At 44.4% G+C, this 68955-nt stretch overlaps 2 protein-coding genes across 3 annotated transcripts in view; one reads left to right on the top strand and one right to left on the bottom strand.

Annotated features, from left to right (window-relative positions):
- The first annotated feature begins 8330 nt into the window (after nucleotides 1–8330).
- On the top strand, nucleotides 8331–31741 carry HSPBAP1 (HSPB1 associated protein 1). Its single transcript, XM_026054210.1, has 7 exons — nucleotides 8331–8511; nucleotides 13111–13295; nucleotides 17197–17333; nucleotides 20233–20404; nucleotides 27520–27603; nucleotides 30566–30676; nucleotides 30854–31741. The coding sequence occupies exons 1-7, from the start codon at nucleotides 8373–8375 to the stop codon at nucleotides 31409–31411; spliced, it is 1386 nt and encodes a 461-aa protein (XP_025909995.1). The 5' UTR covers nucleotides 8331–8372; the 3' UTR covers nucleotides 31412–31741.
- A 33389-nt stretch (nucleotides 31742–65130) lies between these two features.
- Nucleotides 65131–68955, bottom strand: part of SLC15A2 (solute carrier family 15 member 2) — a 37237-nt gene continuing 33412 nt past the window's right edge. For both annotated transcript variants that reach the window (XM_026033590.1, XM_026033595.1), the window contains 3 exons: nucleotides 67106–67252; nucleotides 66020–66124; nucleotides 65131–65320 (listed from right to left, as the gene is read on the bottom strand). In XM_026033590.1, coding sequence (XP_025889375.1) covers nucleotides 65150–65320; nucleotides 66020–66124; nucleotides 67106–67252 — 423 coding nt within the window. In that variant the 3' untranslated portion in view covers nucleotides 65131–65149. The remainder of the gene's footprint in view (nucleotides 65321–66019; nucleotides 66125–67105; nucleotides 67253–68955) is intronic.

The following is a 68955-nucleotide window of genomic DNA, read 5'->3' as shown; positions in this document are numbered from 1 at the left end:
CGGGCCCGGCCGGCTCCCGCCGCCCCGCTCCCGTCCCGGGGCCGGCCGAGGGGGTTTGCGGGGCTCCCCAGGGACTCCTGCCCGGCGGGATTCGTGCCGGTGTCGCCGCCGTCCGCGCGGCCGCTCGTGGCCTGGCCGGGCCTCGCAGAGCAGCCCGCAGCCCCGCGCCCCCGGGGAACTAGCCCCGTGCCCTCTGCAAACGCAAACTGAGTGCAAAAACACCTTTTTTTTGGGAAGCTTTCTCAATTTACGGCAGGGATCTGGGCCTTTCTTGATGAAAGGCACAAAAACAACACAGAATTTAGGCAAGGGGGGKTTTCCTGTGGTGTCCTATAGGAATCTGCCCAAGCTCTTAATACCTACACATTAAAATGTAATCCTTAATGTGAGCAGAGGAGCTCACAGGTGATTTCCCCACGCTACCTCATCACATGACACCTTTAAAGCTATTTTGACTCCTGCGTGGGTCAGCAAGAAAGAATCCTATGAGAAACACAAAGGAATGGAAAATAAAGGAAGTGCTAGAACAGACAGGATAACTCTGGGTTTATTTACCATGGAGTTAATCATCATTTAAGTAATTTATTTTTATTGCATGGCTTTAAATCACTCTATTTTTTTTTTCATTGCTTTGTAACACATGTGCAGATCTGCCTGTGATGGCCTGACCTTTCTGTTCCAGCTATTTAATTAACGCGGTACAGTCGTCTGTGTGAATTATTCTTGTTTGCAGGATATGGTACCATTTAAATTTGCTAACATAAAGGAGCAGTGCATTGTTGATAAACTGTTGGAAACCAAATTAGCTTTATCTCACAGCCAGCTGATTGCATTATTTCACTCATGGGTATAATACTCTTCTAAATGTGCTAATTTCATWTTTTTTTYTSCATGTGGTGACATTTTTACTTTTCTCATTAGTGACATTTGTAATATTTGGGGTAGGGAAATCTTTTCTTGCTTTGACCTCACTGTGATGAAGCTAAAGAGATTKGGGTATTATCAGATGAAGTGCATATATATTCAAGCAAGTAGAAATGTTATTTTGATTCCTTTTGATTTGAACTTGAATGGCCAAAACAGGACTKGCCTGATTTAAGACACATCCATAACTGTGATATGGAAGCCATTCTAGTTATCAATTCCAGCCATGAAATGTCTGTATTCGTGTCAGGCCAAGACCATCTGAACCTCATACAAAGAGAAGGGGTAGCCTCAAGCTCTGATAGATGAGTGCTGATGGATAAAAATTACATGGTTGAAGCTSTTACTGCTGCCAACTGCTGCTCCCAACCCTGAGGCAGGCCCGGCTATTGCCTAGTCTGTCCTCTTTTAAGCCCCTTTTACTGAGATAAACTGAAAATTTGGGGCTGGTTTGTCATAACTGTGAGGTCCTTAGAAAGCCTAGATGGCTAAAACACACTGATCATTGATAGTTTATTTGAGAACCTGGGAAATTGTTGCACTGCATTGGATAAAATGCTTTGCTCTCTGCTACCACTTGGATATTCCAGTCTGACAAGTAGGAGTGGTTGCTTACTCTACTAAGGGCAGACGTGAGAAGTGCAAGTTCAACCTAATTCATTGTATTCCTAATATTCTGGGATTATCTTACATTCCTTATTACAACAGGACTGTAAAATGTGCATTTAAAGGCTGGGAAAAAAGGACATTTATTGCTTCTTGGCACTAACCTTGGATTAATCGGTGGTTGACATGGTGACATTAGGGTTTGAAAGAAATCTGAAGATACCAAAACTCATTTGGTAAAAGGACTTTTCTAGGTATGCTAATATTGATAAATACTGAGTTTTGGAATATTTTGCATGTCACAGGAAACTTCCAGGTTTCAAATCAGCAGCACCAATTTTGAGTTACCTCGAAAATTAAAGGTCATCTTCAGTCTTCAGAAAAGGCAAGTGCAGCCAATTAGAGTTCCATGCACATCTGAGTGGAGATTTGGACCTAAAAAAGTCCTTAATCTTTCTGTTGAAGATGATATTTAGCTATTGGTGTTTAGAGATAAAGACACTTTTTTAAGTGGTGGTTATTTCAGAAATAAAACAGAAAGAAAATCTCTCAAGGGAAGATGATAAAGATATGTTGACACCACTAACTGCAGCTTCTATTATAAAGTTGTGAAAGATAAGCAACTGCATAACATGGCTATGCCTTTTCAGTTAAAAATAATTTTTTGCTTAATATTCCTGTAGTAATATTGGCAATCACAGGATGTCATTTCCTGATTGTTTACATTATTTATTGTGCTTTTGGAAACCTGTTTTTTTTTTTTTTTTGAGGTGCATATGGAGAGTCTTTCCAACTTCTTTCAAATTAATAATTTATGCCATTCATGAATACTTACTTATTTAAAGGATCATTTCATCCTAGCAATTATATCTCTAAATGATTTTGTCATTAACCGTGGTGTGTGTTCTATATTTTATGGTGATGAACAAAGTCATGTATACTTCCATTATATCCTCCTTCTGGATCAAATTTAAAAAGACTCAGTTGTATTATTGATTATTAACTGCAATATGCTGGTGGAAGAACTGGGTGCTTTTTTTAGAAGATTTAGATCTTTTCGTTTCTGTCACTTCAAAGTTCTTGTCAGTTGTATTTACAGTGTAGGACAACAGCAAAGTGCTAGATGGTTACAGCCTTTACTAGGGAATTTTGAACAGTGCATTAATCAGTTTAAGAATAATGCACTTGTGTTTATTGCTAGCAAAGTATAAAAAAGAATAAAAATGGAGTTTCTTTAAAACATGATCAAATTATTTTGTTGTTCTTAGAAACAGAAGTACTCATTTCCTGCTGTCCCAGTTTCCATGCTTTCAGTCATAATGTTTTAATGCTCAGTATTGTATTATATTTCCCATCTGGTAAGCAGGTTGTGAGACATATGAGTATGTATGAGTTTTGGTGAAGCACTGAGGAGGACTGCCTTTGCTACTAAATTTCCTCAACAGCAGAGAAAACTTTAATGTGCATGCCACGTGGACCAAAAAGTGTTTTTTAGCAGCCTAGCTTAAGAAAGAGTCTCACGTGCCCTGTAGAGTAAAATCTTTTATCTCCCGAGGGAAGCTTTTAGTCCAAGACCATGGCCTTTTCCTTCAAAAGAAAACAATATCAGCAATTTTGTTTGTGAACAAGAGGTGCACAGAGTTCATTGGAAGCTCACCTGTAAGCGTGCTTAGTATCTCTTCTCTCATTTGTGCGTGTTCTGGTTTGCTTGTTGCAGGATTTGAAATGGCAGAAGGACAGCAAGGGAAAGGAAAGTGTGCTAGAGGAGACCAARGGAGATCACTGAATGTCTGTTTAATTAGTTGAACCAGGTATAACACAACTTTAGAAGTGCTATACAGGGTGGAAGGAGAAGAGACCAGAGTGGACAAAGCTGCCCATGAATTCTGGACTTGCTTTTTGACAGGAGGTGTTAGGGGATTTACAAAGGAATTTGGTGCATTTGCATGTGGGATTGGGTACTGTCGTTTAGAGAAGGGAACTGGAAATCCCTTGCAGTGTCATACTCTGTTGTCTACTTCTTAGCTTTATTTGTATTTATTTTTTAATCACGAGGACAATTTGAGGTTTGAGGGCAAAGCCCAAGCTCTTAGCTTAGTTCTTGAGTCACTCCAACTTACTGTAAGAAAAACTGTGATGCAAGATGCTCAGCTCTGTTGCAGCAAGGCTCGAAAGCAAGTTCAAATATAACTTCCTTTTCTGGTCCCTGCATGGCAAGGTAGAGTTTATTTGCTGCCAGGACTCCTCAGTGTGCAGTACCTTATGTACCCGTGCAGAAATGTGTGAGCAATTCATCTGGAGAGGCTCCCTGCAAAAAGTAACAACTCTTCAGTAGGCAGAATATCTGTGTAAATAGAGTTGAGATGCCCCTAGGCAACRTTGCCTCTGCAGTATAGATGTACCCAGAGTCAAAAATAGTAGTAACAGTAACTGGTCAAGTAGTACTTAGATGTTCCTGCAGTACATCCTGAAAACTTGATGGATATTTTTAGATGCACTCTGCCCAGAGTAGACTGATTATGGTGCATAAACACTGTAATCACATGCAGATTATTTAAATTTGCTTTTATAATTTACAGAGTTAATGTACTGAAAAACAATTAAGTCTGACCTCCCACCCTAGTCACTTTTGCTTTGGGGAATTTCTTCCACCCCACTCTGCATTTTCCCACATTCAGTTGTTGGATATTTAAAATGAGTTGAGCTTCCTGTGAGTGACTTGATTGCTCTGTATTAACATATTCAAAACACAAAATCTCTCTTTTAACTTCAAGAAATGAGGWTGATGAAACATTACAGAATTAGGAATAAAACAGTTTTGATGATGCTTGTACCAAATATATTATCAGGATTCCCTTGTACTACTTCTTTTAGATAATAATTTTAATACCTATCAATTAACTCTCATATTTAAGCAGCAGGATATTTTGGCAGAAAGCAGCTAACACTACCAATCACTAATGAACTCTTCTAATTTGCTAAATTACTTTAAATGGATGACAATATGTTTAACTTATAATGATAGTGCATTTAACTTCTGCAGCTTTGATCAAGTCCGCACTTATTCACGTCCACAGGCTGCCTGCTGTGCTCTTTATTGCCAAGGCCCACTCAGCTATTCAGACAAATTGTTAATCAGAAACATGAAATTATTTATTTCTCTTGGAAGTACAAAGTCAGCTGGAAGGTACTTAGCAAATGCGTTACTCTTCTTTTACCTGCCCTCAGCACTGAGATCGGAATGAGCTTTGTATTTGACAATCTAATGTACAGATGACTGGGCCATTGGAGAATTTTAATTGTAAGATCAGTAGTTTGCAGTATAATCACAGGGTGTTACCTTTCTGAAGAACATCTCTGTTTTTAGGCAATTATCATGGCAACAAACCTTTATTTAAAATTGCATTAATTTGTTAAAGTCCTGCTTAAATTCTATTTCTGCCTTATATTTGCCTCAAAGCACAGGACAAATTATTCCCATTGCTTTTTGTACTAGGTACACTGTTTTGTGCAGGTACATCATTTGTTAAGCCTGATACAAAAAAAAGAACAGTATTTYTTCCCCCTTTGGATGAGACTGCAACTGAGAAAATGAAAGTGCCAATAGAGGTTTTTTCTTTTTGAATGGAATATGCATCTCCATACTCTCTTTTCTGCCTGATTTCCCCCAGGAATTTGTTCTTTAATGCCCCAGAGGTGCCATGGACATTTTATTTCCTTGGTACACATTTTATTTACCTGTGTCAGTGTCCCACCTGCATGCCCTATCTATGCTATAAATCCCAGATTTTGCATAGGAATCAATTACCTTCAATTTCGGGTTAGAAAACACTGAGAAACAAGAAGCCAGCTTGTGAGGTCTTTGTTAAACTATAATAAAAATAATTGAGGAAAAGATTATTAATTTAAATTAGTTCTTGCTTTTGTTTGTTTTTGATGAAATCTCTTTCAAGAAATACCTGTACATCTTTGAATTTTACCACTCCTAAGGTATATAGTGCTATCAGAAATCTATATTGGCGATGCTCCAAGTTCTCCAGGGAACTTTTCTTTTTTCTTGAAAAAAGCTTTTCTTTTTTCTTGAAAAAGAAAAGTTTTCTTTTTATTGTGTACCTTCTCTCTTGCAAGCGTTTAGATATGCATGGCAGATATTATGGAGAAGGAAATATGTTTAACTGTAAATTATGTTTCACTTTTCTCTCCAAGGGATACATAAAACTCTGAATCAAGACACTTAAAAGATCCTTCGCACAAAACCTTCTAGATTCCACTTTTGTATTTTAAAAAAAATCACTTACCTATTGCTTTATATTTTCTAGAATGTTTCAAACAAAAGCAAACTTTACTTCTGATGATATTATGTGTATTTGTATGTGATTATTTTATCTATATCAGGAAAAGGTATATACTGATTAAACAATAATTTTAATACTGTTGGAAGGTAGGAAAGACTAGCATCTTTCTTAGATGACCCATTTTAYGTTTTTCACTGCTTCTAGAGTTCGTTCTTAAATGAAGTGTGGTGCCTGACAAGAAAACTGTGGTTACTGTTCAGAAGAGGAAAGGCTGCATAGGCAAAATATGGGCTGGTTTTTGGCACTGCTGCAAACTCCCCCTGCAGCCTGAGCTCTGAGCTTCTCAAGCTATATTGAGTGTGGTGAAAACCACACCTTTCAAAAGCACAGTGTGTGTGTGGAAATCGCACTAGAAAGCCACTCAGAATCAACAGTTGGCTTCTGTGAGTCTTTCTGGGCTTCACAGTAAAGTTCCTGCTTTTGTAGCACATCCCAACTGCTGCCTCAAGTTACACGATGAACCTAAACGTTTTGCAATAGAAGTTGACTTTACAAAATGTTCCCCCAAAGTGCCACCATTTTCTTGCATTTCCTTAGATTTGTGTCCTTTACAGTTATTAAATGTGTTGCTCTTAAAGCAAAATCAATAGAGCAGTCAAAAGGACAGCCATGTGGTGATAAACTTAGCCTAATGAGGAATAATCATATATTTACCAAGGTGGGAGCTGTGAAAGATGTGTGAGGCCAGACAGATCTTCCATCATGAAAGCCTCTTTCTGTACAAAATTATAGTTGCACTGGCCCAAGGTGGAAGGATTTTTATAAATCTCTCTGAGGGTGCTCAAATCTGGACTGAGCCTTGATTGAGTCTTTAAATAACATCACTGCAAAAGGAAGAAAAAATAATAATAAAAAAAAAATGCTGAAGCTTTAACTCCTTATCATGCTTCCTTGTAGCCGCACCTGCAGTTGTGCTTGCCCATGGAAGCACACGCTGTCTCTGAGCTTGTTCCCTGTAGGTACACTAACCTTTTCCTTGAAAACCCATGGAGTCTTCTTCCTGGGGTAGTGAAGACCATATGGTAAGACATATGGTCCCCAAGAGGCCACCTTATGTCCTGGGTATGCCACGTGCTGGAGCGCAAGCCGGCGGGCCAAGTGTCACGGCCATCCTTGTGTCACAGCAACACCATCCTGTCAAGTGTTGCTCTCCTTTTGCGACGAAATGTCAAAAAACAGCCCAAAGCTCCAACTCCCTCTTGTCATCTGTGTCAAGAAACGAGAGCCATTTTTAAATGTTATGCTATTAATATAAAACAGCCAAGGTCTTTATTTTTAAAGCTTTAAGCTGGAATATTCAAGAGGAGTGAAAGGAGAAGAGAACTCCGTTTTCTCCTGAGGTCAGTGAGAGGTTGGACCTGGATTAGGACCATATTAACCCCTTGTCTCAAGCAGGTCTTGCTGGTTCTCCACTACCTGTACCCCCAGCTGCACACTGGAGGAGCAAGAGGCAAAATTAATACTTGTCAGGAAAGGGAATTTGCTCATCATGTATTTAACCCACTGCCTGTGATAGAACATAACCCATGCATTGAGCGAGGTGGGTTTGCTTGTTTTAAATAAGTTGCTAAGGGTTAGAGGAACCAAACAGATTTATTAGCTATGTTATAGCATTATATGGATACAAATTCTGAATGAGTTAACTTTCATAGAGGTTAGAATAATGAATGTATTTTTAATGATTTGGAGTCCACTGCTTCAGCTCTGTGAAGCTGTTACTTCTTTTTTTTAAAGCAAGTTTTTACCTCTCAATATGTCCCTAAAGAAAAATTGTTGCAAAAGTGCTGAGTATATTTAAGGTTGCCAGCATTCCGGCTTGACAGCTTCAGTGGGACACACAAATCTCTGAACAACAAAGGACTAAATCGACATCTGGATTAGCATTGTTCTTGGATTGGCACAATTTCTTTTTCTAAAATTCTGTAGGTGAAAAGAATTTTAAAACACTTCTTCAAACATATCTGCTGCTTTTGGTCTCCCTGCAGTTCTTTGGATAAATTCAAAAGCATAGGAACGCTTTTTTGCCATCTTTGACAACTCTCTGCATATCTTGGAAAGAATACTATACAAAAGGACTGTTACTCAAAAAATTTATATGCTCTTAACTGGGTATTAACTGTAAGATCTTTTTTATTGTTAAGCTAATTCTAAACCATATGACTACAGTGGTTTCTTGCCTAAGCTACTAGAAGAAATTTTAAGCATATGATTACTTCTTTATACTTTGTGCTAATACACAGCTTTACATTTTAATTTAGTGTAGTAATTTTCTTTCTGTATTTGCAATAGCTGCTTGACTAAACAAATAGTACGTGTGATACATAAAAAATTAACCATAAGTAAATGCAGTTTTAGATATTAATGTCCATGCTGTGGGAGATGGCAGAACTCTTCATTTAACATTAATTATCTATCTACTGCTGTTTGTTTCTTCACATAGGCGCAGATATCAAACCGTTTACTCCTGAGAAAGCCAAGGAAATAGTGATGTCTCTACAGCAACCTGCAGTCTTCTGTAACATGGTTGACGACTGGCCAGCCCTGCAGTGGAATACGAAACACCTTTCTGCAGTGTTGGGTGGAAAGAAAATACAGTTTCGGATAGGCCTGAAGACACTGGCTCTAGGTGAGAGTGAGGTGGACTGGTGTTGCATTTCCCAGCTCTTTTGTTAGGTTCTGCAGTCCTCTGCCTCTGCTTTATATCACTGATCACTCTTTAATGTATCACTTTTCACCACAGGCTGTTTTAGGATGTTGTTTTTGGCCGTCAATGTGATTTGCCATTCTCTTTCTTGTGAGTGTATTCTTAGTAGGAAGTCAGGGTAACACTGCATTCAATCAATGAATCAAGAGGCTCACTTTCCTTTAGTTTGTAAAGTGTGTGGTTGATCCTGGTCTTTTGTGCGACTCAGATGTTTGTGTGGGCTGAGCTCCACATCCACAAACCAGAGTTCTTTAAAAATTAGCTGATTAACAGAGATTAATACCAGGGAGAAAAGATGTAGGAATGGCATGCTCCAAGACAGCAACCTGCTAGCCACTTGAGAAGTCATTCATTGTTTTGTTCGTGTCTTGCCCTCCCAACAGCATAACCAAAATATAGTTTGCCACGTGCCTTCCCCATTTTACCTGAAATAGTTTGTCTTCCTTCAGTCTTTCTTTTTTCCCACCTCTGAGGCAAAATCCATTTAAAAAAAATACTCAGTGTAAGTCATGTTTATATAGGCCCTGGTTAGCGATGCTTTCTGTACTCTTTTAACCTTCAGCTGGACCACTTGTTTGGAACATAATGTCTGCATTAGAGATTCCAGATGAGGCTCTGCCATTTCTGTGGAAGTAGTAGGATTACATCATGTTATCTTAGGTACAATAGCGGGTGAAATTTGCTTTCTTCACAGTATCATATTAATTCACATTCATTTTTTTCAAGAGAAATGATGAAACAGAAAAATTGCTTTAGGGGAAATGCTTGGTATTTTTGATTTTCAAAGCATTTTACCAGCATGTCTTAACTAACCTCTATGCCATCCTTGGGAAAGCAGATGTTAATTACTCATCATCTACACGTGGAATAACCAAGGTGTGGAGTTGGTACAAGTCTGGATGCCAGTCTCTCAATATTCATGTGAGCTCTCAGCCTGTTCCTGCACTGTAAGATGTAAGAGTTACCAGCTGCCAGCAGGGAGGAAGGTAGGGGTTGCACATGTGTGGCACACACCTGAATTCCTATWTGCAAGGCTCACCAGTAGAGGTAAAAGGATAGCTTGCGTCTCAGTCTACATTAATTAGTAGGCCATTTTGTGAGTGGGTGTTCCTACTGGGAACGCTTGTGGTGGGGTTGATGAGGTGTGATGTAGGTAAGGGATGGATTGATGCTACCAACTTAGTATATAAATCACCATTTAACAATAACTTTTAGGAATAAGAAAGGCATTTAAATTGGAATTTGTATCTTGAAGTTGCATCTGTCTATAGTTCGATGCTTTCCTAAAGGCATCAGTCCCTAGGCAGCAATCAGTTTGTCTCCAGGAACCACCATTATATGCTAATGCAAGCTAGAAATGTCTTCAGGAAGATGGGTAGGGCCTTCAGGGGTYATATTGTAGCTGAATGAGGCTTGGGCTGCTATAAAATTTGGTATTGTGAGGATATATTAGTGAAGCCATTAGCCAAGCCATCAAAGAGTCTGAAATAATGTAGTAACATTTCATATGCCGCTGTCATTTGGAAGATGGTTGACCTCACTGTAGCGTGCTTAACAGTGTTTTTCTTCCATGAGGTCTTCTCTTACCAGTATTATCCAAGTAACACTAACTTTTACACAGACTAACACACTAACTTTCCCAGACACAATACAGTTACTGATGTGGTCTCTAAATATTCCTCCAATTTTTACAACAGATTGCCTTAAGACTAAATTGAAAACATACCTGACATCAAATCAGAAACATTTGCAAGAGAGAAACTGTGCTCTTGCTTGTTTCATCTGAGGAGCCCTGAATATTTCAAGACCTTTTGATTTTGATTTTGCTTCTCCTGCTAGTTTGGAGCTCTCTCAGGCATACCAMTCTGCAAGGATCTTTGACAGGTGAAACATGGAAAACAAGGGAGCTACTTGCTTTATTTGTGTGAATTATTTCTCTGGACCTGAGTTTATGTTTTTGATAATACTATGTCTGACTACACAATCTAAACAGAATGTGTCTGTTGAGGAAAAAATCAGAGGATTAAACACTGACAGGGGTAAGATGCATCCAGAGAAAGGACCTGTGTTCATTAGAACAACAGTAAAGGTGCTCATCATCAGGAAATGTCTACTAATTTAGTTATTCCTTCTCTGTCCAAACTGAAAGTTTTATTTTTTCTGAGGTGGGCTAAAAATGGGTAGTAGCACCTGAAGTTGAGTTTGTGGTAGAGAAAGTGCAGCAATATCCTGCCTATAGATGGCATGGCTATTTGAAGCAAACGAACATTCATGAAGAAGGCTCATAGAGACTTTTCTCATTGTAACTATTTTCTCTGGTTGCGCAAATGAATGGATAAAATAAGTAAACAGTGACTTTTCTGTAAGGAGTTGGAGAGGGCAAGAGGTTGTCGTGCTGATCAGTTATGAGTCACGAGTTCTYTAGGGGATTTTTTTTTATACAGATGCCATGTCAAGCTGATCCTGTCAGATACACAGTTGGAAAAGAATAGAGTGCATCTCGAACAGCTGCCCAAGAGGCACTGAGTGACATGTGCTACCRCTAGAGAAAGTGAAGAATTCAGGCCTCCGAGGTTTGGATTTAGAGGGCCGGCCAGGATGACCATAGATTCAGTTGCTGAATATGAGAGTTGAGAATATAGTGTAAATACTGGCTGAATAAATGTCATGTAAAGCTGAGAACTGAGTTACAAACTGAAGCTGGATGTGGTTGTTTGGTTTTGGTTTGTGAATATGCTGATGCTCCAATATAAAGTTAAACAGTTATTGCTTGATTATTCATTTAAATCATTTTTAATTTCCCAACAGCTTTGAATGGACATTTAGTTTTCTTTTAAGCTTATATTTGAAGAAACAGAGGAGATAAATCACTTTCCTTTTTATTAGCGCTTTAGGGTATTTTTCTAAGACTAAGTACTTCCTCTGTCCCCCRGCTTTCATTTTGAGGCACTGGATGGGAGAGGGAAAGACTCCAGACCACATGTCATCAGACAGCATTGGTAGCTTACTTCAGATTTACATGGCTTAATCTGAAAAATATTAATTTCCAAACAGTGGAAATTAAAATTTGCCTTTAAAATACTTGCTACAGAGTTATTTTGGAAAATATGTAATGTCCTGAGCACTCTGTTCTCATCAAAATAATTCACATATTAAGTGACCTTCAGYAGTGCTTATATCTTTTATCAAATTTTTCCATCAGTCCTCCTTTTAGTAAGATGATGTGCACTGCATTAATGACTGGATATCAGGGTAGCATATTGAACTACAACACAGACAGGGAATCAGATACATGCAGCTTGTGGTTATTGCAAGTAATTTGTATTTCTTGTATGTAGTTCATAGTTAGAGYGTCCTGCTCTGCACAGAGCCAGGTTAGGTATGGCTGAATGCTGGGGCTTATCTGACATTTTTAATAGACTTGACTATAAGGGGAAGAAAAACTGCTACCTAGCTGCTACAGTGGAAAATGACAACATGCTAGTGATAAAGATTTTTAAAAACCCTTCTCCCACCCTAAGGGAATAAGAAGAAAATATATGAAACTGTATGGGAATTACTATGATAACAAAATCAGGGCATAAGGAAGGAAGAGCTACTGTGGAACAGCAAAAGCATCCCATTTTTGAACATCTCTGTGCAAGTTACACAAGGTTAAATTACACTTCTGTCACAGTCATTCATCTAGGCTGCAGGTATTACTCCTCTGATAGTGATTATAGAACAGCGAGTAGTGTATTTTTTGTTTTGTTTTGTTTTTGAAATTAAAAAAACACTAGATACATCTCCTTGAAGATCAGAAAATTAGCAATTGTGGGAAATGAAGATCTGAGATTAGTGGTAAGTAAAATACGCAGTGGTGTGCACTGCGCTGTAGGCCTGCTGAGTGACCTGAGCTCGCGCTGAAAGGCTGCACCCATCAGCCTGGGCAAGGCGCGACACAAGCAAAATGCTGCTGTGAACACTTCTGTAGCTGGCAGGGAACACCACGCTATCCCTCTTTAATCCAGCTGGAAAACAGGGCCACAGCTCTTGGATGGATCATTGACGTGAGTGTGACTCCATATTTTGCTTCCCAAATTTATTTTTAGCCACTTCAGTCCCAATCTATTTATTGTTTTCAGTGGGAGCAGGAAAGCTTCAGGTCCATCTACACTAATCCRTGGAGGAAGGGCAGGCAAATACTTGTATGCACACCAGCAGCTCACGTTTAAGAAGTGAGACTAAGCAAAGCCTAAGTTGTTTAGGGAACTCGGATATATGAATGAGTTACAGTGCATTAAGGTTTGCACATGAGCAACAGTTGCAAGGCAACAGTCATTCACTTAAACCTTAATGAAAAAGCAATAATCTCAGACATTAATTATGAACTAGGTGATGAAAATCATTTAATAGACCAGAGATGAGCCACCTAAGTTCCACTGCAGATTTCATGCTGCATTTAACCTGAGAGAGAAACTATGTATTATTTTTATTGGTTTTGTGTTCGTGTAACATTTGCCTTTTCTTATGTTGCTGTAGTTCCCCAATTTGAAACCAGGTGTAGCTACGTGGAGGCTTCGCTTCAAGAGTTTTTGGCTTGGAGTTGTGGACAGCCTTCCTGCCTCTCTGGACCTTTCAGTTGTTACGAATACTCCAAATACTGGGCTTATGCTGACTACAAATACATTGCCAAGTTATTTGAAGACAAGGCAGAAGTTTTCCAGGTAAACCATTAATACTATCTCTTTCCAGTTTATTCACTACAAATGATAGCTTTTAAAATGTCTACTTCAATTCCCATTTATTAAAAAAAAAGAAAAAATGAAAGCTCTTACCTTTCAGTCTAGTAGATACCAAATAGCAGCCATTTAAACTTCTGGGTCTCCTTACATGCCTAAAAACAATAGCACAAAAGAAAACTCAACAAGTAATTTAAATTAGCAGCATTTCTGCGTCTTCCCCATTTAGCTAAGCAGTGTCCCGTGCCTGGAGGGAGGCCTTTGGGAGCAGGATCGGGGAACACCAGTCATATGTATGACCTCTGCAGCTGAATATCTTAAAATGTTTAAAATAACCATTTGTGACAGGAAAACATTCGGAGTCTGCAGGATTATTATACTGTGACTGTTCATGGAGGCAGTATAACCTATGAAGTAACCTATGGAAGTACATAATCTATGGAAATTTCCAAATGCCCATACTGAGTTTCATAGCTGTGGATTTTGGGGTTTTGGGGGTTTTTTTGTGTGTATGTGTATGTGTGTGTTTTTCTTCTATTCCTTTTAAGGCTAAMTACTATTTCAGTGTGTTTATTCATCTACATCCCTGCTGCTTCTTGCAAATTGTAAAAGAGAAAAATTAAGGACAGCTAAACAAAGGGTGTATTTTGTATTAAGATGTGAGGAAGGAATAATAAAGGAAGCCCTACTCATTTCCACACTTTCAGCTATAAAGATAGAGGCAGAATTCTCTGCAAATACTGTATCATCAGGATAGTAGAGARGATGAACAGATAAGCCCCTTTGAATTAATTTTTTTCCACACAAATCATTTTCCATGCTYCTTATGTATTTTATTATCTTATACTAGTAAAATCAGTCTTTTTTCAGTGCTTCATGGTTTTCAGACTGTCTCCTTTTTCTCCTTTCCCTCCTGTGGGTGAGAGAGCAAGTTTGGGCACAGAGACCATCCTGCCTTCTGCAGCACCCTGAATGCTTGACTAGGTTCCCATAGCTGAGGCTGCACAACRCCAGTACCGGGTTATTTTCTTTAAACTTTCTTTAAAGTTCAGAGCTCCAGCAAATCCCCCAGCTCTTCGAATGACTTCCTCGATCTGCAGTCCTGCCTTGGCTTGCTCTCTTCCTGCCTCAAAACACAGCGTTTTTCCCTTGCTTTATGGCATAAGACGGTGAGGATAATAGCAGCACAAAAGACCTGAATAGCCTGCTGCTTTATCCGGTCAATAAAAGCATTCTTGAAGGAAACAACCATTTCCCTTCATCTCTTTTTTTTTTCCTCCCCTTACACCTATTGAAGTACAAAATTGAGGCTCTCCGAATAGTGTTTTTGTGCAAGAACTATGCCACAACCTCATCCCCTGACCTATAACAAGCAGCAGATTGTGCTGTAATTTTAGAATAGACACGCATAATGGTTATGCCATGGATTTTTTGGAAGCAAAATCTGGGAAGGAAAAAATCAATAGTGTTATGCAAGCAAATATGGTGTATGTCATCTGCCGCTTTCACAAGCATGGGAGTGAAATACCTCAGTTCCAGACTCATGTGCATTTGGAAACACTGCTACGCAATTTTTATCAACCAAAAGAATTTATGTAGAAACTCTCCTTTATTCTTGTCTAAATTTAATGGTAACCTCCCCCCTTTTTTTTCCCTCATTGTAGATTTTACTTAGATTTACCTAAGGTGACTTGAAGGGGAAAAGAAGGCCAAATAACTGTTATTTATAGTGATTAATAGGGCCATTTAGAAGTTGTTTGAAATTTAGATTGCACTGTTTATCATTTACAGTTGTGTGGGCTAAGGTAATGATTCCATTATTCTAATCTACGAGCAGTATCTAGCATCTTACATTTTTTGTTCAGTTGATATTTCATTACAGAATCTGAGATATAAATCAGAAAAAAGATATATGCATGAAGTTTAAATAGAAATGAGACCTTTTAAAGTGACATATGGGTAGAGATTAACTTCATTATAAGTGGCAAATGAAATAAATATAATTCACAAGTAATGTGCCATCTGTTATGGTTGGAACACCTTTTAGTGCATTTCTTCTTGCTGTGGTTTTTTTATTGTACAAAGGGAGCCCACTGTGACAAGATTTCAGTAATCCTACCAGCTTCTTTTCAGATCATTGGTTAAAAACTATTTTACCCATAATCGCTTCCTCTATTTACTACAGCTGCAGCATTTTCAAGAAGTTATTCTAAATCTCATATTGATTGTGTGTGCTTCTTTCCACTTAAATTGTAACAAAATACAAAAGCTATTTAGGTGTGAGATTAAAGTGTAGAGATGATATTACACTTAACTTTGTCACTGAAATAGTTGTATTGGATTTTAAATTTTATGGCAGCTGAAATCTATAGGAGCAACTTTTTCTTTTTGATTTCTTGCTGCTTTTGACAAATGTTTATATTAGACTCCTGCATTTTTTTTCAAATGATACTCTTAAAATCAATAGCTCTGAAATTTAAAATCTTTAGAAATACCTAATTTGGGGGAAGGCCATCACTCATTTTGAGGGTTCTTTAACACAGAGTCATGGTGAAGTCATTCTGATAATAATGTCTAACTGTAGTTCTCATCTGTAGCTCTTGAAAAGGGAGAGTCACCCAGGAGTCTGCAGGCAGCTAACTTAAGTATTTAAGTTGGAGAATAGACACTTGTTTTCTCTTTTCAGACAGTGGAAGGAGAGAGGCTCTGATAAGGGGTGCTTGAGCAAGGCTTTGACAGGAGCAGGAGCCAAGTTGAAAAAACGAGGTTCCCAAAGTGCAGTGGTGTGAATGACCCTGAGAGTGCTTTACTGAAACGGAACAAATATCGTTATCTGCCTTCTCAAGATGGAAAATAATAAAGCTCAGAGATGAAGTGATTTGCCCAAAACCGTCAGTAAGCCAGGAAATGAATCTCGGCTTCCTAAGGCTTAGGCTGGAGCTTCACCCAAAAGGCGCCGGTCGCTCAGGCGGGTGCACTTGAAATTATTTCCACCACGCACGTGGTGGCTCTGCAGGTATAGAAAGGTGGGAAAACTTGATCCAGGTTATACAGAGCCACTCTGCCAAAGCTGCCTGAGCTCCTGGATTGCCCCAGCGATACCTCCCTGTCTCTCATGCCAGCTCGCAGCCCCAGGGGATTGCTCTGGGGAGGATCAAGGTGCTGGAAAGCTCCAGGATTGGAATGATAACAGACGTGCGCACAGGCTGCGCTTTGCCCCCAGGCAGCTGAGTTGCTTTTAACTTCACTGCCTCCACAATAGCAAAGGCAGGAGCAGAATGTGCCCATTATGCAAGATGGGGCTTTACAAAAACCAACATRCTGCTGGGCCAGAAATGGGCTAACGTCTGTGTTTGCAGGACACRTGGAGAAAGCTGAGACGGGGCTTTCGGGAGGAAGGAGACCGAGCAGCTCTGCCACGTGGGTCATGAAATTGGTTTGAAAGGGAGAGTGGGAATTTTTCATTTCTTTCTTCCTTTCTCTCTTTTTTAAAAAGCCTTATATCAGGTCAATCCTGAGCTTGGTTGAATGGTTAAGAGGAGGAAAAAAAAAAAAAAAGAGGGTTTAGAAAGGAAGAAAAGCTGCCCTGTTTGGCCACAGAGTTTGGACAACCCTTCTGCAGCACTGCCAAGTAACCTGAGTGATAGGAAATACTGGGGTGGGAACTGGAGACAGATCTGGGACTGCACAGTCAAGCTGGGAAAGCAGAAGTCCTGCTAGAGAGGGGAACTTTGCAGGAAATGAACAGAAACCCCCCTCTAGGAATAACTGYTGAAAAAAGAGAGCAACTGGAGAGTTAGAAAGAGGACACAAAAGAACCAGAGAACTGGCAGTAAGGTGTGAAACAGTTTAACTGCTTATATAAATAACCTTTTCTTTGCTGTAGGATATAAAGTGGTCTGACTTCGGTTTTCCTGGAAGAGGTGGACAAGAGAGCACACTGTGGATTGGTTCTGAAGGAGCAAACACTCCCTGCCACTTGGACTCTTATGGCTGCAATTTAGTGTTACAAGTACAGGGAAGGTAACAAATAKCTGTGTGATACGGAGAAAACCTGTACAGTGCTGGAAAGAGCATTAGTTCTGCATTCCCACATAGCAGTTCTAACTCCCGATTGTTTTAATTTGCTCAGCTGTCAATGACTGAAGAGTATCGGGAGAGTTCTATAGGAAATGGAAATTTGGAAGGTTAGAGTTTTATTTGGGCATAATTTTATTACGTCCATATAATTTTCCTCTATATGAGGAAGAGTATTCTTCCTAATCCTAATATTGTTCCTATATTCCAACCTTCATAATGGTTATGAATTTGGAAAGTTAGAACATAAGGAGTTAAACAAACAGAAACGAGACAGAAATAAACCACTTCCAGCTTTACAGTATTCTCTGCGCAAGAGCTTCTAATAGCCTGCTAGAATTAATTTGCAATGGGAACATCAGATGGGAGCAGACAACTGTGAGCAAAGTTAAAATGGACACCTGAGGCTCCAAACTCATTTTTAGAGCATGTGTCTTTGTTGGTATTTCTTTCTGCCTGATTGCAAACTGTTTCCTTTTTCTTTTTTTTTTTCTCTCCATTCTCTATTTGCTTCATTTAAAAAAAAATTGATTCTATTAGTGTTAGCATAACAAAGGAAGTGCCATGTATTTTTATTAGGTTTGATAGTTTATAAGGGAAGGAATAATTTGCCAGTGGGATTTTAATGTGTTTAGTCACTCTAGTGTGATTTATAAAACAAAAAAAGAGTTGCCACTAGATGATTAAGGTGCAGGACTGGAAGTCAGGCAAGCCTGGCTTCCATGCTGGGCTCTGCAACAGATTGACTGGCTTTAAGGCCTGAGGCAAATGAATTTTTCATCATCTTATCTGTAAGAAGGGCAATTCTGTTTAGCTCCCGTGGGTTTCCATTCATTTTTATAAACAGCCTTGAGTTTCTCAGGTGGAAAGGGCAGCAGAGACGGTCTGTAAGTCCAACTCAACATCGTATCAATTGCTACATCCAGTCCCGTAGACTTCAGATCCCATAAGCATTAATGCCGTGAAARTCCGGACACTTAAATATATGTAGGAACCAAACATCTAACTGAAAAACATGAGGCTTATGTCCTTAAACATCTTATAAGGATCTGCCTAAATACTGAACGTGCTAAGAACAGTAATCCAGCAGACCTGACACCTACCCTGCTTTTTTGATCTCTACCTTCAGGTGTTGAACTTGAGCTGCAATCATGCAGCAATTTTGCCCACCTTTTCAAAGCATTCCCCCACCTCTGAGGCCCCCAAATCCTGGTTCTTCCTAGAGCAAGAAACCGAAAGCCTTCTCATGGCCTGAAAGACAAAGTTGTTTCCCTCTTTAGATCAAAACCTATAAATAGAGCACAGACTTAGACAAGCTTGTGAATCCTGTGCTGCTGCAGAGCCTTTGGAGACTCACAAACAAGACCAGCTTTGTAACAGAAAATAAGCTTATGTTGAACTTAAATAGATTTGCCTTTGTAGGAAAGTCAGGACCCACTCCTCAGCCCTTAGTTGCTGTCTTGAATTTCCTCCTTGCGTCCCTCAGGCTTCTTAATAATTTTTTTGCTTCAGGATATTGCTTTGTCATGAGCCTACAGGATTAACCCATGGGCCTCCTAGCCTAGTCATTCTCCTGAGGATCTAGTTTGGAGGGCAAATATTAAAATTGCAATAGAGCTTGAATTTCAGGCCAACTATTTATTGAGTTTTCAGCCAGTAAAAACTTTGATAATTACCCAGAAATGTCAGCAGTCTGTGGCACTTTCATCTGTACCCATTTCTRCAGTTCTGGCTATCCTGCTATTCCTGCCTGTTCAGTTTCTGTGACATGTGGCTGCCTTTCTCTCATTTCCAAATTTGACCTAGAACTGACAACCAGAAGCAGCAGAAAAAAAGCAAAGACGAGACAAAAAGAAAGGACCTAGTTAGAGCCTGAAACAAGGAGGTGAGGTGCACAAAGTACCTGGACATGCTGCAGAGTTCTGCCTTTACTTTCCTATTGCTCAATGCATGGGTCTCTGTTGCACTCATCTATATACACAAAATAGAGGTAAYTGCTTGGAAAGAAGACATAGTCCATCCTTCCTTTCCATTTAATCCTGCACTAGGGTGTGTAAACCCGTTCCTTTGGTCACACAGGAAAACAGTGTGACACAAGAGTCGTTGCCTTCTCAATGCCAACTGCTCTCACAAGCCACAATTTCAGCAGGCAGTGCTGACCACCCCAGAGGAATGAGATTTCCTTGGAATGCTTATGTCTAAGCATCCTTGATTTCATGCAGTTGTCATTAACTGCAGCATGGGAGCCTCAAGGTGAGTTTTACTAAGAGTGAGAGTTCTGTGGCTAGTAGAGGAATATGAGTAATGCATGTGATGACAGGAAACAAAAGATCAAGTTCATACTCTTTTACTATCAAAACCACACACACAAAGACAGTGCCTCCTTTTAAAATATGGATGCTGCACTTATTTATTCAGTGAACAATAGTATGGTGTCCCTAATGAAACTGTTTTCCTTGGTTTGTAGGACAAGTGTCAGGTTTTTAATGAGTCTCTTGAGCATCTGTAAATGCTACACATTGCTCTGCAAAAGGGAGAAAGGAAGAACCAGATGGAAGAGCTTTTAAAAAAAATTAATCTGCCTTTTAAAAATAATTGGTGAGAAGCTCTATTTTTTTCAGTTAAAAATTAAAAATGGAATACTTAATATAGAATTAAAAAGTGGAATATTTTTAAAACACTTTTTTTTTGTAGACAGCCTGTAAGTACTGCCTGTGTTCTCACTGCGTAGGAGATTCACGCAGTGAAGCAGATTTATGTTTTATTGAAAAACTTGCTATTGCCTTTAGCTCTTAGCTCTAAATGACATGCACTGAATACATTTTTACCCTCCCTCTATTTTCAGGAAAAGATGGCATCTCTTCCCACCTGGCGACACCAGTTTCCTTTATCCCACTAGGATCCCTTATGAGGAATCCAGCATATTCAGCAAAGTCAATGTTGCCAATCCTGATCTGAAACACTTTCCTGAGTTCAAGAATGCAACAGCCCATGTGGTTACGCTCAGTCCAGGACAGGTACCGTGCACATGTAATGTTTTGTGTTGCTTTAAACTTCTAAGAAATAACTTATATTGCTTATGGTTAGGAAATCATAACAAAATGACTATATTTCTGTCAGTCTACATTTCTCTGGACACACAAGCTTTCTTCATAACCTGGTTATTATTTTACTAGCCTTTTACATAAAAAACTGCAAACATAGAGTTAATTCAGTAGCCCCCCAATTATTGCAGTCATTTCCAGTGCCATCTGCTTTAAAGGAGTGAAACTTTCTTGAGCAGTACTCTAACCTATCTACTCTGAAACCTGTATTTCGCATAAAATATATTTGATTAACGAGCATGTAGAGCCAGCAAAGGAACTCATTTATATTTTGATAGTGAGGAATAACCTTCACCAGGGAACACTGGCCCAACTTGTTGCTTTAATAGCTGAATATTTATAGTCATGATGCCTGCATTTAAAGTGCACACCATCCAGAGGTTTCATGCTACTTTACAAGATATAAGGATATTATTAAGCCTCTTTTCCTGAGAAAGTCCAGATAAAAGTGCCTGGCTCCAGTCACACAGGCAGTCAGCAGCAGAACGGAGGCAGAAATCAGAACTGTTAATTCTGGTCTACTGCCATTAATAGCATCCTTSTCTTTAATCAGTATAGTCTGTATTCAGAGTCTGATTTACCCTCTTCCCTTCACTCAGCCGTACATGTCCTKGTAAAACACTGCTAATAAACATTGCTCCAACAGCATAATACAATGGGATTGCTACTTCTAGCACCTRAATTTCACCATTCTCCTGCCAGATATTCTTCTGAGCTGCCATCTTAGTGACTTGTATGAGTGTCCACTGACTCCTAGTTGACAAAYCTAGCTGCCTTCAACAGCTAGAATATAGATTTTCCTAATCCATATTATTTGGAGGAGACAGAGTGGGGAGCAGCCCTGTAAATTGCATTTGGATCAAGGTAGTAGTTTCCAACAAGAGAATGTCATCTGTCACCTGGGAACTCTATGTTCTGCCTGCGACATTGCAAACGGAAGGGAGTCTGTTATCAACTCTTTATTGTTTGCAATACATTAACTGCTAGTCATAATCTAAAAGCACAACAATTAATTTTACCATCTGCATTTTGTAAGGTGAGTGTTTAATAATCTAAAGCACAAAGAACAAATTTCTACTATTGATAAAAATGCCACATCCATTCAGCACTGCATTATCTATGATCCCCMACACTATTTCCATTTATAATATGCACTGGAATGATCAAGTATGATATTGAAACTTTAATATGATCTTAATTTTAATTAGGCTTACAGCAATTACAAATTAATCTTGCCAGGAACAAAGACCTTGAGACAGGTCAGTAATAAAGGTTCTCTGTATTGTCACGAAGGAGATACTATTTGGATTTCTGGGGGGAAAGTAATGATGGCGCTGAGAGGTATTGCCTTCATCCATTTTACCAGCACATTTTAAGCTGTACTTTCCAGCTTCTCATCGAGAAGCTTATGGAGCAGCTGTCTGTGGACTGCTGCTGTTTGATGGAGAGGAAAGGAATATCTAAGAATTCCTCTGTTAACAAGAGAGAGGATCCCTAAATAATGATTTTGATACCAGCTCAGGTTWGGCTTTCAGATAGAATACAATTCCTTCAGGATTTGCAGCCAGCTTTGGACTGCAGTAGCTTACAGCATCTCCACTCCTTCCCAGAGAAGGAGCAGAATGTTTTGGATTATGTGCTGTAACAATGCAAGTCTTAAAAATAAGGACAAAGGTGTCCTTAGGTATTCAGGAGAGGAACTGCATGTAGGGTGAGTGCAGCTGTGAATATCAAAAACTTCATGTGTCTAATGCCACCTTCTGGTCACTGTGCCTCATTGTGTTTGCTACAAACCGTTTTCTACAACCATTTAAGTCTTTGAGGCATAACTCTCCCATGTAACATTTTACCAATGCATAATGCATACTTTGAGTGCATTCTTTGTGTCCTTTCAATGTATTCTTCAGAGGCGAATCTTAGTTATCAATTTAAATAGTTGGCTGACAAAGAATGGGTAGGATCCATCACCTTCAACTTAAAGCCTTTCCAGGACAGATGTCCTGTCTGTCATCAGTGGGAGGAACCTGGCACCTCTATGGGGCAATTCATCCTGCCTGTCTTACACAGTTAGAGTCCTGCAGGAACATTCATCCTGTCTTGTCCCATCTTTTGCACAGGCTGAAAAAGAAGCCTATGCAAGTCAATGCTTAACTTTTTCATTATTAAAAATAGGTGAGATGAATCCCACATGAAAAGGCTGTGAAAAACTGAGATGCTATACAAATTCAAAGTCATCAATCATTTTGTCCTGAGCCCCAACTTTCACCTGCTTCTTGCTTCCTTCCTGCTCACTAATGTAACTATTCTCAGTCCATTTTTCTCTTAATCCATCTTCATGTCACTAGACAATGATTAAAAAAACTCTAAGAAGTGTGTCTCCACATGAGGACCCTACCTATCTCTACCTATCTGCCTTCCTCATGCAGAGGCACCTTGTAGCCTAAGCTCATGTGAGAAATGCACTTCTCCCTCAGCACCCTAATCAGGAGGGGACATCAGGGCCCTGCAGCTTTGTGAACCTGTGTGCCAGAGGAGCTGCAAGGAAAMTCTAGACAAGATGAGAGGAAAAGCTTCACTCATCCAGCATCTTCCTCAGAGGCCCATCAGGTCTGAGCAAGATGCTGTCTTTTATCCTTAAAAAGCATTATCAGGGTATGGGAAGAATAATCAGAAAAGTTACCAACATTTTTGGTTACTTGTCTCTGCCTTTCACTGGGAACCTCTGCTCAGAACTTCTCTTCACCTGATTTTGCTTCCCTTCCTTCAAAACATCTAAAGAAACATATCTCTGTGTATCCACAACTACAGCTGTCACTGAGTTCCTATGTATTCCTATGTATGTTCCTATGTATGAGTTCCTATGGCTCTTACTGCAGGAAGTATCACTAYAGGATGCTGCTCAGCAGCCAGAGCTCAAAACAGAGCTGACTTCTAATCCAGTCCTGAGCCAGCAAAAGTGGTCATGGGGTCAGCAGGGGCTTACCTSTGTGCAACATTCCTTTTTATTTTATTTATTTTTAAATAGGGATGAGCATTTCAGATGGGCCTCAAAGTGGGGAACAACACAACAGAGTCAGGCTCAGTAATCAAGAGAAATATAAGTGGTATGAAGAAGGATCTACTAAGTCAGGAAATGTAGTAATTCAAACTTTTTCAAAGGCAACGTTCCAGCTCAGGATTTTATTTTAAAAGGACTGCAGTGAAAAACTGCTTTTGTTGAAGAGCTGAAATAGTTTTAGTTAAAGGAGAATTCAGACTTGTTGGTGCCATTGTGTGTTGCGTATGTGGTTGATAGCTCTTCTTGGGGAGGTGGGGAAGGAAGAGAGAATTCATGTGTGTGAAAAACCAAGCTGGCCCTGAACCGGTCAATAGAGAAGGCTCTAATGAACACAGCAGAGAGCCTCACCAATCCTCTAGTCACCAAAACTATCAACACCATCCCAGGAGAGGTAGAGAAGTGTAGGAGTGGAGCTTATACCATTACTGCTACTTTAAAAAATAAAAAAAAATAGCTTAGTCTGCAGTGCAGAGCCCTACAAGTGCTTCCCTAAAGTGCAAGCCAACTGAAGGTGAAACCTGCTGGTTCCTGARTCTGCTCTCCCACCTGTTCCCTCAACTTCTCGTGCTTCCCCATCAATCCAGTTAATTCCGTTTTTGTTCAGGGTACCTTCTCAGGGTACTTGTGCTTCAAGTGACCCTGGACTCTGCCTTTCAATGGAAGAAGACACGGGCTCATAAGGAAATCAGTAGCCCAGCTGAAAGGCTCCTTCTTTGGAGCTGGCCAMCCACCAGGCTAGGCCATCAGTTGTGGGTGTCAGGACCCCAGGGATTGCTCCCCATGCTGCTCCAGACCTCAGCTTGGGGCTCACTGAGAAGGCAGCACCAGCAGCAGAACTAGTTGTGCATTTTTTCTTTTTCACTGGCACAGTTGCAAGCAATTTCCCCATCACCACCCTTCTCCTCCCATCACACTCACATTCTTTTGTCCTTCCTTTTCTTGGACAGTTACCTAAGCATCTTTTTCTAATGAACAGAAATTTCTTGGGATACATATTTTTCTTCAGGGTATGCTCTGTCTTTTTGAAGCAATTCCACCTTTGCTCTACCTTTGCACTGTATCGAGTTAATCATTTCCATTGAGAATTGAAACCTGTTTTGTTCTGTGCTGTACAAGTCTTCAGAATTGCTCCACTTACTCTCCCAACTATTCTCTTGCACTTTCTCCTCTTACAGTCTAGGATTTCATTTTATCTTTTCTGGGATTTCTGTCTTCTTTGACTTCATCTGCTATATTTGCCCATCACTAGCCTAAATATTAAAATTATCTGATTGGTGGCTCTTTAGATCCCTCCAACTCATGCAGCTAAGTGTCCTGAGTAGGAATCAGGCGAGCACAGAATTGGAATCATTCTGTCTTGTTTTTGTGTCTCACTTTTCCCTTGTAAAATTCTACTTGCAACTTCCCCCCCCCCTTTCATTGTGATTTACTTCCACATTTCCTATTGAAATGTAGTTCAAGGTTTGGTTAAATTTATAATCCCATTTTCATAAATATATGGAAGTCTGTTTTGTTTTACTGTGTTGTTGCAAGATTTTTTTGCTTCTAGCTTGATAAGTTGGACACATGAAGAATCCTCCTCTAGTTCTCTTTGCAGGACTATTTTGTGTTCAGCTAAGTTCAGCTGCTCCCTTGCTGTCTGTATTCTTAAGTGCCTTTTCCAGTTTCTTCATCTTCCTCAAAATTTTAGCTCTTTTGCCTTTTCATAGTTTAAATTTTCTGTGCCATAAATCCTTACTGTAACAAGCATAAATTTATAAGAGATACTTGTTTTCCCCTTTTTATAGTACCTGTTTTGCCTCTTACAGTCACAGTTCTCTAGCTCCTCTATAAATTGCATCAAATAGTGCCAGATACAAAAACACACAGCTTCTGCARTTATTACCTCAAGTAAACTCAGATCAGTCTCTCCAAAAACCTAGTTCCTCCCGTTCAATTTGAGAAGACTGGACTAGATAGGGGGGTTTACACCCTCTTACAGAAACTTTTACACACTTACCTAGATTTATCTCATACTCCTGCCCTCCCGCTACATTCTACCTCTTCACCATAACCCCATTGCCTGGCATCTACATCCGTGCACATCTCCAGCACACTGCAAACTCACTCCTCCCGTGGGAGTCTCACAGTAAGCACCCAACTGCTGGAAACAGGTAATTACATGAGAAATCCTACTCCATAGCAATTTTTTCCCAGGCTTTGGTATGTCCCATAATAAGGGAGCACTCAGCTTCTTTAACACAAGTGCAATGCAAGACCTGAGCCTTCATTTTTCCAGTCATTTGATTCCTCAGTCAGGGATATGTGTGCACACGTTTGCTCACAGATAAGTCTGGTGCAGCTACGCTTCTGATTAAACAAARGTTATGTTTCTGGGATGGAAGCAATACCCTGAAGCTTGTTCAGTAGAGAAACCGTGTTTTAGCTTCAGTGTGTGTAGGATTTCGTGCCCTCTTAGAGGTGAGGAATAAATAATCGTCAGTGTTTTCTTGCGAGGAATGGCCCTTCACAAAATCTGTTGCACATATTGAGACTGGTGAAACCTGAGCCCTGTACCGGTGTGTGTGTCTGCAAACCCATGTGTTTTCCATCATTTTGCCTTTCAGTTCAGTCTTTTCACTGTCTTGTTTAACAGCCTGTCTTGATGATGCTCAGATTTGTAGCTAAATCCTGCCTTGTTTGACAGAGCATCTCAAAGTTGCAAAAACATCCTGGATAACTAGATATCACATTAAGCAGTGTGATCCATTGCTAGTAGTTTCAAACATGGCTAATTGCTTTTGATGTTTGCAACCACATCTAATTAAGCAGGGGTTTGGTTTGTTTAATGGCAGGCCTATATTGTGCCACCAACAGCTGAATTTTTTCCTCTCCCAATTACTTCCTTCTCTATTCTGTATGCTGTACTGGATTAAAATAGTTTTAATTGTTTTTGACCTTCAGAGGTAGGCTGCTTTTCCCCCCMCACACCTCTGATTTAAACTGAAACCTGCCAAAAGCATTTTGTCTAGTAGTCCAAAATTAACTCCTGCTCCAAGTGTCCTGTAAGTATTTGTGGGATTAGGGCCACAGTCACCATTTCTGGCACAGACATTTTCTGCTTCTCTCGCTAGCAGGTCATTCTTGTAAATAATTTATGTCTGCCAAGGAGAAAGGAGGAGGAGAAAGAAAGCTGTGATTCAGATACAGGTCACTATTTGGCTTTCCCCATTCTAAAGTATTTTTACCCATCTCTGACTGTTTTCATTCCTTATCAAGAACTGTCCTTAACACCATGCTATCAAGAAAAGCATACTCTAATGTTTGGTAATTTAAGGTTTGTGCTCTRTCATCAAAATATTAGCCTTTGGACCATAAAAGCTATGGGTTAATCAATTTTGTCAGACCTATCATCCTGATAGTTTAGATCAAGGCTTTGTAAACTAGGTCAACATGATTTCTGGGATACCTTCTTTTAAAAGTGTAAATATTTACCAGAATTGCAGCTACACATTGCTAATCCCCAGTGGGCGTTAGGATACTGGCTTTTTGATGAGGTCACCTTGCAGTTCTTCTAAAGGAGTTGGGAAGTTTGGTCAATTGGAGAGTTTACAGAATGCAGCTTGGCTTAGATGAGACTCTCTAAAGCCCCATTGTGCTGCTGCACCAGCTTCAGTGCCTTCATGCGGCAGCACGCTGCCTGTGTGATGAGCTTAATCATGCTTTGCATGGGGAGATTTGGAATGAGCAGTTCTGGATCATGTGGCCACTTGTCATATACCAGATACTGATAGGACCAGAGAAGGGAGTGGACATTTTAGGCTTGAGAAGGCTCTTTAGAAGAGAGAAATAAAGATCACCCCTCACTCCCAACCTGTGTCCCTGCCTCATTCGGCCTCTGCAGCCCACCAGCCCAGGGGAATCACTGCCTTCTTGAGGCTGCACAGATGCTCTGGATGTCTCTTATACTCTTAATGTCTCTTGATTTCAGGTCTTGCTTGTTCCAAGGCACTGGTGGCACTACGTGGAATCCGTTGACCCTGTCACTGTCAGCATAAACTCTTGGATTGAACTGGTATTTGCCTTTGTCATGGTGATGTAGCACTTGCATGTCTCTGTATATTAAAGAGTAGGAAACCCGCTGAATTGCACATTCAAAATCCTGTCCCAGATCCAATAACCTCACAAGCCACTTTAGAGTTGATTCAGTGGTGTTAAGCTTACATTTACCTGATATCTTTTATCCTCAGGGATCCCAGAGCACACTGCAGACCTGCATGTTAACCTCATTGATTGACCACCACTAAAACACAACTGTGCTTTGACATTGGCATTAGATTCAATGTTTCTGGCAAGAGAAAGCAAGAGAAAAGAACCTCTAACTTAAAAAAAGTCATTAATTTTAGCTCATTCCAGTGAGCTGTTAATACATGTTAAACTCTTCATATCTGATTTCTGGTGGACTAGTAGGCATTATGTTGAATAGGATTTAAAAAACAATTTCACCTCAAGCACATGCTTACCAAATCCTTACATGCTAAGTCAGGATTTAAGTAAGTCAGGTTAACCTGATAGGAATCGGGTGACACCACGTCTTTGAATTTTCTGTTACAGTTTTGGCTTTCCTGCTCATGTTACTTTGTGTGCATGCAACCATTCCAAGGTTATTATCTCAATATCCCAGGTTTTCATATCATTTTAATCATTAATCCTAACTTTATAAAAGGGCTCTTTGAAACAGCCTTTGAAAGGTGCCTCACTAAAGTGCTGTTACATTTTTTTACACCATTACTAGACCAAAACCTGCAGGGGGAGGGAAGGGAATTGATCCCTTCAGCTGCTGTTTAGGCTACACAAGATATTTCTTGCTCCTCAAGCCAAGATTTCAAAGTCAAGAGATGTTCTTGGGTGTCTATCATGGAAGAAACTTCTATGTAAGACTACACATTTAGAAGTGACAAAGTGATAGACCTGGAGTGTGCACTGAGCTTTTACCAATCCCTAAGAAAGAGTCAGACCATGCACAGTTCCATAAAAGACTCCAATGATATGATAGACTAGCTATTGAGGCCTGCTTTAAATTTGATCCTCTGACCAGCATAAACTTGCACCTTGAGCAGCATCTCAAATTGTCACCTTCTGGAGGAGCAGGTCAGGATTGTGCTAAGCTGGTAGTTCCCAGGTGGTTGGGTTTTGTATTGGCTGTAGCTTTTCTTCCTGGGGAGATGAAGGGCTGAAAGTGTAACTACATGGCCTTTCCAGGAAGAAAGATCACTGAGATCCTGTTTGGCCCTATTGGGATCACATAATTGCATGTAGATAGTATTGGAAARAGGAGTACGTGTCTTATATACTGCTAATGAGTGATCTAAAAGAAGATGCCACAAACAGGGAGAAGAGGAAAACAAAACAAAAGAACAGCTATAAATCAAGCACATTGTAGCATTCAAGGTAAGCCTTAGAAAGGGGGATATGTCATCACTGTGACCCAGATGAAAGTTCCTTACAGACATCACCCCTGCATATCATGGTGGAACCATTTGTTATATGTTGGGTTATACAATTTATAAAAAAAAAAGCTTCTGACACAGTTGCTGTAAGACRTTGAGGTTATTTCCATTACCAAAATCAAGCAGTTCTCTCACTTGCAGCTGTTACCARTTGCTTTCCTGTTGACAGATGTTCATTATGCCAACATTGATAGTCCTAATAAAATTATTAATTATTTTGGCAGGACTTTCGAGTAGGCATTTTCAGCAGGATGTGAGCTCTTCCAAGTACACCTTGCTTCCTAACAGTCACACAGTCAGTGTGAGCCCGATACGCAGCAGGCCAAGACGAACCCCCAGAGTGCAACAGGGATGATGAATTTGTAGTGTGCTGGGGACCTGTTGTGCGAGGCCATTATGAGCAGAACACCCAGAGTCACAAAATGCCTAAGAGCAGTTTCCCCCCTTCTTCTATCCCAGAAATCCTGGATCTCTCAGAAATCCAGGGTGAATTACTGCCTCCAATACACAYGCTGGCAAGATGCATGGTTTGCTTGACACGTTCTCCAAAGCCAGAGTTAGGCAATTCAGGGCTGTTTGTTGACTAACTTGTCTTTCTTTCAAAACCTGTCTTCTAAGCACTTAACCAAGGCCAGATTTATGTATCCACTCCTAGGCACCTGTCATTGAGATAACTAAATCATGTCTTGTTTAGAGTCTCATTGCCTCCTCTCCACATACCCTTTTCTTCCACATACAAGGAAGCCAGTTAAATGGAAAAAGAGGAGGCAAAAGAAAAAAGAATCCTATGAAGTTTTGTTCTACTGCCTTAAACTAGCTAGCACCCAGCTGCCTAAAGGATGATGTAAGTGAAGGCCTAAAACAGAGACAGCTACTGACTTAGTTTTTGGTCCAGCAGAACTTTCATTAGAGGAAACATTTGCTTCTTTCTGCTGATATTTAAGGCTGCAGCAGTGTCTCAGTATCTTARTCTCAAGGTAATACATGGTACATGATAATACTTCTCCTAAATTTTCCCAAGATCCACATCTGTGCCTTTCCAGCCCCCAGGTATTTACTGACTTGCTGTTAATACTCTTTGTATTTTAAATACTTATACATAATATATATCTATATATATAAAATTTACTAAGTACTTTCATGGTCCTTCTACTCCTAGCTGTATAAATGCATATACTAATTAAATGCTAACATTGCATAGTAATTTGAAGCACCAGATTCAATTAACAGAACAGTACTAGGGAAAAAGATTATATATACACACACACACACACACACATACACACACACACAAAGGAATCTGCGTTTTGCAAATGTATATTCAGATGAGGAGTTGCACCAAAACCTGGGCTATTATTTACGTGGGGGCTGTATTCACGAGTAAGGAGCTACAAAAGCCCACAGCCTTTCATTGACTTTGTATAAATGAATATGGCTTTCAAAATAAGGCCACCCATTTAGGTCTCCCCAAGATTCCCCAGCTTTCTGCAGGTACCACTGTCTCTAAACACCGTTTCTTTGAGGCAGGATGCAGACCATGAAGCCCGTGTAGAAGAAGCAATCACGCGGACATTGGTGTGTGCCATAAAATCAGCAGAGAATCCCAGCGATGCAGATCTCTGGCTAAATCCCACAGAGGTAAGCCCTCTCCTGCTTTTGTTGGCAGTGGATGGAATTACTCCTTAACTCTTAAAAAAAAAAAAAAAAGAATTTCTTTCCTTTATATACCAAAGAGTAATTCAGAAGAGATAATCATGMAGTGCTGAGTTGAGACATAGCTCCTTTTAACCGACTCTGTTCTGGGTGTTTTGTCAGGTTGAGGCAACATCCCATGACGTCAATCTCGAGTACCTGAACAGAGCAGTGTCTTCATATTTCAAGCATCGGAAGGCAAGTGTGGCAGAGCAGGTACCTCCCAGCAGCATCARTGCAGAGAGAGTGGCAAGTGCCTCATGCAAGAGGAGGAAAAGACAAGTTGATCCTGAACGAGAAGGCTGCAGATTACTGGCCCCCAAAGCTGACTGTTCAACAGTCAAGGCAGAAAAGTTTCAGAAAATACCTTTTGGGCCTCATCTTATTCAAGTTCTACCACAGTCTCAAGAAACAAGCTCAATGGGGGCAAGAGCAGTTGAAAGTGACTACAGAGATCTTATCCAGGGAAATGAAGGAGGACATTTTGGAAAATTACACTGTGGCAGGAAGCAATTGGTAATGAGTAATGACTGTGAAATGCCTGCAAATCAAATGGACTCAGACAGCAGTCCAAATGCCTCACAAACAGCCCTTTCTACCAATGATTTGTTGGACTGTTTGGTTAATCCACATGTCATCAGTTTAGTGGCTCAGCTGCTATTGGAGAGAACAAGAATTTAATGCCAACTGCTGTATCATTTCTGAAATAAAGAAATCAAATGGTAGCCTCATGCTAGGTTTTTAAGCTCAGTAAGAACCAAAAGGTTCAGTTTTGTTTCAAATTTTTTTTAAGACTATGGGCACAGTGGGAAATGCAGACCTATTCCTGATCTGTTCTGGTTAAATGGCAAAATGAAGCTGCACTAAAGAAGAATAACTTATTAATAAGGGATAGAAGAAGAAAGGGGTGCTTTGTAATGCTGAGAAACTCTATGGCAAACAAAACCATATCCAGGCATAACGTAATTCCACTTTATTTTGTGGATGGGATCTTTTAAGACATGCTGTAACTGAGCACCCCTGGATCATCCACCACAATCATCCATCATTCTATGGACACTTTTACATGAGAAGAGGGCACCTGCACAAGCAAGGCAGAGGAGAGATTCAAGCTGGAAGCCAAAGAGCCCTCAGGTCCCCAGGCCACGGGCACGTGAGCAGAGCTGGAGGGGAGRGAGGCCACCCACTGCCATGGGCACAAGCAGGTTGTACAGGGAATGGGGCAGCAGCATGGATTAAGCTGCCTACAAACAAGCCCCTCAAGATTTGTGGTCCATTACTTGATTAGAGGCTACCAGTTCATAACTTCTGTCAATTCATAACTGCTGTCAGCAGCCCCCTCCCTCAAATGCCCTAACATGGCACAAACACCAGTTCTTGGTCCCCAGGTAACTATGAGGAATGAGCGTGGCCCAGCTGTACTGCAAGGAGACACTGCAGCACCTAATGCTTCACAGCTGTGGTCAATTGGAAAGCAGACCTGGAGCTGGATGTATTTAATCCATGTCTGTATCTCAGAGCAATAGCTTTGATTCATCCCTGCAGGCACAGGGATGGCAGTTTACATCAGAAGAGTTATGCCCAAAGGGAAGATTTATCCCACCAAAAAAGATGAGTACACTGGTCTGCTGGGTGAGCAACTTAACTCCTGAGCCATAAAACACATATGCATACAGGAGTGAACCCTGCGCTCTCCTGTGCTGCCAGGGCTGGCTAGTGCCACACACGGGCTGAAAAAGCACCTTGGTGTCCTTGGGCACTGCACTTCCAGGGGCAGCCTGTGTTAGTGCTGACACACTCACGTGCCAGGACTTGTGCACCAACAGAGCAGTGGGACATCATAAAGAGACAAGTTTGGTTGGGCAGTGGAGTCAGRAGGGGTGCTGAGATGAGGTTACATGGCCAAGCAGGGGCAGGGGGACAAGGGAGGACAAGATGGGCTGACTKGCTGTAGGCTACAGCTCTTGACTACATGAGAAGTAGCAAGTTCAAGCAAAATTAAGGTCAACCAAGTGGTACTGCACCCACTAATGCATCATTCCCTGGGGTTTGTGTAGCTTGCAGGTTCACAAGCATCTTCCTGATGGAAGATGCAGAATGCTCCAAGTACGTAGATTGTTAACAGTGGCTAAAGAGGCCAGAAATCCAGAAATCTTTGTTTGAAAAATGCAAATATACTTGGAACAAGGTTAAGTTGAAAAGCTTTGAAGGTCCACATTTAGCAAGCATAGAAACCTCATCCTGAAGAGTCCTTTTGGGCACAGTCACTGCAGTTACCACATGCACRTGGGAACCGCAGGATTTGGCTCTCACTCCCCTGGCTTGGAATGAGCAAATATAAAAGTTGTATGAGTTTGCTGGGGACCTTGGCTTTGAGGAGAAAAACCGACTCTAAATCAGTAGTGGGGGGCCACAGCAGCTGTGCTCAGATGTCTGCAGTTTCAGGTTTTATCAAATGTCTTTTTCTTCCCACTTCATTGGGCTCGGATGACACCAGTCTATCATTGTCAGTAACAAAGAACCTGCAGGGACAGCRTGGTCTCACATGCAGCAGCCATCCACATTTTCCATGTTTTACCCAGGTGTTAATRTGCCAGGCAGTCTCCATGGGATTGCACCACTGCAACAATAGCAGAATTTAATCAACAGGCCTGTTGGTGGAGTTTATTTTCATGTTTTTGTGTCTTGCTGTGCCAACAAGATTAAAAAAAAATCATCTAAAGAACATTTTAGTTGCATCTACTGACTTAGTGAATCACCAGGCTCCTGGGGCAGATCTGTAGAAGGAGGCAGCACCGTTTTGATGCATCAGCCTATCTGAGAGGAAGGCCCTGACCGACAGCCCGCTCCTGTCCTATTGCTCCGCTTCTTTTCTCCTCCGAGGTGACCACAGGGGCTGGGGCTGCCGGCGAGGCTGCTGCTGGGAGCCTTTGCTCTGGAGAAGGGATTGTAAACGTCTCGTTCTAGCACACTGAGCACTAAAGGAAATCTAGGTCTGAATCTGAAAAGGTAGGCGAAGAGGAAAGAGCAGAGGCAGAAAAGGAGGCAGATGGCAACACTGCCTTCCATCCTGCAAAACAGGCTTAACTGATCTCCGCTTTGGGGGGAAGGCTTTAACATAGCCCTGCCGTTGCTCCCAGGTTCCCAGCCGAAYGTTCCCTCCCTCTGTTTAGAGGGACTGTCCTTGAGGAGACTTGTGGATATTTAAGCCTTGGCAGGGCCTGCCACCCATAGCAGCAGCTCTGGTCTCTGCACAGGAGGACCTGCCTTGCAGACACCCGGCCACATTGCGCGTGTCCAGCAGCACATCCCTCCCTCCTCCAAACCAGGGCATCTGCAGGGAGCTCCCTTTTATGCCTGCCCAGGTGCTGCTTGTGACTTAAGCACCAGGCAGTGGCCAGGAACATTAGCAGGTGGGACCAGAGGAGAGATCGAGCCTGTTTATGTTGCTGGGCAAAAGCATCAGGAGGACTTTGCATCCCAGAGACGTGATATAAAATTCAGTGCACACAGGCAGAGAGAAATGACCACAAATTTAGGAAGTCACGTATGCCAATGGCCCCCAGACCAATAACAGGAATTTATAGCTCTGACCCCATTTGCAGGGTGCTGAATGCTGCCATTTCTGACTCTGCTTCTAAATTCAAGGCAACTGCTTGGAGAAGCTTGGGCAAGTTTCTGCATATTCATSATGTTTAAAATAAACAATTTCTGACCTTGGCAGTGACAGCCTGGTTTGACAATGAGCAGGAAACTGCCATCAAGACAAGGAGGCTGCAAGAAAGCTGCCTCTCTTTGCAGCCACTAAAATACACCTTCCCTTTCTCCAAAAACAGGGGCTCCCTGCTCACTTGCAGCAGTGGCACATCAGCATTTGAGAAGATGGTGACCTGGAAACACCATGAAGACAGTTACACTAGTGACAGCTTCTTCACCTCGGCTTTGGCCAAGTCCAAACCGTGCCCAAACGCAGGGCCCAAGCGGTGGCCTGGGCCAGCGTGTGGCCTTTCCGCACCCACCCAGTCAGTCCCACRTTCCCAAAGTCAGGTTAGCAGCAGGGTTAGCAGGCCAGGAGCTCCTCACCATCCCTCACCTGCAGGTCTGGCCTTGGGCAATGGCATACCCCAAATCAGTCACACAGGAGGGTAAACCCTAACGTGAGGTTTCTCAAGAATTTTACTCTCACCAAAAAACCTTCCTGTGGTACAGAAGCAGCAGAGGTCACCTTTCATTTCATGGCATTAATTTCCCATATTTCAATTTTGTTTCCATCTTTCAAGACAGAAACATTTCTCTAGCATCACTTGTCACAGAGCAGTCCAGTTGAAGAGCAATGGCATAGGCCAAGAGAGGAGTTAAAAGTCCAACTTGTGCCTAACTCTAAAACAAAACTTGGCATATTCAAGAGGCAGGATTATTTCTTATGCAGTGTTAATTGCCTTTTTAGAAAGCATTTTAACAAATCAGTACTTCTGACCTCCTACTGTCCTTCCTGCTCTGTTGCTCACCTACAGATGTGAACGACAAGTTTGTGGTATTGGCCAATTTCCACTTTGGTGGCTTTTTCTGTCAGTTCTTAGGTCAATACTACAGCAGCTGAAGACCAGTGCAAATGTGTGACCTGATTCTATCATCTATTTCATCTGAATGGGTGAGAAAGAGGATTTTGGTTTTCCACACTCCTGTTTCCATGTTCTTCTGGGTGAGGGTGGCCAGTCCCGCAGCTGGGTCTGTTAAACAGTTAAACCCGTTCAACAGSTCAGTGCTCCCAGCGTGGGCCCTGCTGTCCCAGCACAAGGGGCAGCAGCAGGGACGGCTGCTCTGCTCCACATAACAAGGTCTGGGAGCTGCGTTTTTGGAGACTTTCCAAGTGGATGCTCCACTAGACATTCGTTTGTCCAACTAATTGGCAAGTTTTCTCTGCCTGAATAGGATAACTGGGATCTACAGACCCAGGTCATCCYGGGACACCTTTGGCTGCACCCTGTGTCCCGGGCCCGGGGGTCGCAGTGCGGTTGGGGGCACCTGTGGGTCAGGGCTCTTGCAAGGGCCCAGCCTGGGAAGCTGAGCAGGAACCAAGGGGCTCTTGGTCTCCCCGGTGCCAAGAGCCCTGGGGAGACCCTGCAGCTRTTAGGAGTGTATCCCAATACCACAAGCCTTTCTTTTCCAGCAAAATCTGAACACAGAGGGTTAAATTTGTGGCTAAATTGCTCTCTCAGMCTCCACAGTGTCCCCTCTTCCTGCTTTCCCCAGCCTGGAAGATGTCTATTCAGAACACCAGGCAGCAAAATTCAGCATTTTCATTTAAGCAGCCCTGGCCTCGTTCTGTGTCCTGGCAGAGCACATGAATCCAATCCAATTAGCAGAAGCCCTAACAAAGCAGCCTGAAAAAAGCACCATTAAAATGAAAAATGATGTTGTGTAAATAGAAGGCAGGGCAAGCAGGGGCCATAATACAACTTATTGCCATCCCCAAATAAACAGCCCTATAACTTATGAGCAGCTCGATGCCTCGAGTGAGCTCTCGCCYGCCTTTCCCCGGGGAGGGAATGCGACACGCAGAGCAGAGCCAATACATTTTCCCAGAGCTTATGGCTTTTTTTTTTTACTCAAAGAGATTAGGATCTTGGCCACTGTTAAAAACAATAAGCAATAGTTCATGAAAATACAGTTTAATTCCTCATTTGCTTCTGCCGTGACCAAAATGCAAGATTCATGTGAGGCACTGTGTGTGATCACGGCCGCTTTAGCCACCAGCACCGGTTCCTCACCGAGTGTCCTGTTTGGTGGCCGTCCCCTGGGGACAGCCCAGCCTGGGAGTCTCATCTGCTCCACGCTGGGGACACGGTAGGAGCAGAGGTCTCCAGTTCAGCAACATACTTAAGCTCATGCTTATCTCCCAGCATGAGAATAGACCTCACGGACACTTATATGGCCACAGGGCCCACTCTAGGATGCAAAATGTGTCATCAGAAGACTTCCCAGCTACTTTTCCATGCTTACCAAACACACTACTGGCATTTTTAGCTTCAAAACATCTTTAGAAAAAATGTATTAGTGAAGAAGCATGCACGGCAGGAAGCAAATCCATCCTCACTGTGCACAGGAGAGAAGGGAAGATGATGACCACACAGGCCTTAACTTCTCCTGCTCTTAGGAGAGTTAATTAGCAAGGCAAGGTAATAGCGTGGTGTTTGTGCATTTACTGCATGTGCTGATTACAATTAATTTTGTCCTGCGTGTTAAAGTCAAAAACATCTCGCATCTGCCAAAAAGCAATCAGGACCAATTAATGAAGATGTAATTTCCCCAGATGCTGCTATTAACATAATTCACAGTGTTCCTAGCAACATGAATGTAATTAACCCAGTTAACTGCAGCTCTCAGCACTGCTGCATGCAGCCTGCCCGTGCTCACAGAGGAACCCCACTGATCCCCACAAGCTGGTGACCTGTCCATAGGGTGCCCAGCCAGAGCTGGCCCTTCTTCCCCCTCATCTGACAGCACATTTGGGGCTATGGACATGTCCCCCAGGCCACCACCAGCAGATGCTGCTCATAGAGCAGGATAACACAGTCACTCTGGTCCAAGCAGTTCACACAGCTGAAAACACCTTCCCCATAGGAAACTTAGCACAGAGGCTGAGCCACCCCAGGCCAGAACGGGCACAGAGGTCAAGCACATGACAAAAATTCAGATAGCTCCTTAAAAGGATAAATCATCTAGTCCTTTTGCTGCCTTCTTTCCTGGGTCAGGGTAGRACACATTGTCCAAGCTTTGCCCACGCAGCTGCCCAAAGCACAACTTACCTCAGAGGACAGGACAAGCCTGGGATGAAGGTGACCCTGGCACGAGCAGCACCCGCAGCAGTGGCACCAGCCCATGGGCACCATGCAGAGTAGATGCTAGATGCTAGATGCTAGTAGATGCAGAGTAGATGCTAGATGCTAGTAGATCCATGGGCAGCCCCAACACAGCAAGCAATGCAGTCCAAAGCCCAACAAGAGGGTCCAGCCAAAAGCTAGAGAAGAACAAGAGCATGGGTCTAGGCCCACCTAAAATCAGAACCTGCCTCAGGTCTGAGTTTAAATGGGGCTGCRTGAGCCCTGGGAGGGTCCCAGGTGAGGCAGCTCAGGGTAATTGGGGCCTTCTGGTGCTTCTGCTTGGGTGCTAACAGGGTGCTGAGCAGCCCCTCAAGGCACTGCCATCACAGCCATCAACCACCCAAATGTGACCAATGGTGCTGTCCCCATGCTGGTGGGCATGGATGGTGGAGGTGGAGTGTCCTCCCTGGTCGGCTCCCAGCCCTGTGCCCGCCAAGCCAGGGCAGGCAGGAGGAGCATCGTTCCGAGCAGTGCTCAGAGTATTTCTGGCATTTGGGGCAAGGAAAAATCCCAGGAGACAAGAGCTGGAGTTGTCCTTGCCAAGGAGGATGATGAATCTCGTCCTCTCACAACCCACCTGGGCCATGTTTTTACAGCAGGGTGTGATGCCCACCCRCCTCCAGAGCCTCTACGGGGCTCTGAAATGACTCTGGGATCTCCCAGAAATCTCACAGGCCCGTGCGTAGGTTTGTATACAAGGAAGGGAACCCCAAATCTGGGAGGAAACATAGAATTTGGCTCTGGGGCAGATAGATCCAGCTGGTAGGTGCCAGGAGCAGAGGCTTCCAGCACGCGGCAGCCCCACAGCGTGCGCTGGTAGCCGCGGCACTGGTGGGGCTTTGTGGAGGAGGGAAGCTCCCCAAGACACCTGTGTCCACCCTCACCCAAGCCTTGCCTGGAAGGGTTTGGGTTCTTTGGGGTTGGGTTCTTTTTCTCCCTTCCATGGTTTTTCAATAAAGTTTCATATGAAAGAAACATGGGTAGCATTTCTAAAATGCTCAAAAAAAGTCTCAAGGGATTCTGTGTAGTGTTACTTGAGGGAAAGAGCCCCCGATTTCTTTCTGAGCTTTTTTTCCTACTAAGCAAGGAAATAAGAAAGGGGAGGTTAAAAATTAATGAATGCTTTTTTGTGAGAGCGTGGAAAATTTTCAGGCGAATTAGGACTCTACAKTTCTTTTATTTTTCTTTCTCTCTCAGTAGTTTGGGCCATTAGGGAGTTGATTTTCAGCCGGCTCTGGGAGCACCTTTTTGCTCCTCAGATAGCAGAAACCTTGACCGAACTGAACTTCATAGCTGGGTCCAGCAGGGCTTGAAATGATTCACCCCGTTCCTTGCAGGTGATTTAACTCGAATCATCCGAAAGGACTAAGCTTCAAAATATGCTGGGTCAGAAAAGCTGGACATTTTAATGAAAGCAGAGGCCTGGCTAAGCCACTGAGTCATTTAACAATTACCTGATATAATAACATGTAAAAAGATGCAATGAGCAGAGGTGAGATCGCTCGTGTTAATTAAAATGTCTGAGCCACTACGCTCCTGCCTTCATAGTGGATTTAAGCCGTGGTGTTGTAAAGCAATGATAGAAGGGTCATTGCTTTAATGTAATTAAGGAAGGAACAGTGAATTTAACAAGTGCTTTCACGGAGGGCTGGGGAAAAAACGCAAATTCCTCTGCAGTCACAGGAGGGGTGGGTTTGGAGGCAGAGAAATCCATAGTTTGAGACATTTTCCCCTCTCAGAGGGACCCCTGGTTGCACCTCCCTATCTATAGGCCTGGCTAAGGCTGCAGCCGAGGAGACCCCATCATTGCCAAGCGAGAGGTGCTGCCCCAGCAGCTCGGCTTCCTTGGGAAAGGACGGGCTTATCCCTGTTTTACAGAGGAGACCGAGCCAAAAAGGGGAATAAAAAAAACATCTACGACTTTCCCAAGGTTATCGAGTGTGTCAGAGCAGGAGAGGGAAGAGCCGGATTCACATCCTGGTTCCGTGTGCACGGAATTGCCTATCCCGGTGCTGTGTCAGAAAGTTCAGGTCATGCACGCCTGGACTGAACACGCTGGCTCTCCTGCTCGTTAATAACTTTAATGAGGAATTCGTTCTGAATTACATTAGCATCGCATTAGAAAGAAAATGTGTAGAAACCATCCTGTGCTCTGAAATTCAAAGTCCACCTGATTACACACGCAGCGCAGCGACAGAGGGACAAGGAGAGGACAGGGCTGTGAAGCCAAAGGGACCAGCAGAGGAGCAGGAGGCCGCTGCAACCCCACCGAGCCCACAGAACCCATTGCAAACCCCACCGAGCCCGTTGCAAACCCCACCGAGCCCGTTGCAAACCCCACCGAGCCCACTGCAAACCCCACAGAACCCATCGCAAGCCCCACAGAGCCCACTGCAAGCCCCACAGAGCCCGTTGCAAACCCCACCGAGCCCGTTGCAAACGCCACCGAGCTCGTTGCAAGCCCCACCAAGCCCGTTGCAAATCCCACCGAGCCCACTGCAAACCCCACCGAGCCCGTTGCAAACCCCACCGAGCCCACTGCAAGCCCTGCAAAGCCCGTTGCCATCCATGCAGAGCCACATAGCCCGTTGCAAGCTCCGGGTGGTTCCTCAGCAGCGAGGCCTCTCCCAAGTCCGAATGTTCCCAGCTGGAATGTTAGACACTGCAGGATTTTCCAGTACAGTTGTTTGCTCTTGCCGCGCACAGGGGAGGTTGTTTGGGTGCTGGGGGAGCCCTGGGGGCCGTGCTGAGCACTGGGGAGCAGGAAGGGGAGCCGAAGCGCCGGGGCAGCCCTGGCCCCCGGCCTCTGTTTCTCACCCATAAAGAGGACTCAGCGGCCCCGAGCCCTGGCTCTGCTTGCAGAAACGGCCGTTTTAGTGGGGAAAAAACAAAACCCCGCCGAGAGCTTTTAAGTTACCCYTTTGGAAGCATTGGATAAATTCTTTTGAGGGAATCAGCTAATTGACCACTTTCCTCTTTACACTTTTGGCAGCCGGCTCCGTTGGAGCAGCTCCTCAGGGAGAGGCGGCTCCCACCAGCGTCGCCTCCACGGGGGGTTCCTGCACGGTGCTCAGTGGGGTCAGCACCTTCTCCCTGTCTTATTAACCAGGCTGAAACAGCGGGAGTGCTTGGAGAGCCCTGGAAATAAATTAAAAAAAAAAAAAAAAAGAATCTATCCTGAAGATTTTTCCCTCCTTCCCGCTTTTAGGCTGGTCCATTTATTTTCCCCTTGAAATAGAGACTAACGCTGCTGAATCCAAGAGTGCCGCTCTCCTGTCTCACCATGATGGGAAATAAAATGGCCCTGTTCCCATTTTACTGCTCACATGAGATGGAGCTCGGATGGATGGAGCCACCTCGGGAGAGTTTTCCCGGGAATCCGGGGCAGCGCTTGGCTTCCTTGGGTGACAAAGCCGCTGCCGGCCTCCCTGGCACGAGAACATCCAGGCACAACAGCAGCGTGGTGGGAACGGGGYGTTTTGGGACCCCAGTTTCCTTCCAGAGCTAGCAATGCCCAACGTGGCTTYGTGTTTGTCAGGAAATTCAGGAGCAGTATCAGTGATTGCACTGGTCCAAACACAGTCCTTTAAACAATTATTTATGCAATTAATAGAGAAGTCAAATAACCCAAATGAATGATAACRTTTTAAACTAATTATTTGCTACAAACAAACACAAATGATTTCAATATCTCCTGCATTAACTCCAGCAGCGGGGAAATTCATCATAATTAGAGGTGCTCCTGGGCTGTGGAGGGTTTTGGCTGTGCTACATCCATCAGCGCGCGCCGCTCCGGGACCTGCCTGGAAACCTTCCTCACACGTGAATCCAGGTGCTCTTCCCTCCTGCATAAGCTCCTCATGGATCTTAAATTTCTTGTTTTGTGTGGAAAACTTGCACTGGGCACCACAGCAGGGTTTGCTTTATGGGAGGGTCAGAGCGGCCATCGCAGCACTTGGGAAGTCAATAGCAAAATGTCCATGGATTTCCGTGGGGTGAATATCAATAGCAAAACGCCCCTGGATTTCCGTGGGGCCAATATCTCCCTKCCCGCATTTCTGGGGAATCCTGCCGCTCTCCCCAAGGCTCTCCGGGTTCCCTGGCTCGTGGCTCCTGCTGAGCACTTAGCCAAACAGGGAGCAGGCCTGCAGTCTGTCACCGGGGCAGACGTTTTGTGGCCATAGCGCAGTTTCTTCCACTCAATCCAATCACTGCGTGATTAGATTACACTCTCTGGCACCTATTTATCCGTATGAAAAGAAATGAGTTTACACTTTTTTTTTTTTTTAATCCTTCCAGCAGCTGATATTGGATACTGCAATCAGTGGTGATAGAAACTTTCTGCTTCGGTTAAGGAAGGACCCAAGTTCTAAGGGAAGGAGAGGACGAGAAGCAGGGCTGCAGGGAGTCCCACAACAAGTCAGGACGGTTGTAGCCGACCCCTGGGTTACACTGTTGGCTCCCGTTTCCAGGGGAAGACTATGGGGGCCATGGAGGTTTGGAGAAGCCCCTCCAGTGCCGGTGGCCATAGCRAGGTGGGCTGCCAATACCACCACATCAGGCAGGACGTACCAGTTTTGGAGGCACGACATGAAGGACGGGTTGCTCTGAGGGACCAAAACACGGTTCAGTTTGGTTTAGATAATTATTAACAGTGATCTTTGGTGCGCTGCTGTTGCTAATGATCACAAAATGGGCCTTGGTTTTGCCAGTGGGTACCCACGGGTGGCAACCACGGCAGCTTTTCCTTCTCCTCTCCATCAGCTCGCTCCCTGAAGCACATTTATATCCCTCATAAAAGGGCACGATGGCTGCGCTCACTGCCCATGTAATATCTAATCCTTTTATGGACTCGTTGGCTCCTAATTCCAATGACATCTCATGGCAAATGAGTCCACTAAAGTACTTCCTTTAGCTACATCAAWTTTTCACTATATAACTGTCTAGCTTTCCCCCTTGCACTTGCGTGATGAACATGGGTAGACCTGGCCACGTCTCCTCTAGTCCATGTTTTTCCATCCCTCCTTCCTGTTGGGCTGTAGACATTCCTCCCCTCTGTAGATYCTCTTCTTTCAAAATCCTTTGGAGCTCTAGGCAGTGAAACCTCAACTCAGCCGGTCTCAGAAGGGCCAAGGTTGCCCCCAGATGCCTTGTATTTTTATTGAGCAACAAGACAAGCCAACTCCTTCAGCTCACAGGAGTCACCATCATCCTGAAGCTGCACGAAACAGATGGATTTGGATTGCTGGGCTGCTTTGAAGCCCAATGTTCTGGCAATGGATGTGTGCAACGTGCCCCACATTCRGTCTGTCCTATTTTCTATGGCATCCCATTCACTTTTGGAAATTTCTGGTCCTCAGAAAATGAGAAGAGACTTGGCTCTTTTCATGAAGAAGACATTGCTTACCTGTAAAGAGTTTCCCGAGTGCTGCAGGTTTCCTGTGCTCTTGCTGTTCAAATATTGCAGGAGCCCCAGGGAAGGAGGCAGGCTCCGGCCTGCAGCTCTCCAGGCACTGCCTGGAGAAGCCGTTTGGGTCTGGGAGACCAGGAGGGAGCAGCCTGGAAAGCCAGAACAGCAAAACGGGCATTTCTCCCTGCTTGGAAGTCTGGGAGATACGTCCTTGCTGTCCAGAGCAGCAGGGTAACAAAAGGGTGCAGCTTGTTGAGATGGACTAAACCAAGCAGTTAAATGAGACTAAAGTAGACTAGACCAGGCTATGTCTGCGCTTGCCTCTCCTGTGCTCTCCTGCACCCTCCTGCGCCGAGTCTGAGCATCGGCTCCAAGCTCAGCCTAGAGACAACGGATGCTGAAAACACCCAGCACTTCCTCTTGAGGGAAACTGCCTGGTGAAAACGGCCATGGTGCAGAGCTCCAGAAATCTGGGAAGGGACCAAATCCTCTCCCGATTTGTCCATCCCTCTGTCTTTTCCGAGGGATGAATTTGTAAGTATATTTGTATTTATCTCAGAGAGCTAGAATATCACAGGTGTCTCATGCCCACTGCCCGTTTTAGGGGCAAACCTGACAAGTGTCCTTTGAGGAGAACAGGAGTTGGAGAATAATGGGAGGCTTTTATCCAGAGCAAAACCTTTGTCATAAAACTTCATAAAATGGATTTCTTTTTCAATGAGTCCCCTGGGGCCTAAAAATAAATATCCAAGGATTCATGTAGTAGTAAAAGTCGATAAAAATCTTTGAAGCAAATGGGCTATTGAGGAATTATGTGGGAGAATGAATGGATGGATTCTTCAACAAATCTCTTTAGAGAGGTGCACTGACATAATGAAGACACAGTAGGTGCATTAGTAAAAATCCTCTTTTTAATAACTGCTCTACCTTATGGTTTTCCGAAAGTGATGGTTTACCAGATGGAAAACCCACTTAAAGGTTTTTCTCTAGAAAGGAGGCTACAATCGTTCTCCTGCAAGGAGCCAGCGCAAGCATGGATTCTCCTTGGGGGATTACATGAAGGATGGAGTGTTTCCCTGGGGACACTGGGGCCACGAGGCTGGAGCAAAGTCCCGGCATCTTCTTCTCGCTCCAGCCACGAAGACACGGGATATTCCCCTCTAGAGCAAATGATGTGCAGAGAGGGAGGAAGGGGCTTCCAGAAGAGGACTCCTCTCCCAGCTCTGCCACGAGCCTGGGCCGATGCGTGGCAGGAAATCCATCACTGTACATTGCACACACTGCCCAGCCTCCGCTCTGAAAATCCAGCGCTCAGAGCGCTGGTCTAAGGCCCATCCACAGGGCATGAGACGTGGAAGAGAGCTCAGATCCACTGGATGTGTGGGGCAGCCTTTGTGAGAGCCATTAAGCCTGTAATGAAGCTTTGCTACATCTCAGGCTGCAAACCTGTCCCTGCCACCAATTATACAGGGATTTGTTTTGCACTAGCTTCCTTTCATCCCAAGCATCCTGGCTATTTATGGGGCTGGAGTGTCCTGCTGCTCTGATCAATGCAGGCTCTGAGGAGAGCAAGACTGAGCCTGGAGCAAACGATCTTTAAATTTCAGCATTTACAGCAGTCTATTTTTATTTATCTTATCTTATCTTATCTTATCTTATCTTATCTTATCTTATCTTATCTTATCTTATCTATCATTTATTATCTATCATTTATTATTTATTATTTATTATTTATTATTTATTATTTATTATTTATTATTTATTATTTTATTGTTTTAATACTTTATTACTTTATTTTATTTATTTTTAAACCTATTCAGCATTGCTGAGCTCCATGCCAGCAGAGGAGGCATTTCTGCACACCGCTGCCCTGCCAGGACGCAGATAGCAGCACAAAACCACCAGGTCAGAAAACGCCCTTTCTCAACACCTCCCGTTCCGACTGCCGCGGCGGGCACGAGCCGGGTGGCTGGATCTGCTCCCTCCCCGGAGGCCGCAGGCTGCCGGCGCTGCTGTGATGTCTCTGGCAGGCAGCAGGACCCCGCGCTGGGGCGAGCGGAGGGTCGCCAGGGAGCACCACGAGCCCCTCTGGCCCTGGGAGCTGCAGCTAAAGCCGTGCCAGCGTGAGAAGGCAAATACATAAATACGGAGGCAGTACGTGGCGCGTGTTGTACAGCTTGTAATGGTGCTTACAAAGCCTTGCGGGGCGCTTCGCACGCGCCCCAGTAAAGAACGTGAATTTGGATAACTGCTGGGTTTACATAACTGCCGGGTTTGGCTGCAAAAGCATTACTCCCCGGTTTAATTATTATCGATTTTAGTTTTTGCAAGGAAATGTTGGGCCTCCGTGAACCTCCTGCTGCTGACTCGAGAGATCTCGGGAGGTTTTTTGGCTGAGCAAGCATTTCTCTTGCAAACCTAAATATTTATGCTACAGCTGTGTAAATAGTCCAAAATTGAAGAGTTTTTATTTCTAATGGTCTGGAATCCGAGCAAGGGATTAAGACAGACATGATGTGTGATTCCTGACGTAGCCCCTTGCACTTAACAGCGCATTGCTGCTGGGCTCATCCTCTCCCTGYCCCCTCTCTGAAGGTGTTTTGCCATAATCATTTATACGGCAAATCCAGATGGCTGTTACTTTATGTTGTGTTGCCTACCCGAGTGCCAAATGTACATCTGCTTGAACATAGCGCTTTGAAATTATACAACATTTAAGGGGAAAAAAAAAAGAAACGAATAAGCAAAAGAGCAGGCTGTTGTTAAAACATGATATTCAGGAGAGAGAGGAGTTATCCCTTAGTGTATGGCAAAAGAACATTTTCKCAATTTTAACCTGATCCTCCACAGGCTCTTCTCGGTAAGAAACAACTATGCAGCCTTTACTCAGCATGGGACAAATGGGAATTTTGCTAACAGCCTCCCAGAATGGGTCACATCGCCCAAAACCCATTCCTGGAGAGGGTGGTGGTCGCCACTTGCCACCCGCTTCCTGAGGAAACATCTCCTCTGACCCGGCATGGCCCTGCATCCCAGAGATCGCTTCCCATGGGAAAAGCTCCCACACGATAACAGCCGGGACCCTGGATCACCACAGGATGGAGGCTGCTCGGGGCAGCAGCAATGTGCTAAGTGACAACCCGATGTTGCTGCCACCCATAGCAAGGAAAGCAAGACCCACAGGGCTGCCAAAGGCATCCACGTGCCTCATGTCTCTTGACCTGCTCCCAGCTTTGGCCAGCTGCCTATGGAAAATGCTGAYGCTAGACTTAAATGGAATGGAACGGGAATTACAGCAAGTGAGTAGCCCCAGTGAGGCCCAGTTCAAAATAAGCAGTGGAAATGAAGGCAGTTTTTCTCCAGTAATAGTGTACATGGGAGGAAAAGACTGTAAATCCCACTCTGTCTCCCCAGGGAACACAGGCAGGAGGGCAGCTGTCAAGGGACAAGTTTCACCTAAGGTAAAAGGTAAAGATAAAAGGAAGAGCTCTCTACACATTGTGGACAGGCCGGGGAGCTTTTCATGCAGGGAATTAGAGGAGGAGCAGGAGGCAATTCCAGGTTCCTGGAATTAAAGATCAGAGCCCGTTTACATTTRCACGCTCTGTAATTAGGCTGTAAAGCGAAGCACTAGAGCTCGCGCTCTGGCGCGTGCCCACGGCCGAAGGGGCGCACGTCAGCGCTCACGCTGCAGCACCAGCCACCACGCTCGTCCCACCCAGGGCCCCTCTGGGTGTCCCTCTGGGTGTCTCTCTGTGTATCTCAGGTCGGGGCACCCAGGGGAGCCTCGTTTGGCCACTGGCTCCTTTGTGGCCCAGGAGAGGGAGGAGGGGGTCAGAGGCAGCACGTAACGCAGAGCTGCTCTGCTCCACGTCTCCCACAGCGCCCTAGCAACCTGCAGCTCGCACGCCGCACTGAGGGGAGGCTGTTTTGTGGGCTAATGGGCTTGTTTCTTCCTTTTTTTTTGATGGAGCATTTACTTTATTTCCTCTGGGCTTTTCCTCTGGGTGCTGAGACCTAACGGCAGGCCCAGCACGGCCAAGGTTTGCGCTTCTCACTGAGCGAGGCACCGCGCGCAGGCCCCGGCGCCATCGGCTCCGGGCAGCTTCCCTGGCCGCGTTCGCTCTTGCTTGGCCCCTGGTGGCACCTCAGTGTCCATGTGGTAAAAGCTGAAGGAAACGCTGTGGTAAACGTGCGGAGGAGAGAGGACCCCGGCCTGTGCCAGGACCCGCGTGGCTGAGGACCGACCAGCGCTCCCCCGGGCAGGGTCACCGAAATGGATCCATTGCTAATTCCCCTTTTAATTCCCTTTTCCAACAGTCTTCACTGTTTCCCTTAGGGTCATGCCAACAACCTCTGCTGCTCCAAGCTGCCTTATTTATTTCTCTGTGTGTGTTGAGTGAAGACATTTAACGATCCGGTAGGGGATGAACAAGGTGTGGAAGGAGCAGCTGTGTCTCCTTCCTTCTGCTCATTTTTATATCTTGCTTTAAAAGTCAGGCTTTGACTCGTCCCTGCAAACCCACCTCGGCCGAGCACCGTGGCAAGGACTGGCACAACCTCTGCAGGGAGCGAAGGCCCTGAAGCACCCACATTGCCCACACCTCCTCCAAAAGGTCCTGGCTTTGAGGCATCTGTACTTCCATTTCGTCCCCCGCCGCCCTGGGCAGTGACGTGAGCCGARCTCAGCTGCTTGTGCCCTCGCTCAYGATGTGCCAGGGCCCCACRTGGCACGTGGGCATCGACCAGGCGGGAGACGGGGAGCTGCCTCTGCCGGGTGAGCGATGGAGAGATTAATGGAAGTGCCCGCCCAGCCCCATGATTGAGCTGCAGCCGCGGCTCTGACGTAAGGCAAAGCGACAGGCTGGGAGCGGCACACGAGCTGGTTTTACAGCCAAATTATTCTGAAAATGGTAACAGCTTTCAGCATTACACAGCTCTTKGTGGTCGTTTGCTGTAATTAAGGCAGGGCTCCAAGGTGCTATCGTGCAGCTCTGGCCAAATTGCTGCTCTTCTGCGAAGCCCTGACCAGCAGATGCTCAAATTGTCCTGGAGGCAACAGACCTCATGGCTTAACGAGCATCAACAGAGAAGTTACTTTGCAGTAGGAAAGAACAGYGGCCCCTGCATCTGTAGCACTGGCTTTGAAAGCCCAAGCCATCCTCAGAGCCAGCCCATGGAGCGGATTCCAATCGCTCTGCCTGCCGGCCATCCTCATCCTCCTCCACCCCCAGCCGCATGCTCCTGCCTTTGCCTGCACATCCCGCTGTGCCATTAATCACGCTATTTCAATTAACGGATCTGAGCTGCTGAGCAGACCTGTCCTGTGCTAATGTGTTATTAAYTGGGTCGCGCTGGATCTCTGCAACATTAAGTGCCACGTAGCTTTGAGCTTTCAGCTTCTGACGCAGGCTCGTCTCATTTATCTAATCATCTTCCAAACACTGCACAGCCCAACTTAGCTGCCCCCCTACGCCCACTTTCACACAATCCAATGGACTTGCTGCATCGCCTGGGATCTGCTACGCCCCGAGAAGAGCCATATTTAATTTAAGGTGCTCTGCTTCTCCAAGAAAAAAATCAATGATTGTTTACGTTACTATTCTACAACCCCTATTTTAAAGTAATTCATGGCAGGGCCAATGCTATTAATTTTATTAAGTCGTTATTAGTGGGCAGATATTATTCTGCTCCATTGATCCCAAGTTGGTGCAATTACCGCTTATGAATCCAGCACCATATGTTTGAAATTTTCAATTCTATTTGCAACCTGAAGCTACACATTAAAATTGAGCCCCGCCAAATGCTGGCGGTGTGAACCAGGGAGCCTGCTGTTTCTAAAACTGGTTCAAAATAAACAAGGAGCTGCCCAAACTTCATAGTTTAACTATAGTTTAGTTTTAAAATCAAGACACCGCTATCAACAGGGGACTGACCCACTCACAGCTCCACAATGTCAAAGGCAGAAACAGGCTGGAATACTCTCATCAAGCCTCTTGAATCCTATAGTTCATAGAAACCTCATCTTTGTGGATTATCAGTTAACTGAAACGTTCACTGATGTGAATGGGAAACCCTACACATGAAAATACGCTTAGCTTAATCTGCACTGAAAAGATGCCAAAAGGCAGGAAAGGCCCATGCCCAGCTGAGTGCTCATTTAGCTCTGTTTGCAGAGGATGGATTTCAACCAGATCTCCTGGCAATCATCTTCTCCAGTGTAAAAAAATTAATAGCAGAGCAGTGTGGGAAAATGAGACAAAACAGTACAAATCATCCTAGCTGCAAAGATCCCCCAGGAAATCTAGCTGAGTGGAGCGAGTCTCTGATCATGAGAGGAGCGATGAGGCCCACGGTGGCAGGAGGCTACAACAGCCAGTGGTGCCACCAGCCCTGGAGGAGGCTGAGCTCTAGTGTCTAGTACCGGCTCGCTTGGGGAAAATCTCTCTTCATCCTCAGCAGCTCAAAGGAATTTAAAATTGCAATTTGAAACAGAAATCAGGAGTCATCTTTAAGCAGCTTGGGAAAATGTTAGCTCTGCGGCATCCTTTTGTTTAAGACCAGGAATGGGCTTTGTGCACACATACACATCAAGAAAACCTGCCACTCAAGGAACTGGATAAGAGAGAGGAAAGGAAAACAGTCCTTACCTTTACTGTGTAAAAAGGGGATGGAGAGATGGAAGGGTAGATGAGTGGTGGGCTAGATGGATGGGTGCGTGGATGGATAGATGAGTGCATGGATGGATGGAGGGGCGGATGGATGGATGAATGGATGGATAGGTGGAGGATGGGGGGATGTGTGGATGGATGAATGGGGGTGCATGGATGGATGGGGATATCAGAAAACCGAGGAGCCAACATAAGCCAGCCCCACAGGCTGCAGTACCAGCCTCCTTGCTGTTGTTAAGCTGATGATGGACAAAGGTCCTGGGGGAAGATCRTGATGTCTATTGAGAATCCTGGCAGTGCAAACAAAAAGAAATTGAGTCACCAGGACACTTAGTTAATCAGACCTGGCACTTCTTGGAGCATGTCCTGCTGGAGTAGTTAATTTTAATCTGCCTTTAACCTACCTGCAAACTCCACGCAACTCTAACCTGATACTTACCAAGGTATGAACTCTCCTTCAGTAAAAATTAATCCACATAGGATCTTTTAACTATCTGCACTAGAATCCTTGCAGTGGCTTCCATCATGAGCATCAACCATCTTGCGGGTGGGGATATCAAGGGCCAGGCCAGGTTCCAGGCGCAGGGCCTCTGGCCGCTGCATGCCCGCAGCATAACAAGAAGTGATGTCACACCGGTTCGTGCTCTGGAGGGGGCGGTTGATTTATGGCACCGACTGCGCTCAGCTAAAACAGTTGTTCGATGTGATAGCCCAAGAGCCCAGGGCTCCRTGCAAAGCAAGGGAAGGAACTAAGGACACGCTCTCCTCGGCAGCGCAGRGCTCTGGCAGCCTCGAGGCTCTGCACGGCCAGCCGGGGCCGGGCGAGATGCYCCCAAGCTGCAGGGGCCACATCGTTGGGCCAGGACATTCCTCCTCGTCTAAAGTACTCCTGGCTTTTGTTTAATCCCTTTGGAAAGCGGGAGACAGGGGCTAAGGCCTTGTCCTCCCCTGGCACTGCACTGCAAGCAGCTCCCTCCAGGCAAAGCCCAGGCACGGAGCCCAGTGCCTGCCCCTGRTGCACAATGTTTTCTGCAGGGAGAGGACTGTAAGCTCGAGCCCGGTCCTGCCTCTCAGTACAGACCAGGGTATCAGCTCTGCTCTATTTTATCCACCTGCAAGAGACGGGATAGATCAGATTTAATGAGGCTGAAGAAAAATGTCCTCCTCTTTATTCCCTTCTGACAGCAGCAACTCTGTGTCTGCTGTAGGAAGACAAAGTTTGTCAGCCATACATTTTCTGCCTTGGAGGATAGTTCTTTCCAATAGAAATTTCTTTTTTTGTTGTTGTTTATTTTAGTTTGAGAAAAATTGAAACACKTTGATAGGTTTTTCAGCCACCCTTGCCCATTAGGCATGGGGCCAGACCCACCTGGCTGCCTCTCACAGGATTAAATATTAAGTTTAACGTGTGGTGTCTGGGATCTGACCCAACCTTGGAGCCCTGCTGGGGTCAGCACACGAGAGACCTGCCTGGCTTGTAGGGAAGGAAGCGGCTCTTCCTCAAGGGATCCACACGGTTTTCCATAGGGACCCTGTCAATGCTTTCTTCCTCCAGAAAGGCACCTTCCTAAGGCCCCATGGGGGCTGTGGACAGGACAGGGTTACCCATCAAACCCACCATTCACACTGCTAAAAGCTGCATTTATTCTTGCCACCACAGAGGAGGGAAGGGGAAAAGTAATTACTTCCCCCAGCTCTGCAGGACACCCCCCTGAGAGGTGTCTTTTCTGGGCCTTTTCTTACAAAAGAAGCATCAGTGGTTACAGGTGTGAGAGCACCTGCCATTAAAATCTCCCTCTCCCGGAGAGGACTCAAGCTCCATGTCCTTATGCAGCGATGTGGCTCCGCCGGATATTGGATTAAAAGTGAAGATACTGAATCATGAAATGAACCCAATTTGCCGGCTTGTTCTTCCCTGAGGAAACAGGGCCCACTGAGGTTCCCAGAAGATGGGTGACCTTCCTCAGGCTCGAAATTAGATTGGGTGTCAGAAGTCCTTATCTGGGCTGTATTAAATTGAAGACAAATATTTTGAACGGTACCTGATTAACCTCTTTTGTGCATTTCTTCAGGTCCTGCAACATGCCATGTAAGACCAACAGTGGGGTCATTTTGCCTCGGGGAGGTGGTGGAYGCTGCTGTCGCTGGCTGTTTGGTGGAGGTGACCAGCTCAGCCAGCRCTGGAGTGGCCCAAAGCGCCGAAACCAATGTGCCATGGGACAGATTTGAGGCACTTCATGTGGAAATTGATGCATCACCTTTGGAATCGAATTTATCACCTCTTCCGTCACACTCCATATACTGAATCAGAGTCACCTCCTACTGAATTAAAAACTTCACATGCAGTTCACATCACACCATAAATCAGGCCAAAATGGAATTAAGTGCATGGTATGCTAAGAACCCATTAATCACACCATAAATTAAACATGGGACAAGCCTCTTAAACTAGATGTGCCCAGATGGAGCCCGCAGAGCCCATCTGTGAAATCCTGACACCACTGAGGTCCCTGAGAGCTCTACCATTCATTTCAGTGAGTTCCTTCAGGTCTATGCTGTCCAGGCTAGGACTGACATGGTGTCCAGCCCCAGATCTGTCCTGGACCTTGCCAAAATCTGACACCTGGGAACACCAGATACTAGYGCCTGTCCTGTTGAACCATCCACACTCTCCACTTTAGGAGATTTAAGCTAGAGCCTAGAGGTGAGAAGCTTTTGGACATCATCAACTTCCTCAGCTTCCTCCCAGAGATTAAAGAGTTGCTGTGCTATGCTCCATGTAATGCCAACATGTTGCTGCAAGTCTCTTGAGGTTCCACAGAACAACCTTCACCAGGCTGTGGGCAGGATAGGGGAGCAGTGGACTCTGCACCTCGCCTTTTCTCGAACCACCCACAACTCCACTTCAAGGAAACGGAAGGAGAAAGGAGGCTCAGGAATTCATCCAGTGTCAAGAGCATCCAAGGCAATCCTGGCCCCAGYACTCTGTGGCAGGTGTTGCTAGTCCTGACTGCTCCTGAACTAGAGATGAGGGTAAAGGCAAAGACTAGACCTCAGAAAGTCTCATCTGAAGCCAGAATGCTATTTTCTCCTTTTGGTTATGTGTCAATCGTTACTTGTCCAACAGCACCTCCCCATGTATTCCTCACAAGGCAGGGACCCCCTTTCCTTGTCCCCAGTCCCAGGGAATGGCCCAGTTAGTCAGAAACATCTGAACTAGATAAATTCCTGGATCCAATCCACATCATTCCCTTTTATTTTCCTATTCATCTGGTCCTCTCAAAATCTGCTCAGGAGCAATTAGAGCCTGTCAGCTAGGAGCTGATGCAACTTTTATTTAATTAGCCCAGCAGCCAATAAAGATCCCATTCATCAATATCTCATGGAAGGTGTGGTTTCGGGGAGGGGGGATTTGTCATTTCTTTGCCRCATCCAGATGGCTGTGGAGCATCCATCAGTGCTCCGATCACACGCATGGACACACGTGCATGTCAGAGAAGGCCTGGCCAGCTGGGATACATCTGTCCAGAAAGCTCTTACAGGAGAGAGCAGCACAAGCTGCTCCAGATGCTCCGTGAGCAAGTCTCATTAGCAACGCGGTCGCCCAACCACGGCCAACACAGGCAGCAAATGAGCCCGCTGCGAATGGCAACTTTGGTTGGCTTTTTTTTCTTCCGACCCATTTGCTGCCCTTCATAGCAGTGGGATTGCCAGGAAAGGACAGAGATGTTTAAGGAGGGCCAAGCGTCAGCGGAGTGAGTTAGGAAAGGTCTGAAGAGGCCCCAGGAGGTAGGCAGGACCTGCTGCCTTCACCCCTCGTCTCTGCTCCCTGCCCTGCCACACTCCAAGAGAGGAACCAGATGGGACAGAGCGGCCCAGGAGGGTGGACAGACACACGTCCTGTCTGTCTGATGGCACGAACATCACTCTATACCCAGTGTGCTCCATGATTTGGCTGGCTCAGAGGTGCGGGGCTGGCCCTGGCAGRAATCACTTCCAACCTTCTCTGCAGCCCCATCATTACAATTCATTGAACTAAATAAAAAAGAAATCAATTACCACGGGACAGTTCATAGATTAGAAACATGAGTGATAGTATCTTCATAATTAATGATTACGAGAAAGCAACTTAATAGTTCGGTTCTCTGTGGCTGGTTTGATTTCTAATAGATGGCCCTTGGTGGTGGAAGCAAAGCAGGTAATTGGACACAGTTTATCCTTGGCGTGTCTCGCTGGTAGCTGCACTTCCACACTTGCAAGCAAGGCCATCACTTCTTAAAGCCATCACCTCCAGCAGGTTGGCTGCAAAGCCAACCACGCTGGTAGCCACATTCCCAGTCTGCTTCGGGACCCGGGTGAAGGGTCTGCTGCAGGTTGCCGTGCTCAGCAAACACCCCCGTGACATTCGCAGGGAAGAGGCCCCCGTTCTGCTTCCCAGCCCCAGCGATGAGGGCAGAGMCGCGAGCCCCGAGCGACCTCCGTAGCCGCTACCGGGATCATTTTGGCTGCACATTACTGTGATTGATGCCAGCTCAATCAAGTGGAAAACTGTTAAGCCTCAAAAAGGAGTGAGATGAAGGCTAAAAGACCAGGCTAAAACGTCCATATAATGGGATTATTCCAGGATTGAAAAMATACGTGCAGACACGCTGGAGCTCGCAGCTGCGCGCCCTCCCCGCCGCGCCGTCCCCGCCACGCCTGTTTGCAGAGGAGGCAAGTGGCGAGTGTTTACACCACAAATGCAAATGTGCAGTTAGTGGAACTGTGCTCCACGTGAGCTCTGCGGCTTTACTGCTTATCAAATAAAAAGTCATAAAGAAACACTCTCTCTATTAACATTATTTCAAGCTAACTGCGGTACTTGCCTGTTTTTCCCTCCAAGGCATCAAGTGTTGTCTGATTGGGGTGTTTTTTTAGTTAAGACCAATGTGAAGCACTAGGGCCAGGGTTGTCAGCTTCAGTCAGCTCTGCTGTTGTGATGTTTGGTATTTCAAAACTCCTGGGGGCTCTTCTTTTGAGGAGACTCTCCGGTTTTGTTACATTAAAACAAAAAAMACTGCCCAGATAAATCATGGAGGACTGGATGTGTGACATCCAGCCTCCAAACTCAAAAGGCAAATAAAAAAAMCCCCTCTCAAACGTGCTATTTTTCAATCACCTGTGATTTTCAAACACTCTTTGCCTTTGGGGCACCCAGTTCACAGATTTGCTGCTAACAAAAGGTGATTTTACTCACGAGTTTAAGACAAAAATACTGAAAACAAAACCATTTCTAATTTCCAAGCTTTGGCTCATACACCAGCGAATTCCTGTTCTGTGTGTGCAAAGCCACCCAAGCCACAAACCGCAGTGCAGAAATGGTCCCTGCMCAGCACCCAGATGGGGCGTTCTGCTTCCTTCGAGTCTGCAGCCTGGAGCTGTGCTTTCCGTCAGGAGGTGCCCGACAGGAAGGATGACAGAAAGGGGGATGGAGCCCCTTTCACTGCGACAGATCCCTGTCAACTGACCCACTCTTGTCAAAACCACAGCAGATGCATCAGGCTGCTCGTGGAGCAGAGCATCATCCTGGCGTCAGCTGCAGTGGCCTTCAGGGAGTCCTCCTGAAGTCTGTGCACCAGACACAGCCTTCTCGGCAAAACRTGGACATTTCAGCCTTTCCCTCCTGGCCCCTTGGCCAGCACTCAGACCTGGAGCTGGTGGAGACGCTGCAGAGCATGGATGTGTTTTGTCCATCCCAGGAACTGTGTCGATGTGCCAGCTCCGGGGCTTTACTTCAGACCAAACCTACCACATCCTTCCAGATCTCTTTTCTACAGAGGTGGCTTCTCAGGGTGGTCTCCTTGCTCCCATGCATGTGTTCAGAGATGACCTCTCCCACAAAACACCTCAAGAGATCTGGCAAGTTCAAGGTTGGGAGAGAAAAATGACATCTTTTGCCAGCACTTAATGTGAAGCTTCTGTACATAAAATGACTACAGAAACCAAAAAAAAATGAGTAACAGGACTAAGCACTTTACCAGGCAAATCTCTTTTCTACTTAGGGGAACTGGAAGGGATAAGGCTAAAATAGTTACTTCAAGGATGGAATTTAATCCTAAATGCCAATGTTGGTTCTCTTATTGGTCCTGTATTGCACAAGCCTACTAGCAAAAAATTGTCTTAAACAAGATAATCATTAATCCTGACTCCAGCTGTCAAGAAGATTGATATTGCAACCAACARAGGAACAAGGAAAACTTGTTAATTTGTTTGTTAAATATTTGCAATGTGTCATATCAATAATACATAATAYGAAAATCTTGGCTCTCCAGAGCCAATGCACAATGTGAAGTCTTTGCTGCATCACCCCTAAACTATTATCAATAGCACATTTATTATTATAATGGATGAAAAACAAGCTTCCCGGATGAAAAATAAGATCAATTTCAGCTTAAGCTATTTGGATGTACTCTAAATGTTGTAATTAAAATGCAGCATGAACGTTCCTTTTAAAAAATGGCAAAAGAATAGCCCTATTACAATTAACACACGTCATCTAGCTCTATTTCAGTAACTTGAAAGCAGATAAAAACCCAGGCAAAATGGTAGCAGTCCAGGTAGCCTTATCTCAACTTTAGGGCTTGATTCATTGCATTTCTCTATGGCGTCTGGTTCTAGCTCCAGACTTGAGGATTTGATGCAAGGAGTCACCTTAGGTTGCACTGAGCTCCCCATACAGGCTAGGATTTGATTGGAGTCCAGCACAGATACCTAACCTAAATTTATCTTGTTGCAATTAAAAACAATTTTAGTTTACAGGGGAAAAAATGCAAACAACTGCAGAAAGAGGAGGCATCTTGGAAGRGGAGCAAAGTTTCATTCCCAGAACAGGTGCCTTGAGGACAGAAGTGGTCGGAGTGACATCCCCCTCCACCAACAGACACAACAAAACCTGCAGGAGAAGACTGTAACTCTCGTCTCCCCCAGCAATTAGAGGCATTCAGACACTTCCCGGGGGGTTGCCTGGCACCCTGCAGAATTTTTCTTCTGTTGAAGTGACTAGAGAGTCACACAATTCTGCCGGCACCTCTCTAAATAATTGCATTCTCTTATGTCTTTTAATCATAAGCCCCATGAGACCCATAATACTRCATCCGCAGTCCAAATTGGCCCATCAGCTCAGTTTATCTAAGGGACCTAATTTAATCTCTGTCTTTGATGAAGACAGGAGCCGTCAAAGTCTGCCCTAATGATTTGCAAAGTTTACTTTGCTTGCAGATATGTGGCATGAAGGGCATTCGGACTCCAAGCACAGCACTGATAATGGAAAGCCATTAAGGGGAAGACAAAATTGTCAAGAGCTTGACAATCTGAACCAAGAGAAAGCACAGGAGGAGCCTGGAACAGCAGAAGAGCCTGAAATAAACCCCGTGATGGATGTCACCACTAATAACATCATGGGACTGGCCAAACAAATAAAGAGGCAAAAGTTTCCTTAGAGCAAATAATCAACCACCATGAAAGACCCATGGAGGAGGTCAGCRGTCGGATCGGTCCAAGCTGGAAAGTGCCCAGCAAGTGGGACAAGAAGAGCAAAGTGCTGGGGGAGGACACTGCTGCCCTGACCCGGTGTGATCCCTGCCCAGGCAGGGCTGAGGTAGGTGTCGGAGCAAGGCAAGGGCTACACAGGCATCACTTGCTCAGGGAGATTCCTCACAGGACCACCAAAGTTACAACAGAAGATGGACAGAGCATCTGCCTACAAAAAGACACGGCCACTTAGTTATTTAATGAAGAGAGTGCAGGTGCTCAACACAGTCTTTGGAATGGGATAAAAAACAAAACAAAATAGTGACATTAGCTCCAAAATAACTGAAACCAAAGCCCCAGGCAGCAAATAGCAAAGGATAAACACAAGTATCAGTCAGGCCAGCTAATGCCTGCCAAGGGACTGGCTGAACTAAGCATGCAGGTGTGCAACAAAAAGAACCACCTGCAATACTGTTGGGCAGGAGAAAATGCCCATTACTGGATTTAAAAAGTGCCAAAGCCTTCATCTCATGAGGAAATTTACCTTTCAGAGGAGCAGGCRACCTGAATTTGAGGAGAGCGCTGCACCTCTAAGCATTGCAGAGAGGGCAGTGGGCTGTGGAAGAGCCCTGGACTCCCAGGAAGAAGCTCTGCTCTCCTGAGGAAACTCTGGACTAAGGGGTAGATAATGCCACTGGCTGTGACATAGGAAGAGGGGAAAAGGCAGGTTAAATGCACTCTACAGAAAGAGGGAACTGTCCTCTGCTTGCTCCGGAGATTTTGGACAGTATGAAGTGAGTGTCAGGAGGCAAAGCTGGCTGGGACAGGCCAGGACCGGCACCCAGCTGGGCTGGCGCAAAGCTGGGACTCACAGCAGCACGAGGAGGCATCTGTGCAACCGAGTGTCCACCGACTTCTGCCAAGCTCAGGGCTCAGCGGGAGCCAGGGCTGGGACATGTGGMCTCCCACAGAGGCAAAACACTGTGACCAGCATCTCACCTTTCTGGAAGGCACCAGTGCCTGGCACCTGCTGAACTCTTACTGGCCTCTTCTACCTCTAATTCGGACAGGAAAGTCCATGCTGGCATGGCATCCATGAATGGTTCCTGTCTTCAGTAAGGACRGCACTGAGGTCTGCAAGGACAGAGTTTTCCTGCCCGGGGAAAATAGAGAAAGCGCACAAGCAAAAGCTCCAAGTGGATTTGGGAAGAGCCAGGGCTGAAAGCTAAAACAAATAAAACTTACTTTACCTCATGAGATTTCCCTTGCTGGAGGTGAATTAACCCAGCAAGGTCTGGGAGATACCAACAAAGCCAAGACCAGGGCTAGGCAGCAAGGCAGGAAAAGCAGAAAGGTTCCTGACCCAAGGGAGCAGCACAAATAGAGATCCCTGGTCCCACAGCGACCAGCAGCACACTCAGGCTTAGAGCCTGAGCTGAGCTCTTGAGCTGAACCAGGAACTGAACCCAGGCACACTGCCCGGGAGAACGGTGACACAGCCTGTCCAAATTGGAGAAGCTGGCACTAGTACCACAGTTTTGTCTGGGGGACAAAAACTGACTGGGAGACAAGGCTGTGCTCCAGGGACAACCGTCAGAGTTTATAGCAAATGCAGGGTTGGACTGGAAAGTGCACYTCGACTACAGACACTGTACAAAGTAAGGGCAGATAAAAGCAGGCTGAGATCACCAAGGGCCRTGGGGTGGCCACAGCCACCACAAATGTCCTCGGGTGCCTGGGAACACCTGGCTTGGGAGCTGCATGTGGGATGGGAGGAATAAGAAAGCGCTGAGGGCAAGAAGCCTGAGTGACTTCTGAAGAGTGCAGAGCAGCAGGTGAGACTGAGGGGCTGATCACTGCAGATGAGAAGGCCTGGAGATAACTTGGGAGCCTGAGATGAGGAGAAAACCAAGCTGCAGCTTGGGAAAGATCCATGTCTCCACAAGTGAGTTCAGCTTCTTTTCACTCACTCTTCTTTTTCTTACATGCATGGTTAGATGGAGCAGGACAGGCCAAACAAGCTGAACAACATATGCAATGACAAAAATAATCTAATACGGGATGTTTGCTTGATCCTGGTGTCTTCAGCTTGGCTGCCAGTTGCTACACTGCTGGATTCAGCTTTTCATTGCTCCAACTGAATTGCTGTGTACTGGTTAAGCTTTTTACTTCCTGTAAGCACATTAAAATTTTAATAAGCATTAAAACAGTGTTTTAGCAGTAGTTTGAGAGTTTTGCTACTTATCTTGTTCATTATAAGCCTTTCAGGTCCTAAATTTTAGACCAAATTTAGGTCAGCACTGGCTGAGCTCTGCAGGATAGCTGCTGAAATCTGTTCATTAAAAAAGGAATAGATTAGGCTGGTCAACAACCAGTAGGAGCCTACATTTGGCTGCTCTGTATCCTGGGAATCTTCTGATCTAACAATACTAAGGCAGGTTAAATCTTCCAGTAAAGGATCTTCTAAAACACAGCAGAAAGAACTTGAGGAGATATAGCAGCTGCTATAACCAAAGCTCTCCAAGAGACAACTTGTTTGGTTCTTATTTGACCACCTAAGGTGACAACGAAAGAGGAATTTAAAGCAGTGCAATTATTTTCTTTCATGAAATTTCTCTAATGCAGCATAAGATCTTCTCAAGGTAAAATTTTTAATAGCATCCCTTGGTTTTGTCCTTCTGAGAAGCACTTTGCAAGAGATAAATGAGGGTCCATGCTTTACAAAGCACCTGGACTGCTCTCCACAAGGAAGCAATGTTACAGTCAGTACTGAACCAGCCTCACTGAGATTTTTTTTTCCCCTATGTTTGGGAAATTCAAGGGCCTCGCAATATCTTCCTAGGCATATGATGAGTTTGTCTCAGATAAACACAAAGGACTAGGGTAAACTCAGCTATCCACATGAAAACCACTGGCCAGATCTGTCAACATCTGGGACCAGAAACATCCTGTAAGTGCTGTTATTCTAATCACATCACAATAACCACTATAGCAGTAACAGGCTTAAGCTGGTGTTGCTGGAAAATGTTTCTTGTGGCTAGGGAAAGAAGTCTAACACGGAGGAGGAGAGGAGACTACTCCTCTACATGGGGCCCTGGCCAAAAATGCCTACTGAGCTGCTGCCTTGTCTGCAGCACTCCCTCCTGAGCTACCTCCCTCTGTAATAGACCTTAAACTGTTTTTTCCTATCCCTCAGGAAAGCCAAGGTGGATGGGATAGAGATGATGGGGGCATCACCCTTTCCCCCTACCATCACTGTGGACTTTGCTGCAGGTCTGCATGCTGATTTTTCAAAGGCTCTGCCTTTGCAATGCCTTTTTAGATGATGGGTGACCGTGACTGTCATCACATGTTCTGGAGAGTTTTTCTGAAAGGTCTGAAGTCCTCTGGTATTTAATCATCTGAGCATCTCAGTTCTCTCACCTCATTTTCCTTCCAGTTAATGTGATGCAATGAATTATACCAGAAATTATGTATGAAATACAGCAGAGGGCTGTGTTGCCATTCAGAGGGACCTCAGCAGTCTGGAGAGATGGGCATCGAGGAACCTCAGGAAGATCAACAAAGGGAACTTCAAAGTCCTTCATCTTGGGAGGAATAACCTCATGCACCAGCAACAAACTGGGGCTGGTCTGCTGGAAAGGAGTCCTGCAGAGACCTTCATGACAAAGGCAACCAACAACATCCAGGGCTGCATGAGAAAAAGCCTGACCTGTAGGCAAAGGGACCTGATCCTCCCCTCTACTCAGTCCTGGGGAAGCCATGTCTGGAGTTCTGTATCCAATGYTGGACTCYTCAGCACAAAAGAGACACGGAGCTACTGGAGTGAATCCAGCRAAGGAGAACCAAGATGATTAAAGGACTGGAGCATCTCTCTTGTGAGGAAAGGCTGAGAGCGCTAGGGCTGGTCAGCCTGGAGAAGAGAAGCCTTCCCAATAAAAGTCCCACCTCAGTCACTGCTCAGGAAAACCATGTCTCCCACCAGGGCAAGCTCAGCCCAAGCAACCTCCCATAGCCCTGGGCCAGGCTCCAGAGCAGAAATGAGATCCTGTGCCCAGTGAGGACACTAACCCYGAACCAGTGTTGGCTACAGGTCCCAGCTGGGTCTGCGCCAGTCCCCACCACCCTCCCAGAGGTGACATTTTTCGTTGACTTAAAAAAAAATCTCAACTTCTAGAACGATGCAAAGAGAAGGGAAAGGCATTTTAATGACTCAGAAAAAAAATAGAGGTAAATTTAAGGAACTTAAAGCCAGAAACTTATTTTGCTGATTTTGAAATCTCATTCTTAAAGCTTATCTTATACGAAGCTGGAAATAAAACTGCTGCCTTTACAATCCGTTAAGGAAAAAAGATGAGTTGAACAACAGCTAATGCAACCAAAGARAAGTTTGCTTACAAAAAAAAACCTTATGAGAACATAACCTTCAAGAAAATAGATAAATACCTTCCTACATACTCTTGCACAATGAAGTCAGCCTCCTGCATTGTCCATGACGAGAGCTTCTGCAGCAATATAATATATAAATTATGCCTATAGATCTTCATTAAGCTCATTACCAACCTTAGCTGGAGATTATATTTCTATAGGTCAGCCTCCACAACAGCAGGTCTAAGCTTTCCTTAACCTGCTTCAAGATAAACTCCAGCAACAGCTGAGACTTCCTTCAGCAGCAGGTTCAAATAGACAGACAAGAGCCTCCCATTGTTCTATACAGGTTCTCATAGCTAGCACTGTTTTGGTTTCCCATCTCATTCCAAATCAAGGAACCAGGAGGAGCAATGATTGTTCTGAAATTGGACATCAGAGCTGTATGTGGCCTTGTATCTCAGCTAACTGCATGGAAGAAAAACTCCAGRGACATCAGGACTCCACAGAATCAGGTCCTAAATCTTTGATCCTTTCAAGAGTGCACTTGGAAAGGATGAAAGTGCTCCATGGATAACGTGGTGGCTGTAAAACTGCAGAAATAATGTCTGATTTTGCAAACCAACCTTCCCCAGCTCAGCAGGAGAAGCTCCTGGCTGGCTGTCAGCTTGCTTGATGGAAATCCTGCCAGGCTGCTGGTGCATTTCAATTAAATACATCCGCCCAGCAAAACTTTATGATGGCACCTGAAATGATGAGCATGATCATAACAGCAACCGAGCAGGCAGATCAGGGGGAGAAGTGACTTCTAACAGGTGATGATGAGCAGGTGGGAAGAAGTAACGGTATCAGGTGGAAGAGAAATGGGAACAGACCTGTGTATTCCCTCAGGCAAACAAGGGAACCTTCCTGAAAGGTTGCAGGACATATATGAAATATTTCCTGAAGGGTTAATATATATGAAATATTTCCTGAAGAGGTTGCAGGATCAGCCCCCAGCCTCATGTTGGCACTTCATTTACAGCATTGCCTTCCTGTTCATAATGTTCTCTTTGCAACTGTGAACTGCAGTTTTACTCCCCACCCTGCCCCAGCATTATGGCAATGGTTTGGAATATGGAAACATTTGGAAAGGGACAATTTGGCATCAGGAGTCTAAGAAGCAGATTCAGATGACATSCTAAATGTATCTTTTATGAGTTTGGAATGATTCCTTTAAATTAAACTCAGAGTATGTGACGGCTTTTGGTAATGCCGCCAGTAAGGAAATAAAACATAAAAATAAGAAAAAAWCAAGAGAGACTTTTGAGAACACGTGCTCTGGAGGATCGCATCCTTTGGACACCTTGCTTTCCCTCCTACCACTCGGAGCTGTGATGCACCAAGTACTTCCCAAGGAACGTGCTTCAATAATGCTCAATTGTCTCTTCACCATATATGCCCTCAAATCCCAGCTCGCTTCCAAATTCAAGGCTTACAAAAARATTAAATGCTCCAATAATTTTAAATTGTGTCTGCTCAGTGCTATTGGAGACTGTCAGTTCCTTCCATTTGGGAGTCTTTGTTTTGTTTGCAAGAAGGAAAGAAATGCTTTTTATTAATGGTTCAAATTGGAAGCCAGTCAGACAGCATCACAGCAGAGTGATTCAGCAGCCTCGGAGCTGATTCACAGGGTATCATAAAGCAGGATGAGGAAAACAGCAACGCTTGGAGGGGAAAGAACCCCCATAAAGAACGATGGCAAGAGACTAACACCAGAAAGGAGCCGAGGGAATAGTCCTCAGTTGGCTTCTGAAGAACAGGTCAAATAATCTAATACAGAGGTTTCAATGCCCTTCATTCCCCGCTGAGTCGCAGGACTCAGCTGCCCAAACCAGCTACCACAACTTAATAAATGGCTCTACATCAGCTGAACCACATTAAGGGCTTCCATGGGCACAGTTGCAGCCTGTTGTCATTTATCTGAGACCACAGTCCCCTCCTGGGGCAAGAGCCAGATGCTATCTCACAGTAAGCAGGAGCTACGCAGAACTACTGTTGCAGGTTCATGAGCATTTAGGACAGTAAGCAAAGGAAAGTCTGATGTAGTGAGTCTGTGAGTTACAAATCAAAAAGTGGAGTTTTCTCAGCTTTATTTGAGAAGATTCCCTCCTGCAAGGCAAAATGTTAAAGCACCAAAGAGTTCAAGCTAAACAAGATCCTTTGCAATGTCCTGAAAAGGGACAGAAATAATAATGTGCTTCAATAATCTCCTGAATCGCAACATCAGCGACCACATACGACCAATGAATGCCAAGTCCAAAGAGCAAATCATCAGTAAAATCCACACACAGGGAACCTGCAGATCCTTCTGTCAGCCCTTTTACAAGTTAGGCCATACCTGTTAGAGCTGCGGCCTTGCAGGGATAGAAGAAGGCAAGGACTCTCTTGGGAGTTTTACTGGATCAGCAATGGTTGAATAACTTCTGAGCAGAACAAGAAATCACAGCTTTGTGCAAGTGAGAAAAATCAGACAATTGTATCACAATTCTGCTAAAATAGGTACATGCAAAGTTTGGTAGAGAGGTATAAAAGTGGGGGAAAAAGAGAAGTCTCTTATGCCATGGTCTCCTTTAGGAGGCTGAAAAAGATGATAAAGAGCATCCTTGTTTAACTCACTGCAGGATGTCCGGAATTTTATAGAAACTGCTGCAATGTGTCTCCCAGTGGGGAACAATTGAAGCATAAGATGAGAAAACAGCCATATTCTAACCTGCAGTGGCAGGCACTGAAAGGAAATGTTCAATAAAGGCTTGGAAGGAAGATGCCAAATAACTGGCTAAATTTCTGAAACAAAGTGTAAACCAACTCTCTAATTGTGTCTAATTAAAAAATATCATCATTCTCTAAAAACATTGAAGGAAAAATGCGGATCAGAGAGATAAATGGCAGCATGTGTATCTTGTTCAGAAGTGTTCTGGGAATATTTTACCCTGCAGCATTTAATTCTCTGTTATTGCATCTGGGCCTGGAGGTGAAAGTCATAAATCAGGACCATTCATAACATACAATAAGGGGTGAAATAATCATAAGGAAAGATGCACGATGAAATCCTTTGCGACTGTGTAAAACTTCCAGTCCTTGGCAATTACATGAAAAATTTTCTGCCTCTAACTTCTATTTTTCCCTGCTTCCTATTCTTCCCTGTTCCTTTCCTTAAATTCCATCCTCTTCTCCCCACATCTCCCACTTTTGCTGCCAAAGGGCTTGCCCTCCACCCTCTTCCCTGCTGCCTTAAATATATGTTTAAGACAAAATCATAGAAAATTATTCCCTGCTTAGAAAGATGAGCAGGTTTTAAATTACACTATACTTACTTGTAAGTGCTTTTAATACTAGAGAAGCTTTCCCAGGGAGTTTTGATCTGATTTCAGGTTCCCTATTGCTTTTAAAGAGGGCTATTTTGTCCCATTTAGACAGTAGCTACATTTTAAGTAATAAAGACTGTAATGCAATAAAATAACTCCAACCCCACCCTTTTCTTTCCCACCCATCTAATGAGTTAAAAAAAAAAAAAAAAATCCCAGCCCATGATGTGTTAGAGTTTTGTTTTCTGAGTAACGAGACCAATCATGTTTCCTCTGCCTGGGGTCTCTCTCTTCTCTTCTTGMAGGTCCTCTGGATCCACACTGACATAGAAATATCCCATGATGGAGAAAACAATGCACACAGCAAAGAGGAGAACAGTGAACAAGACAAATTCAGCCCACTAGGAAAGAAAAAACAACAAGCGGTCAGGGGACCCCAAACTCCTCCAAAGAAATTATCTCCATTTCCAAGTGCTTTTTAAGGAACTGGAAAAAAGTTATTTTTCATCTTCCAAGATTGCTCATATGAGAAATTTTCTCATCATCCTTTTGGATAGGTAAAAATTACCCTGGGTAATTACAGGGTAAACCCACGTAATTTTAATGAATTACAAATATATATACACCATATCTTGAAACAAACTAGTTAGATCAATGGGAAGCATGCAAGACACCTCTGGGACACAGTCTCACCTTACATCTGAACCAGAAACCAGCTGCAGTTTGTACCTTCACGCCAGCACTCCAGAACTCTGAATCCCTGGATTAAGCAACAGCTGCCCCACAGCCCTTGGATGGCAAAGCCTTGTGTCTCAGCAGCACTGCAGGCTGCTGGCCCCTAGGGAGCCTCACAGCCACACACGTACAGTGGCTTGTCACAATGCTCCAGGGTCTAAATTAAGGYGGGGGAAACACCATTAATGGGCAAACAGAGCCCAGGCTGGGGGGTAGCTCAGGGCAGGGCGTCACTGCTTGGTGTAGGTGCCTGAGGCTGTACAGGGAGGCGAGCTGGACATAGGCTTGCTGGGCTAACGGGGCATGGTTATCAAAAAGCACCATCCAGGACCCGTCTTAACATGTTCCGAGAGCCCAAACCCTACCTGTGCCATTGGTGCAGTCTGGGCAATGACGAGCACGAAGGCGTTCCCGAATGCCACGGTGAGCAGCCAGCCGGCCTGCAGCACCGACTTCATGCTGGCCGGGGACTGAGAAGAGAAGGGTCAGAGGATATCGCGCTGTGCCCTGCTGCCCTGCAGCTTTTCCCCGTGATGTTGAGCTAGCTAGAGGCATCCCTGCTCTCAGGCAGGATGGAATTTCCTCTGCAATTAAACCCTATATCTGGGTGCAGGGGGCTTTCAAAACAAATTGAGGAGGACAAATGAAGGAGGAAGGGATGCTGCTGTTGCAGAGCTGGTCCTGCCCAACCCCAACTCTACATCATTTAAAACTTTAAGATCTAGAAGCTCAGGAACCCAAGCTTGCATCTTAGACCCAGGTGCCCTGTAGCTGCTCTCCTTGGGAGAAGAGACTGGATCTTAATGTTAAACTTTCTGCTAGACTAGTTTTCTGCAACCCGCATCAGGCCGCTCCACTGATTAATTGCCCTCATTAATAAACATCTGTACTCTACTTGAAGGATAAATTTGAGTAGCTTCAGCTTCTTGATCCTGTAATGTCCCAGTTCTCACTTCTCAGACAGCCTAATTTACCACAAACAAATTACACATCCTCATCACCCCTTGCTCTTTCATTGCAGGCTTGGATAGGCTAAGACTCCTCTAGTCCCTCATCTTAAAGCACATGCCAAGCCCCCAGATCATCCTGTAGTCTTTGGGCTACTTTTGCCTTGTTGTCACTGTAAAACATACACCAAAAATATTTGACTGAGAAAAAACCTTCATATTACAGAATTCAAGTCTTTCCCATTAAAAGTATATTTTATCCTCCTGTGTTCTCTCGCCGTTCCAGCTTTATCAGAGAAGTATAAATGGGAGCAGGTATCTTCAGTGTATGAGTAAGTTTAGCTTGAAGGCACCCAAAAAACTGTGTTATAATCCTACTTTTAGCTGAAGCACAGATAACATTGTCAGTAATCATCAGGCCAAATGACATACTACAAGTCGATGGCATATGCAGGAATAAACCCTGAAGTCTAATTGTAAGCCCTGTATCTTTATGTGCAGTACCTGAGAATAGGAGAAGGCCAGTCCCGTAATGGAGAACATCACTTCGCCAGCAGATATTAGTAAGTATTGTGGTAACTGCCAAGCCATATGGACGTTGTTGGCTTTGATATCTTCTGACTTCCATATCTGAAGGGCACCTCCAGATATCTAGCAAGAAAATAATGACACACTGATTAGTTGGTGAAAGATCAGATCCTTCTTAGACTGGATTCAACAGAGAATTTATCAAAATGAGTTTTAAGCAAATACAGAAGCCAAGCTTTGCCCTGTAAGCAGGGTCAGACCTCTGCCACATTCAAGTCTATTAACGAGACAGATTGATTCCTACTTCACAGAGCAGAGGTGACAGCATGGAAGTGTCCCAGCAAGTGCATGTGCCACAAGAGATATGCAAGTTATTGCAAAACAGCAAAGTTACCTTGCACAGCCGGGTAGGGAAAGGCTCTTCTGGTACCTGTACAGAGACAGTGACTTACTGCTTCTCCCTCCAGAGCCAGAGGAGGACAAAAGGGTAGATGTTCATTGCACCCAGGTAGTCGCTGCTCTTATTTCACCAACATTGACCAAGACTCTGGCTATAATGGTGACATCCAATCCAACCCCACTCGGAAACTCCCAGAGCAGCAGAGATTGTCCCAGATTAAATGTATTCATCTCGATGTAGCAGCTGTACTCCTTTCTGTTTGCCTTCCTTGATGTAATTAACACAGTCTCTGATGCAGGGACTGTCAGAGGCAGACAGAGATTTGACCAGTAGCCAGGAAAACACTAGGCTGAAATAACTCCAGACAGAAAACCCCATGTTTAAGGAGGGTACTTGGGAAAACGCAAGCGATGTTTACGAGATGTACTTAATCACCATGAACGGAGGCAGATCAAGAAAGTGTATTTTAGAAGGCTAAAAGGGGTGAGAGGAGAGCTATGCATTGCTCTTTAGCCCATTAAAAATGTCACAAGTATAGTACAATAACTAAGGAAAGCTGGGTGGGAAGACAGCATCTTCATGATTTAAGTATTACAGTTCAGCCACATTAGCAAACTAATATATTACATCTTGGTTCTTTTATAAAGCACTCCCTGCAGAGCAGCAGGGCACAGTACAAATCATTGTAATAATTAAAAGTGATCTTGGCCTGAAGCAAATTAACTCTCTACACAAAGAGGAAACTACACGACAAGAACTGAAAAAACAGAGGGCCAAAGTGATTGAAGGACAGGGCCTGGAGGAATTGAGTCACAGAGCCACCTCCAAGCAGCCAGGGCCAGAAGGGAGTTTTGCAGATGAGACTCATGGCCTTGAACCCCTGCCCATGTGGACAGGGGTTCAACACATCCACTTCAACTAGCCCAGACTCAGCTGCATGGGCAGGAGCTCTGGGGCAATACTCTTGGTTTAATGTTCTTAACACAAGTAATAAATTCAGCTCCTCATCTGGCAAAGAGGTCTGTGGCCATGAAGGAGAGGTTGGGTCAGCATCACTTCAGGGGCGCATATGGTTTATGTACCTAACTCTCTACACTCACAGATGGCAGCATCTGTCTCTTCCCTCCAGGGCTATGCACCCTACTCCAGCTACAGGAGTGAAAAATATAGATAAGTGCCAGGTGCTTTGCAACTATATTTTTTTCCTGCTACGTATCTGGACTCTGCAGACAGGAGCAGCTCCCATTAATTGCCCAGTGGGGAGGTGTTGCTGCCAGGGAGCAGTTGACAGCACTTGCTCATCACAGCACAGTAGCCAAAGCCCCTGAGGGCAGCTTAGCCACGTGCCCTGTCAGACCTGGTTTGCCTGTGTGTCTGTGCAGTGGAAAGGTTAAAATGGGAACTAAGCTGACCACATTCATCTACA

Source organism: Nothoprocta perdicaria, unplaced genomic scaffold, assembly GCF_003342845.1.
Source record: "Nothoprocta perdicaria isolate Ctin4 unplaced genomic scaffold, notPer1 scaffold_0, whole genome shotgun sequence".
Classification (NCBI taxonomy): Eukaryota; Metazoa; Chordata; class Aves; order Tinamiformes; family Tinamidae; genus Nothoprocta; species Nothoprocta perdicaria.
Note: the sequence above shows the minus strand (reverse complement) of the source record. Positions and strands in the feature narration are given on the sequence as shown.